Here is a 72,089-nt window from a genome sequence, read left to right as displayed (position 1 = left end):
CAGGATTATGCTTAGTTTCTTCTGTTGCATTCAATTCCCTATCTTTGTACAACCTGTCCTAAATATCCAGTTTGCCTTACATGTTGCTGAATACAATTAGAGGGACATTGAACCCAAAAAATTTTTTTCATGACTCAGATAGAGCATGCAATTTCAAGCAACTTTCTAATTTACTCCTAATTTTCTTCATTCTCTTGGTATCTTTATTTGAAAAGCAAGAATTTAAGTTTAGATGCCGGCCCATTTTTTGTAAACAACCTGGGTTGTTCTTGCTGATTGGTGGATAAATTCACCCACCACTAAACAAGTGCTGTCCAGGGTTCTGAACCAAACATTGTCTGGCTCCTTAGCTTAGATGCCTTCATTTTCAAATAAAGATAGCAAGAGAGCGAAGAAAAATTGATAATAGGAGTTAGTTAGAACATTTCTTAAAATTGCATGCTTTATCTGAATCACGAAAGATAAAATGTGGGTTCAGTGTCCCTTTTAGCTTTTTTGGGTTGTTGTCAACAAAAACAGCTACATTTCTTCTTTGTTTTACAAAGTTTTATACCATTTATGAAAGATTGATACCATTGTTCACAGTGCAATTGTTCTAGAGCAGGCACATCAAAAACTCAGCTTCCATTAGTTGAATTAGAATATGCGTATATATATATATATATATATATATATATATATACACACACACTGTATATATACACTGTGCGTATAGAAATATAATTTTATATATATATATATATATATATATACACACAAATATACTGTGCGTGTATATATATATATATATATATATATATATACACACACACACTGTATATATACACTGTGCGTATAGAAATATAATTTTATATATATATATATATATATATATACACACAAATATACTGTGCGTGTATATATATATATATATATATATATATATATATATATATATATATATATATATATATACACACACACACTGTATATATACACTGTGCGTATAGAAATATAATTTTATATATATATATACACACATATACTGTGCGTATAAATATATATATATATATATATATATATATACATACACACACATATATATATATGACAAAACAATTTCACTAATGCAAAGTAAATTACCACAGGGAATTGGAATTTAGTGGTTAATATCACTATACTTATGTCTCTTTAAAACGTCTTTACTAGACACATTCCTTGTAAATCCCCTTGCAGAGTAATTATATTTACTCTGACCTTATTGTATTATATAATTTTGTATTATTTGAAAAGATATAGATAATCCTCCTAATAGGTAATTTATTAAACTATTAAAAAGAACTGGGGCTTCTTCTGATTGGGATGACACTAACTCACTAACGCCTAGATTTAGAGTTTTGCGGCCAAAGGGGTGTGTTAGCTACGCGTGTTTTTTTCCCACCGCACCTTTTAAATAACGCTGGTATTTAGAGTTCTCTGAAGGGCTGCGTTAGGCTCCAAAAAGGGAGTGTACAGGCATATTTACCGCCACTTCAACTCTCAATACCAGCGTTGCTTACGGTAGCACGATTCCCCCATAGGAAACAATGGGGCAGTTTGGGCTGAAAAAAACCCTAACACCTGCAAAAAAGCAGCGTTAAGCTCCCAACGCAGCCGCATTGTTTCCTATGGGGAAACACTTTCTAAGTCTGCACCTAACACCCTAACATGAACCCCGAGTCAAAACACCCCTAACCTTACACTTATTAACCCCTAATCTGCCACCCCTGCTATCGCTGACCCCTGCATTTTATTATTAACCCCTAATCTGCCGCTCCGGACACCGCCGCAACCTACATTATACCTATGTACCCCTAATCTGCTGCCCCTAACATTGCCGACCCCTATATTATATTTATTAACCCCTAATCTGCCCCCCCAACGTCGCAGCTACTTTACCTACACTTATTAACCCCTAATCTGCCGACCGGACCTCGCCGCCACTATAATAAATGTATTAACCCCTAAACCGCCGCACTCCCGCCTCGCAAACCTTAAAATAAATTGTATTAACCCCTAATCTGCCCTCCCTAACATCGCCGACACCTAACTTCAAGTATTAACCCCTAATCTGCCTACCGGACCTCGCCGCTACTCTAATAAATGTATTAACCCCTATAGCTAACCCTAACACCCCCCTAAGTTAAATATAATTTATAATCAGATTGAGCTCGCATTCTATTGGCTGATCGGAACAGCCAATAGAATGCAAGCTCAATCTGATTGGCTGATTGGATCAGCCAATACGATTGAACTTGATTCTGATTGCCTGATTCAATCAGCCAATCAGATTTTTCCTACCTTAATTCCGATTGGCTGATAGAATCCTATTAGCCGATCGGAATTCGAGGGACGCCATCTTGGATGACGTCACTTAAAGGAGCCTTCATTCGTCGGTAGTCGTAGAAGAGGATGTTCCGCGCCGGAGGTCTTGAAGATGGAGCCGCTCCTCGTTGGATGGATGAAGATAGAAGATGCCGCTTGGATGAAGATGTTTGCCGGTCCGGATGTCCTCTTCTGCCCGGATAGGATGAAGACTTCTGCCGCTCCGGATGTCTTCTTTTGGTCCATCGCTGCTCGGCTGAGTGAAGACGACTCAAGGTAGGGAGATCTTCAGGGAGGTAGTGTTAGGTTTATTTAAGGGGGGTTTGGGTTAGAGTAGGGGTATGTGGGTGGTGGGTTGTAATGTTGGGGGGTGGTATTGTGTTTTTTTAACAGGCAAAAGAGCTGATTTCTTTGGGGCATGCTGGTAAGGTAATAGAGCTGTTAACTATTTTAATTTAGATTAGGGTAGGGAATTTTTTTTATTTTGGGGGGCTTTGTTATTTTATTAGGGGGCTTAGAGTAGGTGTAATTAGCTTAAAATTCTTGTAATCTTTTTTTATTTTTTGTAATTTAGTGTTTTTTTTTTGTAATTTAGTTTAGTTTATTTAATTGTAGGTACTTGTAGTTAATTGATTTAATTTATTTATTGATAGTGTAGTGTTAGGTTTAATTGTAACTTAGGTTAGGATTTATTTTACAGGTAATTTTGTAATTATTTTAATTAGGTAGCTATTAAATAGTAAATAACTATTTAATAGCTATTGTACCTAGTTAAAATAAATACAAAGTTGCCTGTAAAATAAATATAAATCCTAAAATAGCTACAATATAATTATTCGTTATATTGTAGCTATATTAGGGTTTATTTTACAGGTAAGTATTTAGTTTTAAATAGGAAGACTTTAGTTAATAATATTTAATTTATTACGTTAGATAAAAATTATATTTAACTTAGGGGGGGTGTTAGGGTTAGGGTTAGACTTAGCTTTAGGGGTTAATACATTTATTAGAGTAGCGGCGAGGTCCGATCGGCAGATTAGGGGTTAATACTTGAAGTTAGGTGTCGCCGATGTTAGGGAGGGCAGATTAGGGGTTAATACTATTTATTATAGGGTTTTTGAGGTGGGAGTGCGGCGGTTTAGGGGTTAATACATTTATTATAGTGGCGGCGAGGTCCGGTCGGAAGATTAGGGGTTAATAAGTGTAGGTAAGGTAGCGGCGACGTTGGAAGGGGCAGATTAGGGGTTAATAAATATTATGTAGGTGTCGGCGATGTTAGGGGCAGCAGATTAGGGGTACATAGGGATAATGTAGGTGGCGGCGGTGTGCAGTCGGCAGATTAGGGGTTAAAAAAATTAATTAGAGTGGCGGCGATGTGGGGGGGCCTCGGTTTATGGGTGTTAGTGTACTTTAGAGCACAGTAGTTAAGAGCTTTATGAACCGGCGTTAGCACATAAAGCTCTTAACTCCTGACTTTTTTTCTGCGGCTGGAGTCTTGTCGGTAGAGGGTCTACCGCTCACTTCAGCCAAGACTCTAAATACAGGCGTTAGGAAGATCCCATTGAAAAGATAGGATACACAATTGGCGTAAGGGGATCTGCGGTATGGAAAAGTCGCGGCTGGAAAGTGAGCATTAGATCCTTTCCTGACTGACTCTAAATACCAGCGGGCAGTAAAAAGCAGCGTAAGGAGCCCTTAACGCTGCTTTTGACGGCTAACGCAGAACTCTAAATCTAGGCGTAATTTGTCCCAATCAGAATATCATTAAAGGGATACTAAACCCAATTTTTTTTCTTTCATGATTCAGATAGAGCGTGCAATTTTAAGCAACTTTCTAATTTACTCCCATTATCAATTTTTCCTTGTTCTCTTGCTATCTTTAAAAAGCTGGAATGTAAAGCTTAAAGGGACAGTCTAGGCCAAATTAAACTTTCATGATTCAGATAGGGCATGTCATTTTAAACAATTTTCCAATTTACTTTTATCACCAATTTTGCTTTGTTCTCTTGGTATTCTTAGTTGAAAGCTTAACCTAGGAGGTTCATATGCTAATTTCTAAGACCTTGAAGGCCACCTCTTTTCAGAATGCATTTTAACAGTTTTTCACCACTAGAGGGTGTTAGTTCATGTGTTTCATAAAGATAACACTGTGCTCGTGCACATGAAGTTATCTGGGAGCAGGCACTGATTGGCTAAACTGCAAGTCTGTCAAAAGAACTGAAATAAAGGGGCAGTTTGCAGAGGCTTAAATACAAGATAATCACAGAGGTTAAAAGTATATTAATATAACTGTGTTGGTTATGCAAAACTGGGGAATGGGTAATAAAGGGATTATCTATCTTTTAAAACAATAAAAATTCTTGTGTAGACAGTCCCTTTAAGAGCCGGCTCATTTTTGGTTCAGAACATGGGTTATGCTTGATTATTGTTGGCTAAATGTAGCCACCAATAAGCAAGCGCTATCCATGGTGCTGAGCCTAAAATGGGCTGGCTCCTAAGCTTTACATTCCTGCTTTTTAATATAAAGATAGCAAGAGAACGAAGATAAATAGATAATAGGAGTAAATTACAACGTTGCTTAAAATTGCATGCTCTGAAGCATGAAAGAAAAAATGTGGGTTTAGTATCCTTTTAATTTACTACAACTGTCTTTAAGGTTGTTTATACTTGTGCAACAGGTCATGAGTCATCAGTTTCCATTACAATTGTGTCCATAGTAGTCAGTTTAAGGAAGTAAGGACATGATTCCCTATAAGGCATGAAGCCAGTTTCATTTTAAAGGGACCCTTAACAGTAATATTTTCCCCTTAAAGGGACAGTCTAGTCAAAATTAAACGTTCATGATTTAGATAGAGCAACTTTCCAATTTACTTTTATCATCAAAGTTGCTTTGTTCTCTTGGTATTTTTTGCTATGAGCTAAGCCTAGGTAGGCTCATATGCTTAATTATAAGCTCTTGAAAACTGCGTTTCTTTCATGTAATTAACAAGAGTCCATGAGCTAGTGACGTATGGGATATACATTCCTACCAGGAGGGGCAAAGTTTCCCAAACCTTAAAATGCCTATAAATACACCCCTCACCACACCCACAAATCAGTTTTACAAACTTTGCCTCCAAGGGAGGTGGTGAAGTAAGTTTGTGCTAGATTCTACGTTGATATGCGCTCCGCAGCAAGTTGGAGCCCGGTTTTCCTCTCAGCGTGCAGTGAATGTCAGAGGGATGTGAGGAGAGTATTGCCTATTGAATGCAGTGATCTCCTTCTACGGGGTCTATTTCATAAGGTTCTCTGTTATCGGTCGTAGAGATTCATCTCTTACCTCCCTTTTCAGATCGACGATATACTCTTATATTTACCATTTCCTCTACTGATTCTCGTTTCAGTACTGGTTTGGCTTTCTACAAACATGTAGATGAGTGTCCTGGGGTAAGTAAGTCTTATTTTCTGTGACACTCTAAGCTATGGTTGGGCACTTTATTTATAAAGTTCTAAATATATGTATTCAAACATTTATTTGCCTTGACTCAGAATGTTCAACTTTCCTTATTTCCAGACAGTCAGTTTCATATTTGGGATTATGCTTTAAATTATCATATTTTTTCTTACCTCAAAAATTTGACTTTTTTCCCTGTGGGCTGTTAGGCTCGCGGGGGCTGAAAATGCTTCATTTTATTGCGTCATTCTTGGCGCGGACTTTTTTGGCGCAAAAATTCTTTTCCTTTTCCGGCGTCATACGTGTCGCCGGAAGTTGCGTCATTTTTGACGTTATTTTGCGCCAAAAATGTCGGCGTTCCGGATGTGGCGTCATTTTTGGCGCCAAAAGCATTTAGGCGCCAAATAATGTGGGCGTCTTATTTGGCGCCAAAAAATATGGGCGTCGCTTTTGTCTCCACATTATTTCAGTCTCATTTTTCATTTGCTTCTGGTTGCTAGAAGCTTGATGTTTGGCATTTTTTTCCCATTCCTGAAACTGTCTTATAAGGAATTTGATCTATTTTGCTTTATATGTTGTTTTTTCTCTTACATATTGCAAGATGTCTCACGTTGCATCTGAGCCAGAAGATACTACAGGAAAACCACTGCCTGCTGGATCTACCAAAGCTAAGTGTATCTGCTGTAAACTTTTGGTAGCTATTCCTCCAGCTGTTGTTTGTAATAATTGTCATGACAAACTTGTTAAAGCAGATAATATTTCCTTTAGTGATGTACCATTGCCTGTTGCAGTTCCCTCAACATCTAAGGTGCAGAATGTTCCTGATAACATAAGAGATTTTGTTTCTGAATCCATAAAGAAGGCTTTGTCTGTTATTTCTCCTTCTAGTAAACGTAAAAAGTCTTTTAAATCTTCTCTCTCTACAGATGAATTTTTAAATGAACACCATCATTCTGATTCTTTGGACTCTTCTGGTTCAGAGGATTCTGTCTCAGAGATTGATGCTGATAAATCTTCATATTTATTTAAGATGGAATTTATTCGCTCTTTACTTAAAGAAGTACTAATTGCTTTAGAAATAGAGGATTCTAGTCCTCTTGATACTAATTCTATACGTTTGGATAAGGTTTTTAAAGCTCCTGCGGTTATTCCAGAAGTCTTTCCTGTTCCTAATGCTATTTCTGCAGTAATTGCTAAGGAATGGGATAAATTGGGTAATTCATTTACTCCTTCTAAACGTTTTAAGCAATTATATCCTGTTCCGCCTGACAGGTTAGAATTTTGGGACAAAATCCCTAAAGTTGATGGGGCTATTTCTACCCTTGCTAAACGTACTACCATTCCTACGTCAGATGGTACCTCGTTTAAGGATCCTTTAGATAGAAAAATTGAATCTTTTCTAAGAAAAGCTTATCTATGTTCAGGTAATCTTCTTAGACCTGCTATATCATTGGCTGATGTTGCTGCAGCTTCAACTTTTTGGTTGGAAACTCTAGCGCAACAAGTAACAAATCGTGATTCTCATGATATTATTATTCTTCTCCAGCATGCTAATAATTTCATCTGTGATGCCATTTTTGATATTATTAGAGTTGATGTTAGATTTATGTCTCTGGCTATCTTAGCCAGAAGAGCTTTATGGCTTAAGACTTGGAATGCTGATATGGCTTCTAAATCAACTCTACTTTCCATTTCTTTCCAGGGAAACAAATTATTTGGTTCTCAGTTGGATTCTATTATTTCAACTGTTACTGGTGGGAAAGGAACTTTTTTACCACAGGATAAAAAGTCTAAAGGTAAAAACAGGGCTAACAATCGTTTTCGTTCCTTTCGTTTCAACAAAGAACAAAAGCCTGATCCTTCGTCCTCAGGAGCAGTTTCAGTTTGGAAACCATCTCCAGTCTGGAATAAATCCAAGCCTGCTAGAAAGGCAAAGCCTGCTTCTAAGTTCACATGAAGGTACGGCCCTCATTCCAGTTCAGCTGGTAGGGGGCAGGTTACGTTTTTTCAAAGAAATTTGGATCAATTCTGTTCACAATCTTTGGATTCAGAACATTGTTTCAGAAGGGTACAGAATTGGTTTCAAGATGAGACCTCCTGCAAAGAGATTTTTTCTTTCCCATGTCCCAGTAAATCCAGTGAAAGCTCAAGCATTTCTGAATTGTGTTTCAGATCTAGAGTTGGCTGGAGTAATTATGCCAGTTCCAGTTCCGGAACAGGGGATGGGGTTTTATTCAAATCTCTTCATTGTACCAAAGAAGGAGAATTCCTTCAGACCAGTTCTGGATCTAAAATTATTGAATCGTTATGTAAGGATACCAACGTTCAAGATGGTAACTGTAAGGACTATATTGCCTTTTGTTCAGCAAGGGAATTATATGTCCACAATAGATTTACAGGATGCATATCTGCATATTCCGATTCATCCAGATCATTATCAGTTCCTGAGATTCTCTTTTCTAGACAAGCATTACCAATTTGTGGCTCTACCGTTTGGCCTTGCTACAGCTCCAAGAATTTTCACAAAGATTCTCGGTGCCCTTCTGTCTGTAATCAGAGAACAGGGTATTGTGGTATTTCCTTATTTGGACGATATCTTGGTACTTGCTCCGTCTTTACATTTAGCAGAGTCTCATACGAATCGACTTGTGTTGTTTCTTCAAGATCATGGTTGGAGGATCAATTTACCAAAAAGTTCTTTGATTCCTCAAACAAGGGTAACCTTTCTGGGTTTCCAGATAGATTCAGTGTCCATGACTTTGTCTTTAACAGACAAGAGACGTCTAAAATTGATTACAGCCTGTCGAAACCTTCAGTCTCAATCATTCCCTTCGGTAGCCTTATGCATGGAAATTCTAGGTCTTATGACTGCTGCATCGGACGCGATCCCCTTTGCTCGTTTTCACATGCGACCTCTTCAGCTCTGTATGCTGAACCAATGGTGCAGGGATTACACGAAGATATATCAATTAATATCTTTAAAACCGATTGTTCGGCACTCTCTAACGTGGTGGACAGATCACCATCGTTTAATTCAGGGGGCTTCTTTTGTTCTTCCGACCTGGACTGTAATTTCAACAGATGCAAGTCTCACAGGTTGGGGAGCTGTGTGGGGATCTCTGACGGCACAAGGAGTTTGGGAATCTCAGGAGGTGAGATTACCGATCAATATCTTGGAACTCCGTGCAGTTTTCAGAGCTCTTCAGTTTTGGCCTCTTCTGAAGAGAGAATCGTTCATTTGTTTTCAGACAGACAATGTCACAACTGTGGCATACATCAATCATCAAGGAGGGACTCACAGTCCTCTGGCTATGAAAGAAGTATCTCGAATTTTGGTTTGGGCGGAATCCAGCTCCTGTCTAATCTCTGCGGTTCATATCCCAGGTGTAGACAATTGGGAAGCGGATTATCTCAGTCGCCAAACGTTGCATCCGGGCGAATGGTCTCTTCACCCAGAGGTATTTCTTCAGATTGTTCAATTGTGGGGGCTCCCAGAGATAGATCTGATGGCCTCTCATCCAGTGACGTGCATTCATAAGAGGCAGGTGAGGCAGTGCTTCCCCTGGCCAATGTGGGAATTACAGCCTTTTTTTGAAAAGATAATAATAAAAAAAAAAATGCTTTTTTTTTTCTTTCAATTTTTTTTTTCATATTAAAAGGTGACCCCCCCTACCCCCCCACCCCTCCACCAAATTCATTATTTATTGCAATTTTATTGTTTATTTAAAATAACGTAATATTAACTTACTACATTCATATTGCGCAAAAAGGTAGAGGCCAGCTGTCCTTCCATTGCGCAATATGAATGTAATAGTCTGTTATGTTATGGGCTGCTTTAGAGACTGCCACCCAGTGGGGAATAATAGCTAATGCAGCAGTCTCTAATGCAGCCCATAACTGCTCCCACCGGAGGCTAGCCTCGGGAGCCCTGCCTGCCCGCCCCTCAGCCAATCAGACATCAGTATGTCTGAGTCTCTAGGCTGAGTTGTCGGGCGGGAAATAGATGAGCAGCCGCATTGGTGGTCATGTGCACAGTGTGTCACGTGCAACCGGTGTCATCAGAGCAGCCTCAGCACTCAGAGCAGAGAGAAGATTGAAGATAGGGCACGCAGGGCATTTGCCCGGTGGGCCGCAGTGTCCCTTAGCCCCGCCCACCAACCGGATCTCTTAGCCCCGCCCACTGAACGGCTAAGTTAGCTTGCCCACCATCCGGGTCCCTTGACCCCATCCAGGACTCATATCAACTGTGGGGGTGACTGAAGTCAGGGGCCCCTTGATTACAGGGGGCCTGACCATGCCCAACAGTCCACAGCAGCAGAGTTCCTTCCCTCTAAGACTGGCCCGGTTTCTGCACCCACCCGTTCATGTGAGCAGGCTCAGTGTAACATTTAGTTACTTTCTATATGAGCGGGAGCAGAAGCAGTGAAGCACAAGCTGCAAGCAACTATCCAGGAACTGTTCAACAGCATCAAAGTAAGGTACAAATCATTTTATATATGTTTGTTGTGGTTGTTTTTTTAAAAAATGCACGTTATTTTATTTACTAGCATAAAGTTTTTTTTGTTTTAATAAAAAATATATATATTGTATGTGTGTAAATTTACTGTGGGCCCAGCCAAAGCATGGCCGTTTTTAGGGGGCCAGGATTTTTCCTACTCAACTTATCCCAACCACTGCACTGCTTATAGATTAACTTGTTTTATGTGTGATACTAGGAACATTAAATACAAGCTAATCTATAGGCAGGGGTTGTAGAAAAAAATCCTCTGGTATCTACTTTGCTAGATACTAGACTACATATCCCAACATGCCCTACAGACAGATGAGAGGTGTGGTTGATCGCAGGCATGAGGATCCTTGCATGGTGCTACTGCTGTCTGACTCTGCTAGCCTCTGTGTGATAACTTTACTGGGCAAACACAAATCCCATACACACATTCCTCCTACTTATTCAAGTGCAGCTGCAACGGAGGGTGACATTTGATTCCAGACAGCAAGATAACTCAGAAACAGAGTAATCAGTGCTAACAAGGAGCAAGGCAGGGAGTTTGAAGGGCTGGACTCAGGCAGATCGTATAATTCCAGATCAAAGGTGAGGAGAAAGAGAGAGAATGCTAAGGACAACACACAGGGAGAAACAGCCAAGTCACAGAGTCAGTGAGTCCAGAAATATGGAGAGTGACAGAAAATGTCATAGGGATCAAAGTGACAGAGACAGGAGTATTAAAATGTTTTATATAGAGAGCCTGAGAAAGGGACAAAGTAACTGCTGTATTTGTCTCAGTAGTTCTGATGGTAAATGGCCTTCTGTTTTGCAACTGTTTGTCTTTATAGTAATATTTTAAACCATACATAGATATAATTATTTCCTTGTATATATGTGTCATTTTTATTGGCTGCAGTCAAGCAGTAATCAGCCTGTAGTCTCAATTGTAACTGTGTACATGTGTGTATATGCTTTGGATGGTGTGTGTGTGTTGTGTGCCTGCATGTATGTGAAGGCTGTGTAGTGTGTGTTGTGTGCCTGCATGTATGTGAAGGCTGTGTAGTGTGTGTGTGTGTTGTGTGCCTGAATGTATTTGAATGCTGTGTAGTGTATTTTGTGTGCCTGCATGCATGTGAATGCTGTGTAGTGTGTGTGTTGTGTGCCTGCATGTATGTGAATGCTGTGTAGTGTGTGTGTTTGTTGTGTGCCTGCATGTATGTGAAGGCTGTGTAGTGTGTGTGTGTTGTGTGCCTGCATGTATGTGAAGGCTGTGTAGTGTGTGTGTTGTGTGTCTGAATGTATGTGAATGCTGTGTAGTGTATTTTGTGTGCCTGCATGTATGTGAATGCTGTGTAGTGTGTGTTTTGTGTGCCTGCATGCATGTGAAGGCTGTGTAGTGTGTGTGTTTTGTGTGCCTGCATGTATGTGAATGCTGTGCAGTGTGTGTTTGTTGTGTGCCTGCATGTATGTGAAGGCTGTGTAGTGTGTGTGTGTTGTGTGCCTGCATTTATGTGAATGTTGTGTAGTGTGTGTGTGCCTTCATTTATGTGAATGCTGTGTAGTGTGTGTGTGCCTTCATTTATGTGAATGCTGTGTAGTGTGTGTGTGTGCCTGCATTTATGTGAATGCTGTGTAGTGTGTGTGTGCCTGCATTTATGTGAATGCTGTGTAGTGTGTGTGTGCCTGCATTCATGTGAATGCTGTGTAGTGTGTGTGTGTGTCTGCATGAATGTGAATGCTGTGTAGTGTGTGTGTGTGTGTCTGCATGAATGTGAATGCTGTGTAGTGTGTGTGTGTGTGTGTGTGTGCCTGCATGCATGTGAATGCTGTGTGCCTGCATGTATGTGAATGCTGTGTAGTGTGTGTGTTTGTTGTGTGCCTGCATGTATGTGAAGGCTGTGTAGTGTGTGTGTGTTGTGTGCCTGCATGTATGTGAAGGCTATGTAGTGTGTGTGTGTTGTGTGTCTGAATGTATGTGAATGCTGTGTAGTGTATTTTGTGTGCCTGCATGTATGTGAATGCTGTGTAGTGTGTGTTTTGTGTGCCTGCATGTATGTGAAGGCTGTGTAGTGTGTGTGTGTGTGTTTTGTGTGCCTGCATGTATGTGAATGCTGTGCAGTGTGTGTTTGTTGTGTGCCTGCATGTATGTGAAGGCTGTGTAGTGTGTGTGTGTTGTGTGCCTGCATTTATGTGAATGTTGTGTAGTGTGTGTGTGTGCCTTCATTTATGTGAATGCTGTGTAGTGTGTGTGTGCCTGCATTTATGTGAATGCTGTGTAGTGTGTGTGTGCCTGCATTCATGTGAATGCTGTGTAGTGTGTGTCTGCATGTATGTGAATGCTGTGTAGTGTGTGTGTGTGTCTACATGTATGTGAATGCTGTGTAGTGTGTGTGAGTGTGTGTCTGCATGTATGTGAATGCTGTGTAGTGTGTGTCTGCATGTATGTGAATGCTGTGTAGTGTGTGTCTGCATGTATGTGAATGCTGTGTAGTGTGTGTGTGTCTGCATGTATGTGAATGCTGTGTAGTGTGTGTGTGTCTGCATGTATGTGAATGCTGTGTAGTGTGTGTGTGTGTGTGTCTGCATGTATGTGAATGCTGTGTAGTGTGTGTGTTGTGTGCCTGCATGTATGTGAAGGCTATGTAGTGTGTGTGTGTTGTGTGTCTGAATGTATGTGAATGCTGTGTAGTGTATTTTGTGTGCCTGCATGTATGTGAATGCTGTGTAGTGTGTGTTTTGTGTGCCTGCATGTATGTGAATGCTGTGCAGTGTGTGTTTGTTGTGTGCCTGCATGTATGTGAAGGCTGTGTAGTGTGTGTGTGTTGTGTGCCTGCATTTATGTGAATGTTGTGTAGTGTGTGTGTGTGCCTTCATTTATGTGAATGCTGTGTAGTGTGTGTGTGCCTGCATTCATGTGAATGCTGTGTAGTGTGTGTGTGTCTGCATGTATGTGAATGCTGTGTAGTGTGTGTGTGTGTGTCTGCATGTATGTGAATGCTGTGTAGTGTGTGTGAGTGTGTGTCTGCATGTATGTGAATGCTGTGTAGTGTGTGTCTGCATGTATGTGAATGCTGTGTAGTGTGTGTGTGTCTGCATGTATGTGAATGCTGTGTAGTGTGTGTGTGTCTGCATGTATGTGAATGCTGTGTAGTGTGTGTGTGTCTGCATGTATGTGAATGCTGTGTAGTGTGTGTGTGTGTGTGTGTCTGCATGTATGTGAATGCTGTGTAGTGTGTGTCTGCATGTATGTGAATGCTGTGTAGTGTGTGTGTGTGTGTGTCTGCATGTATGTGAATGCTGTGTAGTGTGTGTGTCTGCATGTATGTGAATGCTGTGTAGTGTGTGTGTGTGTGTGTGTCTGCATGTATGTGAATGCTGTGTAGTGTGTGTGTGTCTGCATGTATGTGAATGCTGTGTAGTGTGTGTGTGTGTCTGCATGTATGTGAATGCTGTGTAGTGTGTGTGTGTCTGCATGTATGTGAATGCTGTGTAGTGTGTGTGTGTCTGCATGTATGTGAATGCTGTGTAGTGTGTGTGTGTCTGCATGTATGTGAATGCTGTGTAGTGTGTGTGCGTTGTGTGTGTGTGTGTGCCTGCATGTATGTGAATGCCGTGTAGTGTGTGTTGTGTATGTTGTGTGCGTGAATAAGAATTGGGGGGGGGGGGTAGTGGGCCTTTTTGCCCAAAAATGCCTGGGCCTTTTTTTGGTCCCAGTCCGGCCATGCTGAGTGCTCTGAGTCGTCAGATTGTCAGTGCAGTGTGGACGCAGTGGACAGCCTCAGTGAGTGAGTCGGTGTCTGACGGTTAGGAGTCGGACTGTCACTGTGGTGGAGACAGAGTGAGTCAGTTAACTGTCAGTCAGGACTCAGGAGTAGGAGTGGACATCAGGTCAGCCGGCGGTCAGGAGGACTAGGAGCCGGACGGAGGAGCATAGCCAGAGAGGTAAGTGACAGATGGTCACATTGGTCAGTCACGGTGGGGGCAGGAGGTGGTCATAACTATTTCAATTTGCTTCAAATTTGTTTGTAATCGATTGGATGTGGATAGGAAGGGAAAGTTGTCATGCATGATAGTTGACAAAATATTCAGGTGAGGTGTTAGGACAACGAACAACTTACTACTTTCTTAATCAGTTAATCTTTATTAACGGTGGGGTCAGGAGGTGGGTGGTGGTCACAGGGTCGGCTCCAAGGGGGGGCTTTGGGGGGCAATGCCCACCCAAATAAAATGCTGTGCCCCCTCAAAAAACATTCTGCACATTTTTTCATTTTTTTTTTTTTTAAAAAAGTGTGACGAGTGTTCAGATGGTCATGTGGTTTCACTTCCTTCCGGCAAGCATCATTTGGCGCACAGCTGCACGCGTGAGGTAGTGGCAGCTTCAGTGCGGTGCTGATTCAGAGTGAGAGTGTGAGGATGTGGGACGCCGGGTCATCAGGAGGAATCCTTACTTCGTCTCTCAGTGGAGCTTAGTAAGTCAAGTCAGTGAATTATCTGTAAGTGATAGTGTAATAATGTATGGAGGCAGGAGCCAGGTGCTGGCAGTGTGGGACTTGCAACTAGGGAAGGCAGCAAGCAGGCAGTGTCTTGGAGGGTAGAGGCTCAGACTGTCGGTCTTAAGAGTCCCTAGGTCCTGTAATAAACTCACGCACTGTGCTGCACTGACAGCTGAGCTGATTGGGACACAGTCACTAAGAACTTAGAAGTTCTGTTTCGCTGCTGCTGGGAGCACAGTGTGTGAGTATCAGTACTGACTAGAAGTGAAATTTGCGGCACTCAGGGAGACCGGGTGGGAGGAGGTGCTCTTGCTTTGCCAGCTGAGTTGAAAGTTCACTCACTCACTGGCCACCGGCATCCTCCTTGACTGAGTCAGCATTGGCAATAATCTAGTTCACGAGCTAACTGTGAGGGTGTTGCTGAGCTGGGGACATTTATGTAGCAGTGAGCCAGGTAAGAACTAGTGCAGCGGCCAGTGTTGTTTATATTTCTGCCTGTCTTGTTTGGTATTTATCAGGAGCTGCAGCACTAGTTTACTTTGATTTGACAGATTTACAGCAGCACGTGCTGCCCTCTCTCTCTTCCCCTGCCCTCCCCCCCTCTCCTTGTATTGCTTGAATGACCCAGCAGGAAAGTAAGCTCCTTATCTCTAGCACATTTATTCTCCCCGGAACACAGCACTTACATGTCAGCAATGACACTGGGCTGACATACCTGACATTCCTTCTATCATTTATGCTAGTTACAGGCACACAATGCTAACTAAGCACAATGCCTGAAATCTAATAACAGTCCCATCTAATTAAAGCTATAATATGTCCCTTTTGTATCATATAAATGTGTAAGCTATGCCTAGTTGTTCATGTTTTGTGTGTCTGCATATAAGTGAATGTTATGTAGTGTGCATATGCTGTGTATGTGGTGTGTGTATTCTATGTTTGAATCTATGTGTATGTGGTCAGTGGTGTGTGTATGTGGTATGTTTGAATGTATTGTGTGTGTCTGCATGTGTGTAGAGGGCAGTCTCTTGTTATCATACTATGTGCTGTCTGTGCTCAGGGCAGTCAGGGCAGAAGGGAAAGTCGTCATGATGGCATGATGATCTATGAAAATTATTCAGGTCAGGTGGTGTTAGAACAACGAACAACAACTTACTTAATCTTTATTTAGTTTATTAGATAAGTTCAGGGCTAAAATTTGGTACGATGATCATGATTCCGAATTTATTATTGCTAATCTGTTCTTCTTAAGTTACTACTAGTAATATGAGTGTGACGAAGCGCTATTAAAACAGTTTCCCGCGCAGTGCGCACTAACTCAAAAAAGGATTCTATTTCCTTCCTAGTGCCGGGTGCCCAGCCCCACAGTGAGACTGTCAGACTGAACTTGTCAAACCAACGAAACTGTGTTCATAAGACAACATGATCATTCTGTTGTGACTGTCACAGGCTCACAGTCACATCATGGGTGTGCCATTGGAAAGCCTTATTTATTAAAGTATGTCATTTGGTCAGGACACATTATTAGTTTATTATATTACCCTGCCTTAGATTACAAACCAACTAACACCCAAGGCAATGCAGAGATAAATTAGGGTATTTTATAATTTATATCCAAACATAGAGATAATTTTGATTTTCAAAAAGTCTTTTAGGCAATTAGTCCCAAACCTTATTTCAATGGGATTTCATCATGATTTATCCCATTGAAATGATTAATACAGCAGGTGCCAGTTATAGGCCTAGATTCTAGGCTTGCATCAAGCCCTGTCTGGCAGTTTTCATTCTTAGTGCAGTGTTCCAATTCATCTGTATCAGACTCATTTTATGCTGTAACAGTTACAGTCTCTGCTGGATGTCAGAGATATTTCTCAGAACATATGGATGTCCTACATCAATTCCTGATTAAAAAGTCTTTATCAGCATCAGAAATAACATAAAATGAATGATGCCGCCTGCTAACATTCCCACCACAGCAATACCCCCATAGCCAAAGTCCACTGCTGCAATACCTTTCTGCCTAATCTGTGCCAGATTTGTTATAAACCAAAGACAGCAGCTGCCTAGGGGTGTGCTGTCAGACTGACATATGATAATATCTGCATATTAAAAGTTATGGTTTAATTTATCCCCCCCCCCTTTCATATAGTGTTAATAAGGTCACCTTGTTCCCACACACATATTCTTAATATGGCTTGAATATGTCTGGGAACAAGGTGACTTTATTAACACTATATGAAAGGGGGGGGGAAATAAATTAATCCATAAATTTTAATATGCAGATAAAGATTAAAACTGGAATCACTTTATCAAAAACACACTTAGGATTTCTCATTAGGTATGTACTGTTGCATAGTAAAGGTAATAGTGTGCTTTAGGTGCTTGGTTAAATCACATAAAACTGACGTATTGCCATTTGGGTATAGCAATTTAATGTAAATAACCTGTGAATGTCTAAATGTCAGAATTGACATTGACATTTCTGCTATTTAGACATTCTCAGGTTATTTATACAGGTTATTTACATTAAATATATACCCAAATGGCAATATGTCAGTTTTATGTGATTTAATCAAGCACCTAAACTTAGCACACTATTACCTTTTACTATGCAACAGTACATACCTAATGAGAAATCCTAAGTGTGTTTTTAATAAAGTGATTCCAGTTTTAATCTTTATCTGCATATTAAAACTTATGTTTTAATTTATTTCCCCCCCCCCATTTCATATGCATATTAAGTTATGTTTTAATTTATTTCCCCCCCCCTTTCATATAGTGTTAATAAGGTCACCTTGTTCCCACACATATTCAAGGTATATTTGCAATTTTGAGACCTCCTCATTTTTTACTTAAAGGGACATTAAGCCACAACATTTTGTTTCATGATTCAGATAGAAAATACGATTGTAAACAACATTCCTATTTACTTCTATTATCTAATTTCCATCATTCTTTTGATATCCTTTGTTGAAAAGCATATCTAAATATGCTCATTAGCTACTGAGCATATTTAGATATGAATTTCAACAAAGGATATATGATTTTCTTCATTCTTTTGATATCCTTTGTTGAAAAGCATATCTAAATATGCTCAGTAGCTACTGAGCATATTTAGATATGCTTTTCAACAAAAGATATCAAAAGAATGAAGAAAATCAGATATCCTTTGTTGAAAATCATATCTAAATATGCTCAGTAGCTAATGAGCATATTTAGATATGCTTTTCAACAAAGGATATCAAAAGAATGAAGAAAATCAGATATCCTTTGTTGAAAATCATATCTAAATATGCTCAGTAGATACTGATTGGTGGCTGCATATAGATATTGGCTCGCCCATGTGCAATTGCTATTTCTTCAACAAAGGATATCTAAAGAATGAAGGCGTATCCGATTCCTAGCCACTGCCTCACCAGCCTCTGAAGTCACCGCACATCACTGCTCTCATCTAAACAAGAAACTTCCCAGGTATCTGTCCAGATCCCGGGATCCTCAGGCGGAGGCAGTGGATGCATTATCACTTCCTTGGAAGTATCATCCTGCCTATATCTTTCCGCCTCTAGTTCTTCTTCCAAGAGTAATCTCCAAGATTCTGAGGGAATGCTCGTTTGTTCTGCTAATAGCTCCGGCATGGCCTCACAGGTTTTGGTATGCGGATCTTGTCCGGATGGCATCTTGCCAGCCATGGACTCTTCCGTTAAGACCAGACCTTCTGTCACAAGGTCCTTTTTTCCATCCGGATCTGAAATCCTTAAATTTAAAGGTATGGAGATTGAACGCTTGATTCTTGGTCATAGAGGTTTCTCTGACTCCGTGATTAATACTATGTTACAGGCTCGTAAATCTGTATCTCGAGAGATATATTATAGAGTCTGGAAGACTTATATTTCTTGGTGTCTTTCTCATCATTTTTCTTGGCATTCTTTTAGAATACCGAGAATTTTACAGTTTCTTCAGGATGGTTTAGATAAGGGTTTGTCCGCAAGTTCTTTGAAAGGACAAATCTCCGCTCTTTCTGTTCTTTTTCACAGAAAGATTGCTATTCTTCCTGATATTCATTGTTTTGTACAAGCTTTGGTTCGTATAAAACCTGTCATTAAGTCAATTTCTCCTCCTTGGAGTTTGAATTTGGTTCTGGGAGCTCTTCAAGCTCCTCCGTTTGAACCTATGCATTCATTGGACATTAAATTACTTTCTTGGAAAGTTTTGTTCCTTTTGGCCATCTCTTCTGCTAGAAGAGTTTCTGAATTATCTGCTCTTTCGTGTGAGTCTCCTTTTCTGATTTTTCATCAGGATAAGGCGGTGTTGCGAACTTCTTTTGAATTTTTACCTAAAGTTGTGAATTCCAACAACATTAGTAGAGAAATTGTGGTTCCTTCATTATGTCCTAATCCTAAGAATTCTAAGGAGAAATCATTGCATTCTTTGGATGTTGTTAGAGCTTTGAAATATTATGTTGAAGCTACGAAATCTTTCCGTAAGACTTCTAGTCTATTTGTTATCTTTTCCGGTTCTAGGAAAGGCCAGAAAGCTTCTGCCATTTCTTTGGCATCTTGGTTGAAATCTTTAATTCATCTTGCCTATGTTGAGTCGGGTAAAATTCCGCCTCAAAGAATTACAGCTCATTCTACTAGGTCAGTATCTACTTCCTGGGCGTTTAGGAATGAAGCTTCGGTTGACCAGATCTGCAAAGCAGCAACTTGGTCCTCTTTGCATACTTTTACTAAATTCTACCATTTTGATGTATTTTCTTCTTCTGAAGCAGTTTTTGGTAGAAAAGTTCTTCAGGCAGCGGTTTCAGTTTGAATCTTCTGCTTATGTTTTTTGTTAAACTTTATTTTGGGTGTGGATTATTTTCAGCAGGAATTGGCTGTCTTTATTTTATCCCTCCCTCTCTAGTGACTCTTGTGTGGAAAGATCCACATCTTGGGTAGTCATTATCCCATACGTCACTAGCTCATGGACTCTTGTTAATTACATGAAAGAAAACATAATTTATGTAAGAACTTACCTGATAAATTCATTTCTTTCATATTAACAAGAGTCCATGAGGCCCACCCTTTTTTGTGGTGGTTATGATTTTTTTGTATAAAGCACAATTATTCCAATTCCTTATTTTATATGCTTCGCACTTTTTTTCTTATCACCCCACTTCTTGGCTATTCGTTAAACTGATTTGTGGGTGTGGTGAGGGGTGTATTTATAGGCATTTTAAGGTTTGGGAAACTTTGCCCCTCCTGGTAGGAATGTATATCCCATACGTCACTAGCTCATGGACTCTTGTTAATATGAAAGAAATGAATTTATCAGGTAAGTTCTTACATAAATTATGTTTTTGACTGTTTTCACAGTTAAACAGCACTAGTTTGTGTGTGCCAGCTCTAGTTCATAGTTCTCACTCCTGTAGAGTCAGCACTGATTGGCTAAAATCAAGTCTATCAAAAGAACTGAAATAAAGGGGCAGTCAGCAGAGGCTTAGATACAAGAAATCACAAAGGTAAAAAGTATATTAATATAACCGTGTTGGTTATGCAAAAACTGGGGAATGGATAATAAAGGGATTATCTATCTATTTAAAGGGACACTGTACCCCAAATTTTTCTTTCATGATTCAGATTGAGCATGAAATTTTAAACATCTTTCTAATTTACTCCTATTATCAAATTTTCTTCATTCTCTTGGTATCTTTATTTGAAATGCAAGAATGTAAGTTTAGATGCCGGCCCATTTTTGGTGAACAACCTGGGTTGTCCTTGCTGATTGGTGGATAAATTCATCCACCAATAAAAAAGTGCTGTCCAGAGTACTGAAACCAAAAAAAAGCTTAGATGCCTTCTTTTTCAAATAATGATAGCAAGAGAACGAAGAAAAATTGATAATAGGAGTACATTAGAAAGTTGCTTAAAATTGCATGCACTTTCTGAATTACAAAAGAAAAAATTTGGGTACAGTGTCCCTTTAAACAATACACATTCTGCAGTAGACTGTCCCTTTAAGGTGCTCCCGATTACTTTTTATACCAGCTACAGAGTATAACATGTATTGGAAATTGCTACATTAGGTTATTTTTTTTGTTAAAAATAGCTGCTTCTGCTCATTGTAACCACCAACCACTGTTCTAAGAACACAACCAATTAAATGAGCTGACCCTGCAGAAAGAGTAGATAACCTTATATAGTCTCACTCTCTCTATACCCAAGTGCATTTTTAGGTGGTGCTTCAATGAGCAAAACACAGTTGTTTCAGTTGCAAAAATAATACTAACGTAGCAGTTTCCTATACTTTTTCTACCCTGAAGCTGGTGAAACAAGTCATTCAAGGGACACTGAACCCAAATTTTTTCTTCTGTGATTCAGATAGAACATGCAATTTTAACCCCTTAACGACACACGTCGTACAGGGTACGTCATACAAAAACTGGTCTTTAAAGACCAACGACGTGCCCTGTATGTCGTCAGGGGTTTCAAGCAGTTGGAAGCGATCCTGATCGCTTCCAGCAGCTTTCAAGGTATTGCCGTGATGCCTCGATATTGAGGCATCACTGCAATACCTTGTTTTGCACACCGATGCAGAGAGAGACCCTCTGTGGCCCTCTCTGCATTGGTCAGCGATGGTGCCGATCGTTGGTGGGTGGGAGCCATTGCAGGGAGGCGGGTGGGCAGCTCATCGCTGGAAAACTCCAGCCAGCAGTGGGGAACTGGTTGTCGGGTGCACGCAGGGAGCATGCACGCGGGGTGGAGGTATGTGTGCGCGCGTGCCCGCGATCTATTGTGATTAAAAAAAAAAAAAAAAAAGTGGTGGGAGAGGGTTGTGGGTGGCAGAGGAGGGGGAAAAAAATTCAAAAGGGAACTGGGAGGGCATAGGGTATGGAGGGGAGGCAGCTACACTACAGAAAAAGTAGGTTTTAATAAAAAAAAAAACAGCAAATGAGCTATCGGCACAAGCCGTGAAAAGTCCGTCCTTAACGGTAGCCTTGAAAGAAACAGTATACAGTGGATCTCCTGTATGGAGTAAATAAACACAGTTCACTTGCAACAAACAACTAATGACAAATATCCGCAGACTGGAAACAATTACCATCTCCTAGGTAACCACCACAAAAGTGCTTACCAGTTAGCTGTGTGTCCTCCGTGTTAACCTCCGACTGAATGTTCATGCTGTGACTGAGGCAAATCCGGGTTGGGGGTCAGAGACTCGACAGGTGTTGTGAGAGCCCAGTGCAACAGTCCATAGATTAGACAGGCAAAAAGGAAGATATCCAGAACGGCTCACTCAAAAACACTTTATTAGTTAAAAGTTACCAACGTGGGCTGAACAACATACAACATTTTTATTTTTTTTAAATCACATGTAGAAACGAGCAGCATGTGATTTTAACAAAAAAAAAATTTGTATGTTGTTCAGCCCACATTGGTAACTTTGAACTAATAAAGACCTAGATTACGAGTTGTGCATTAGGGTTAAAAAGCAGCGTTGGCCGGTCCCAACGCTGCTTTTTAACGCCCGCTGGTATTACGAGTCTTGCAGGTACAGGTGTACCGCTCACTTTTTTGGCTAGACTCGGAAATACCGCAAATCCACTTACGTCAATTGCGTATCCTATATTTTCAATGGGACTTGCATAGCGCCGGTATTACGAGTCTGACCAAAAGTGAGCGGTAGACCCTCTCCTGTCAAGACTGATGCCGCATTTAAAAGTCAGTAGTTAAGAATTTTACACTACAACGCCGTAGCATAAAACTCTTAACTAAAGTGCTAAAAAGTACACTAACACCCATAAACTACCTATTAACCCCTATACCGAGCCCCCCCCCACATCGCAAACACTAAAAGAAATATTTTAAAGTGTCAGTAAACCTCAAAAATAATGTTATATAATTCTGCACATAGTGCAGAATTATATAACATTATATTAGCCTTATCGTTATAAAACATAATATTCCCTTTGATTTTTTAAAACAATGACAGTTTTTCAGACCCGCTCTCTGTGCTCTTCTGAGCGGGTCTGTTTCTTTCACACAGCGCATCGGGCCAGCTGTATAGTCACAGCCTGGCCCGACCGCGCCATTATACACAGTGCAGCTCGCTCCTGCTCTGTCTGACAGCAGGAGCGAGCTGCACTGTGTATAATGGCGTGGTCGGGCCGGGCTGTGACTATACAGCTAGCCCGATGCGCTGTGTGAAAGAAACAGACCCGCTCAGAAGAGCACAGAGAGCGGGTCTGAAAAACTGTCATTGTTTTAAAAAATCAAAGGGAATATTATGTTTTATAACGATAAGGCTAATATAATGTTATATAATTCTGCACTATGTGCAGAATTATATAACATTATTTTTGAGGTTTACTGTACCTTTAGCCCCTAATCTGCCGAACCGGACATCGCCGTCACTATAATAAATATATTAACCCCTAAACCGCCGCACTCCCGCATCGCAAACACTAGTTAAATATTATTAACCCCTAATCTGCTGTCCCTAACATCGCCGCCACCTACCTACATTAATTAACCCCTAATCTGCCGCCCCCAACATCGCCGCCACTATATTAAATGTATTAACCCCTAAACCTAAGTCTAACCCTAGCCCCCCTAACTTAAATATAATTACAATAAATCTAAATAAAATTACTACAATTAATTAAATAATTCCTATTTAAAACTAAATACTTTCCTATAAAATAAACCCTAAGATAGCTACAATATAACTAATAGTTACATTGTAGCTAGCTTAGGGTTTATTTTTTATTTTACAGGCAACTTTGTATTTATTTTAACTAGGTAGAATAGTTATTAAATAGTCATTAACTATTTAATAACTACATAGTTAAAATAAATACAAATTTACCTGTAAAATAAAACCTAACCTAAGTACAATTACACCTAACACTACTACACTATAATTAAATAAATTAACTAAATTAAATACAATTAATTACAATTAAATACAATTATCTAAAGTACGAAAAAACCCCACTAAATTACAGAAAATAAAGAAATTACAAGATTTTTAAACTAATTACACCTACTCTAATCCCTCTAACAAAATAAAAAAAGCCTCCCCAAAATAAGCCCTACCCTACACTAAATTACAAATAGCCCTTAAAAGGGCCTTTTGCTGGGCATTGCCCCAAAGTAATCAGCTCTTTTACCTGTAAAAAAAAAGTACAAATACCCCCCCAACATTAAAACCCACTACCCACACAACCAACCCTACTCTAAAATTCACCCAATTCCCCCTTAAAAAACACTAACCCCCTGAAGATCACCTTACCGGGAGACGTCTTCACCCAACCGGGCCGAAGTCTTCATTGAACTGGGCAGAAGTGGTCCTCCAGACGGTCAGAAGTCTTCATCCAGACGGCATCTTCTATCTTCATCCATCCGGCGCGGAGCGGGTCCATCTTCAAGACATCCGACGCGGAGCATCCTCTTCTTTCCACGGCCGACAACTGAATGAAAGTTCCTTTAAATGACGTCATCCAAGATGGCGTCCCTTCAATTCCGATTGGTTGATAGAATTCTATCAGCCAATCGGAATTAAGGTAGAAAAAATCCTATTGGCTGATGCAATCAGCCAATAGGATTGAACTGGCATTCTATTGGCTGATTGGCACAGCCAATAGAATGCCAGCTCAATCCTATTGGCTGATTGGATCAGCCAAAAGGATTTTTATTACCTTAATTCCAATTGGCTGATAGAATTCTATCAGCCAATCGGAATTGAAGGGACGCCATCTTGGATGACGTAATTTAAAGGAACCTTCATTCAGTCGTCGGCCGTGGAAAGAAGAGGATGCTCCGCGTCAGAGGTCTTGAAGATGGACCCGCTCCGCACCGGATGGATGAAGATCGAAGATGCCGTCTGGATGAAGACTTCTGCCCGTCTGGAGGACCACTTCTGCCCGGTTGGATGAAGACGTCTCCCGGTAAGGTGATCTTCAGGGGGTTAGTGTTTTTTTTAAGGGGGGATTGGGTGGCTTTTAGAAAAGGGTTGGTTGTGTGGGTGGTGGGTTTTAATGTTGGGGGGGTATTTGTACTTTTTCTTTACAGGTAAAAGAGCTGATTACTTTGGGGCAATGCCCCGCAAAAGGCCCTTTTAAGGGCTATTTGTAATTTAGTGTAGGGTAGGGCTTTTTTTATTTTGGGGGGCTTTTTTATTTTGTTAGGGGGATTAGATTAGGTGTAATTAGTTTAAAAATCTTGTAATTTCTTTATTGTTTATTGTTTCTTTATTGTTTTCTGTAATTTAGTGTTTGTTTTTTGCCGTACTTTAGATACTTTTATTTAATTGTAATTAATTGTATGTAATTTGGTTAATTTATTAAATTATAGTGTAGTGTTAGGTGTAATTGTAACTTAGGTTAGGTTTTATTTTACAGGTAAATTTGTATTTATTTTAACTATGTTGTTATTAAATAGTTAATAACTATTTAATAACTATTCTACCTAGTTAAAATACAAAGTTGCTTGTAAAATAAAAATAAACCCTAAGCTAGATACAATGTAACTATTAGTTATATTGAAGCTAGCTTAGGGTTTATTTTATAGGTGAGTATTAGTTTTAAATAGGAATTATTTAGTTAATTGTAGTAATTTTATTTAGATTTATTTAAATTATATTTAAGTTAGGGGGTGTTAGGTTTAGGGTTAGACTTAGGTTTAGGGGTTAATAATTTTATTATAGTGGTGGCGACGTTGTGGGCGGCAGATTAGGGGTTAATAAATGTAGTTAGGTTGCGGCGACATTGGGGGCGCCAGATTAGGGGTTAATAAATATAATGTAGGTGTCGGCGATGTTGGGGGCAGCAGATTAGGGGTTCATAAGTATAATGTAGGTGGCGGCGGTGTCCGGAGCAGCAGATTAGGGGTTACTAATATAATGTAGGTGTCGGCGATGTCGGGGGCGGCAGATTAGGGGTGATTAGACTCAGGGTTCATGTTAGGGTGTTAGGTGTAGACATACATTTTATTTTCCCATTGGAATCAATGGGGCTGCGTTAGGAGCTTTACGCTGCTTTTTTGCAGGTGTTAGGTTTTTTTTCAGCCGGCTCTCCCCCATTGATTCTTTTTTTTTTTCCCCCATTCTCCCCCATTCCTATGGGGAAATTGTGCACAAGCACGTTCAGCCAGCTCACCGCTAACGTGAGCAGCGCTGGTATTGAGGTGAGATGTGGAGCAAAATTTTGCTCTTCGCTCAATTTTTTGCGGTTAACGCCGGGTTTCTAAAAACCCGTAATACCAGCACTGTCTGTAAGTGAGCAGTGAGCATAAACTGCTCGTTAGCACCGCATAGCCTCTAACGCAAAACTCGTAATCTAGGCAAAAGTGTTTTTGAATGAGCCGTTCTTTATTTTAAAAAAGCCACATTTGTTTGCAAATAGTTAGTGGGGGGAGGGTTAGAGAGCTTTTTTGGGGGGGATCAGGGAGGTTTGGGCCAAGGGGTGACCCTTCACAGCAGAATATATTATTTTTAAATTAAAAAAAAAATCAAGACAAAAAATCAAGACAAAATGAACATATTAAAACTCTATAGAAAGATGGGGAGTCTATTTATAGGCCAATCTAAGGTGTTAATCTTCCAAGATTATTCTAGCGAAACCTCACTCAGAAGGAAAGAGTTAGCCCCTTACTGCACTAAATTAATTAATGCAGGCCTTAAAGGGACACTGAACCCACATTTTTTCTTTTGTGATTCAGATAGAGCATGAAATTTTAAGCAACTTTCTAATTTACTCCTATTATCAAATGTTCTTTATTCTCTTGGTATCTTTATTTGAAATGCAAGAATGTAAGTTTTGATGCCGGCCCATTTTTGGTGAACAACCTAGGTTGTCCTTGCTGATTGGTGGATACATTCATCAAAAACTGCTGTCCAGAGTCTGAACCAAGAAAAAAGCTTAGATTCCTTCTTTTTCATATAAAGATAGCAAGAGAATGAAGAAAAATTGATAATAGGAGTAAATTAGAAAGTTGCTTAAAATTGCATGCTCTATCTGAATCACAAAAGATTTTTTTTTGGGTTCAGTGTCCCTTTAAGGCGAGACTTATATACCCTGCCAAGATAATTGTTGAGGAACCAGATGGTAGCGTCACTATAATCAATGAGGCAGATGCCAGAGAATTCTGTAAAAAGAAGGTGGTACTCTGATAGGAGATTAGGAAAGCATAATCTTGATTTCAAGTATAAATGCTTCATGGGTCTGAATGTTTGTAAAATATGTGTTTTTTTTATTCCCTTTGCTGCTTTGTTTAGATAAATGTCAAAGGATAACTATACAAAAAATATGGAAATGGTTTAGCTATTGGATCTGGAACATACCAGAAATAAAGTTTTATACAATTGTAGTGGTGTCCGCTCTACAGTTGTTAGTGTTTGATATGACAAGAGGGTTTTTTTTTTCTCCTCTTCTCTCTCTCCCTTCTCTCCCCACATCTCTACTTCCCGCCCTTGCCTTGCCCCATGTTCTCTAATAGTTGCCAACACCTACAAGGCATATCAACCTAAGAAGTCTAGATGAGGAAAACTAAGATTAAGTTTATCTCGTGGAATATAGGTGGGATAACATCACCTAAAAAAAGGAAATTAATAATGAAACACCTTGCGAAATTTAGACCCGATGTTGTCCTATTACAGGAGACTCATTTAAAAAAATCGGAAGCAGAAAAACTCAAATGCAAATGGGTCTGTCAAGTAATAGCATCAGATTGCTCCAGGAGGAAGAGGGGTGTTGCTTTTTTATTTAATAAAGAGTTGGAGTATAATATTCAGAAATTGCAAATGGATCCTAATGACAGATGGATAATTCTCTCAATTGAGATTCTAAAGGTTAAGTATATACTTTGTAATGTATATGGCCCTAATAATGCAGATCAATCCTTTTGGGATAATATTACGGCTAGACTTTGTGTAAAATCAGAACAAAATATAATTCTTGCCGGTGATTTTAACTTAACACCAATATCTCTATTGGATAGATTTTCACCTAGACAGAGTAGTGGCCCCTGCAAAAATCTAAGCCATTTTTTTCAAATATGCAAAAATTTTAAGTTACATGATATATGGCGCATTCAACATCCTGATAGTAAAGGATATACCTGTGAGTCTCGCGTGTATCGATCTTTTTCAAGGATTGATTTTTTTCTAGTCTCCGATTCTTTCCTTAGTGATGATACTGGGGCAGAGATAAACGATATTGTACTATTGGATCATGTTTTAATATCATTGGAGATTGGAGCTCGATCAGCCCAGACAGGTATAGTAAACAACTTTTATTTTCAAAAACATCTAGTAAATAATATATCATTTCAAAACTGGCTACAAAATAAATGGCGAGAATACATCGTAAACAATCAAAGCTATGCAAATAAATCAGAGGTGTTCTGGGAAGCCACAAAAGCGTATTTTAGGGGGGAGATAAAGGCTTATATGATTGCGGCTAAAAAGAAATTTAAGTCACGAGAGCTACAAATGGCAAAACTGTTACCAAGGCCTATCGAAAATATATAAATACACTACTTAGAAAATATTGGGATAAGTATAAAATAGCCAGACAAGATAGAGATCTGTTTCTTAGCTAAAAAATGACAAATGAGAAGGTTAGAATGAATGCGCTATATGCTGGCCGATATGGCAAGTCTGCTAAATACTTAGCAAGACTAGACAGGAGCAGAAAAAAGAATAATATAATTGAGAATATTATGGGAGGCCAGAACTATATACAATCTACTGATATTAAAAAAAAATTCTTAAATTATTATAAGAAAATATATTCCGCCAAACCGATAGACGCACAAAGTAACACGTTTTTCTGGAATAAGATTGTCTGTCCCATGGTCACGCCAGAGCAGGTCGAATTAATTAATGCTCCTACATCCCCGGATGAAGTTTTAAAGGCCATAGAGGAAACTAAACTTGGTAAGGCCCCCGGACCGGACAAACTACCGGCTGAGTTTTATAGATTACTTAAGTCGGAGATTGTTCTTATACTTACTTGTTTATTCAATGATTACTTCATTGGAAAAAAAACAATGTTGGGATTCTTCTCAGCGTCAATCATCACTCTTATCCTTAAAAAAGATAAAAATCCATCAGATCCTGGGTCATATAGACCTATCTCTCTGTTAAATACAGACTATAAATTACTTACTTCTATAATAGCCAATCGATTAAAAAAAACATTACAAGAAGTTATACATCCGGATCAATTCGGGTTTCTGACCAGTAGATCTCCTACAAAGAATATACGAAAAACATATATGATATTGGAATATCTTTGGAATAAGTTACATCGAGATAAACTAGTATTCAAACAGGACACGTCAGGGGTGCCCACTTTCTCCCCTCCTCTTTAATGTAACCAAAGAGCCTCTAGCAATTTACTTAAGACAAGAACTATAGGGAATAAATTTTGGGGCCCAAAAATGTGTTCTATCACTCTATGCCGATGATCTGCTATTATATTTTAAAAAATACTAGTATAAATATACCAATAGCCTTGAGGTCGCTGGACTTATTTAGTGCAATCTCAGGATATAAAGTTAATACTGCAAAGTCAGAAATTCTTTGGATATATAGAAAACATAATTTATGCTTGCCTGATAAATTTATTTCTCTTGTGGTGTATCCAGTCCACGGATCATCCATTACTTGTGGGATATTCTCATTCCCAACAGGAAGTTGCAAGAGGACACCCACAGCAGAGCTGTCTATATAGCTCCTCCCCTAACTGCCATATCCAGTCATTCGACCGAAAACAAGCAGAGAAAGGTGAAACCATAGGGTGCAGTAGTGACTGTAGTTTAAAGTTAAAAAATACCTGCCTTAAAATGACAGGGCGGGCCGTGGACTGGATACACCACAAGAGAAATAAATTTATCAAGCAAGCATAAATTATGTTTTCTCTTGTAAGGTGTATCCAGTCCACGGATCATCCATTACTTGTGGGATACCAATACCAAAGCTAAAGTACACGAATGAAGGGAGGGACAAGGCAGGTACTTAAACGGAAGGTACCACTGCCTGTAAAACCTTTCTCCCAAAAATAGCCTCCGAAGAAGCAAAAGTATCAAACTTGTAGAATTTTGAAAAAGTATGAAGCGAAGACCAAGTCGCCGCCTTGCAAATCTGTTCAACAGAAGCCTCATTTTTAAAGGCCCATGTGGAAGCCACAGCTCTAGTAGAATGAGCTGTAATCCTTTCTGGAGGCTGCTGGCCAGCAGTCTCATAGGCTAAGCGGATTATGCTTCTTAGCCAAAAAGAAAGAGAGGTTGCCAAAGCCTTTTGACCTCTCCTCTGTCCAGAGTAGACAACAAACAAAGCAGATGTTTGACGAAAATCTTTAGTAGCTTGTAAGTAAAACTTTAAAGCACGAACCACGTCCAGATTGTGTAATAGACGTTCCTTATTTGAAGAAGGATTAGGACACAAAGATGGAAAAACAATCTCTTGATTGATATTCTTATTAGACACCACCTTAGGTAAAAACCCAGGTTTGGTACGCAGGACTACCTTATCCGCATGGAAGATCAGATAAGGAGAATCACATTGTAAGGCAGATAACTCAGAGACTCTACGAGCCGAGGAAATAGCTACCAAAAACAGAACTTTCCAAGATAAAAGTTTGATATCTATGGAATGAAGAGGTTCAAACGGAACTCCTTGAAGAACTTTAAGAACCAGATTTAAGCTCCATGGCGGAGCATCAGGTTTAAACACAGGCTTGATTCTAACTAAAGCCTGACAAAATGCCTGAACGTCTGGAACATCTGCCAGACGCTTGTGCAAAAGAATAGACAGGGCAGAAATCTGTCCCTTTAAGGAACTAGCTGACAATTCTTTTTCCAAACCTTCTTGGAGAAAGGATAATATCCTGGGAATCCTGACCTTACTCCATGAGTAACCCTTGGATTCACACCAATAAAGATATTTACGCCATATCTTATGGTAAATTTTCCTGGTGACAGGCTTTCATGCCTGTATTAAGGTATCAATGACTGACTCGGAGAAGCCACGCTTTAATAACATCAAGCGTTCAATCTCCAGGCAGTCAGTCTCAGAGAAATTAGATTTGGATGATTGAAAGGACCTTGTAGTAGAAGGTCTTGTCTTAACGGCAGAGTCCAAGGTGGAAAGGATGACATGTCCACTAGATCTGCATACCAGGTCCTGCGTGGCCACGCAGGCGCTATCAAGATCACCGATGCTCTCTCCTGCTTGATCTTGGCAATCAGGCGAAGGAGCAGAGGAAACGGTGGAAACACATAAGCCAGGTTGAAAGACCAGGGCGCTGCTAGAGCATCTATCAGCGTTGCCTTGGGATCCCTGGACCTGGATCCGTAACAAGGAAGCTTGGCGTTCTGGCGAGACGCCATGAGATCCAGTTCTGGTTTGCCCCAACGATGAATCAATTGTGCAAACACCTCCAGATGGAGTTCCCACTCCCCCGGATGAAAAGTCTGATGACTTAGAAAATCCGCCTCCCAGTTCTCTACACCTGGGATATGGATAGCTGATAGGTGGCAAGAGTGAATCTCTGCCCAGCGAATTATCTTTGAGACTTCTAACATCGCTAGGAAACTCCTTGTTCCCCCTTGATGGTTGATGTAAGCCACAGTCGTGATGTTGTCCGACTGAAATCTGATGAACCTCAGAGTTGCTAACTGAGGTCAAGCCTGAAGAGCATTGAATATCGCTCTCAGTTCCAGAATATTTATTGGAAGGAGTGACTCCTCCTGAGTCCACGATCCCTGAGCCTTCAGGGAGTTCCAGACTGCACCCCAATCTAGAAGGCTGGCATCTGTCGTTACAATTGTCCAATCTGGCCTGCGAAAGGTCATACCTTTGGACAGATGGACCCGAGATAGCCACCAGAGAAGAGAATCCCTGGTCTCTTGATCCAGATTTAGTAGAGGGGACAAATCTGTGTAATCCCCATTCCACTGACTGAGCATGCAGAGTTGCAGTGGTCTGAGATGTAGGCGTGCAAACGGCACTATGTCCATTGCCGCTACCATTAAGCCGATTACTTCCATGCACTGAGCCACCGAAGGGCGAGGAATGGAATAAAGAACACGGCAGGAATTTAGAAGTTTTGATAACCTGGACTCCGTCAGGTAAATTTTCATTTCTACAGAATCTATCAGAGTCCCTAGGAAGGAAACTCTTGTGAGGGGGGATAGAGAACTCTTTTCCTCGTTCACCTTCCACCCATGCGACCTCAGAAATGCCAACACTATGTCCATATGAGACTTGGCAATTTGGAAGTTTGACGCCTGAATCAGGATGTCATCTAAATAAGGGGCCACTGCTATGCCCCGCGGCCTTAGGACCACCAGAAGCAACCCTAGAACCTTCGTAAAAATTCTTCGGGCTGTAGGTAACCCAAAGGGAAGAGCTACAAACTGGTAATGCCTGTCTAGGAAGGCAAACCTGAGAAACCGATGATGATCTTTGTGTATCGGAATGTGAAGATAAGCATCCTTTAAATCCACTGTAGTCATGTATTGACCCTCCTGGATCATAGGTAGGATGGTACGAATAGTCTCCATCTTGAATGATGGAACTCTGAGGAATTTGTTTAAGATCTTTAGATCCAAAATTGGTCTGAAGGTTCCCTCTTTTTTGGGAACCACAAACAGTTTTGAGTAAAATCCCTGTCCCTGTTCCTCCTCTGGAACTGGACAGTGACGTGCATTCATAAGAGGCAGGTGAGGCAGTGCTTCCCCTGGCCAATGTGGGAATTACAGCCTTTTTTTGAAAAGATAATAATAAAAAAAAAAATGCTTTTTTTTTTCTTTCAATTTTTTTTTTCATATTAAAAGGTGACCCCCCCTACCCCCCCACCCCTCCACCAAATTCATTATTTATTGCAATTTTATTGTTTATTTAAAATAACGTAATATTAACTTACTACATTCATATTGCGCAAAAAGGTAGAGGCCAGCTGTCCTTCCATTGCGCAATATGAATGTAATAGTCTGTTATGTTATGGGCTGCTTTAGAGACTGCCACCCAGTGGGGAATAATAGCTAATGCAGCAGTCTCTAATGCAGCCCATAACTGCTCCCACCGGAGGCTAGCCTCGGGAGCCCTGCCTGCCCGCCCCTCAGCCAATCAGACATCAGTATGTCTGAGTCTCTAGGCTGAGTTGTCGGGCGGGAAATAGATGAGCAGCCGCATTGGTGGTCATGTGCACAGTGTGTCACGTGCAACCGGTGTCATCAGAGCAGCCTCAGCACTCAGAGCAGAGAGAAGATTGAAGATAGGGCACGCAGGGCATTTGCCCGGTGGGCCGCAGTGTCCCTTAGCCCCGCCCACCAACCGGATCTCTTAGCCCCGCCCACTGAACGGCTAAGTTAGCTTGCCCACCATCCGGGTCCCTTGACCCCATCCAGGACTCATATCAACTGTGGGGGTGACTGAAGTCAGGGGCCCCTTGATTACAGAGGGCCTGACCATGCCCAACAGTCCACAGCAGCAGAGTTCCTTCCCTCTAAGACTGGCCCGGTTTCTGCACCCACCCGTTCATGTGAGCAGGCTCAGTGTAACATTTAGTTACTTTCTATATGAGCGGGAGCAGAAGCAGTGAAGCACAAGCTGCAAGCAACTATCCAGGAACTGTTCAACAGCATCAAAGTAAGGTACAAATCATTTTATATATGTTTGTTGTGGTTGTTTTTTTAAAAAATGCACGTTATTTTATTTACTAGCATAAAGTTTTTTTTGTTTTAATAAAAAATATATATATTTTGTATGTGTGTAAATTTACTGTGGGCCCAGCCAAAGCATGGCCGTTTTTAGGGGGCCAGGATTTTTCCTACTCAACTTATCCCAACCACTGCACTGCTTATAGATTAACTTGTTTTATGTGTGATACTAGGAACATTAAATACAAGCTAATCTATAGGCAGGGGTTGTAGAAAAAAATCCTCTGGTATCTACTTTGCTAGATACTAGACTACATATCCCAACATGCCCTACAGACAGATGAGAGGTGTGGTTGATCGCAGGCATGAGGATCCTTGCATGGTGCTACTGCTGTCTGACTCTGCTAGCCTCTGTGTGATAACTTTACTGGGCAAACACAAATCCCATACACACATTCCTCCTACTTATTCAAGTGCAGCTGCAACGGAGGGTGACATTTGATTCCAGACAGCAAGATAACTCAGAAACAGAGTAATCAGTGCTAACAAGGAGCAAGGCAGGGAGTTTGAAGGGCTGGACTCAGGCAGATCGTATAATTCCAGATCAAAGGTGAGGAGAAAGAGAGAGAATGCTAAGGACAACACACAGGGAGAAACAGCCAAGTCACAGAGTCAGTGAGTCCAGAAATATGGAGAGTGACAGAAAATGTCATAGGGATCAAAGTGACAGAGACAGGAGTATTAAAATGTTTTATATAGAGAGCCTGAGAAAGGGACAAAGTAACTGCTGTATTTGTCTCAGTAGTTCTGATGGTAAATGGCCTTCTGTTTTGCAACTGTTTGTCTTTATAGTAATATTTTAAACCATACATAGATATAATTATTTCCTTGTATATATGTGTCATTTTTATTGGCTGCAGTCAAGCAGTAATCAGCCTGTAGTCTCAATTGTAACTGTGTACATGTGTGTATATGCTTTGGATGGTGTGTGTGTGTTGTGTGCCTGCATGTATGTGAAGGCTGTGTAGTGTGTGTTGTGTGCCTGCATGTATGTGAAGGCTGTGTAGTGTGTGTGTGTGTTGTGTGCCTGAATGTATTTGAATGCTGTGTAGTGTATTTTGTGTGCCTGCATGCATGTGAATGCTGTGTAGTGTGTGTGTTGTGTGCCTGCATGTATGTGAATGCTGTGTAGTGTGTGTGTTTGTTGTGTGCCTGCATGTATGTGAAGGCTGTGTAGTGTGTGTGTGTTGTGTGCCTGCATGTATGTGAAGGCTGTGTAGTGTGTGTGTTGTGTGTCTGAATGTATGTGAATGCTGTGTAGTGTATTTTGTGTGCCTGCATGTATGTGAATGCTGTGTAGTGTGTGTTTTGTGTGCCTGCATGCATGTGAAGGCTGTGTAGTGTGTGTGTTTTGTGTGCCTGCATGTATGTGAATGCTGTGCAGTGTGTGTTTGTTGTGTGCCTGCATGTATGTGAAGGCTGTGTAGTGTGTGTGTGTTGTGTGCCTGCATTTATGTGAATGTTGTGTAGTGTGTGTGTGCCTTCATTTATGTGAATGCTGTGTAGTGTGTGTGTGCCTTCATTTATGTGAATGCTGTGTAGTGTGTGTGTGCCTTCATTTATGTGAATGCTGTGTAGTGTGTGTGTGTGCCTGCATTTATGTGAATGCTGTGTAGTGTGTGTGTGCCTGCATTTATGTGAATGCTGTGTAGTGTGTGTGTGCCTGCATTCATGTGAATGCTGTGTAGTGTGTGTGTGTGTCTGCATGAATGTGAATGCTGTGTAGTGTGTGTGTGTGTGTCTGCATGAATGTGAATGCTGTGTAGTGTGTGTGTGTGTGTGTGTGCCTGCATGCATGTGAATGCTGTGTGCCTGCATGTATGTGAATGCTGTGTAGTGTGTGTGTTTGTTGTGTGCCTGCATGTATGTGAAGGCTGTGTAGTGTGTGTGTGTTGTGTGCCTGCATGTATGTGAAGGCTATGTAGTGTGTGTGTGTTGTGTGTCTGAATGTATGTGAATGCTGTGTAGTGTATTTTGTGTGCCTGCATGTATGTGAATGCTGTGTAGTGTGTGTTTTGTGTGCCTGCATGTATGTGAAGGCTGTGTAGTGTGTGTGTGTGTGTTTTGTGTGCCTGCATGTATGTGAATGCTGTGCAGTGTGTGTTTGTTGTGTGCCTGCATGTATGTGAAGGCTGTGTAGTGTGTGTGTGTTGTGTGCCTGCATTTATGTGAATGTTGTGTAGTGTGTGTGTGTGCCTTCATTTATGTGAATGCTGTGTAGTGTGTGTGTGCCTGCATTTATGTGAATGCTGTGTAGTGTGTGTGTGCCTGCATTCATGTGAATGCTGTGTAGTGTGTGTCTGCATGTATGTGAATGCTGTGTAGTGTGTGTGTGTGTGTCTACATGTATGTGAATGCTGTGTAGTGTGTGTGAGTGTGTGTCTGCATGTATGTGAATGCTGTGTAGTGTGTGTCTGCATGTATGTGAATGCTGTGTAGTGTGTGTCTGCATGTATGTGAATGCTGTGTAGTGTGTGTGTGTCTGCATGTATGTGAATGCTGTGTAGTGTGTGTGTGTCTGCATGTATGTGAATGCTGTGTAGTGTGTGTGTGTCTGCATGTATGTGAATGCTGTGTAGTGTGTGTGTGTGTGTCTGCATGTATGTGAATGCTGTGTAGTGTGTGTGTTGTGTGCCTGCATGTATGTGAAGGCTATGTAGTGTGTGTGTGTTGTGTGTCTGAATGTATGTGAATGCTGTGTAGTGTATTTTGTGTGCCTGCATGTATGTGAATGCTGTGTAGTGTGTGTTTTGTGTGCCTGCATGTATGTGAATGCTGTGCAGTGTGTGTTTGTTGTGTGCCTGCATGTATGTGAAGGCTGTGTAGTGTGTGTGTGTTGTGTGCCTGCATTTATGTGAATGTTGTGTAGTGTGTGTGTGTGCCTTCATTTATGTGAATGCTGTGTAGTGTGTGTGTGCCTGCATTCATGTGAATGCTGTGTAGTGTGTGTGTGCCTGCATTCATGTGAATGCTGTGTAGTGTGTGTGTGCCTGCATTCATGTGAATGCTGTGTAGTGTGTGTGTGTCTGCATGTATGTGAATGCTGTGTAGTGTGTGTGTGTGTCTACATGTATGTGAATGCTGTGTAGTGTGTGTGAGTGTGTGTCTGCATGTATGTGAATGCTGTGTAGTGTGTGTCTGCATGTATGTGAATGCTGTGTAGTGTGTGTGTGTCTGCATGTATGTGAATGCTGTGTAGTGTGTGTGTGTCTGCATGTATGTGAATGCTGTGTAGTGTGTGTGTGTCTGCATGTATGTGAATGCTGTGTAGTGTGTGTGTGTGTGTGTGTCTGCATGTATGTGAATGCTGTGTAGTGTGTGTCTGCATGTATGTGAATGCTGTGTAGTGTGTGTGTGTGTGTGTCTGCATGTATGTGAATGCTGTGTAGTGTGTGTGTCTGCATGTATGTGAATGCTGTGTAGTGTGTGTGTGTCTGCATGTATGTGAATGCTGTGTAGTGTGTGTGTGTGTCTGCATGTATGTGAATGCTGTGTAGTGTGTGTGTGTGTCTGCATGTATGTGAATGCTGTGTAGTGTGTGTGTGTCTGCATGTATGTGAATGCTGTGTAGTGTGTGTGTGTCTGCATGTATGTGAATGCTGTGTAGTGTGTGTGTCTGCATGTATGTGAATGCTGTGTAGTGTGTGTGCGTTGTGTGTGTGTGTGCCTGCATGTATGTGAATGCCGTGTAGTGTGTGTTGTGTATGTTGTGTGCGTGAATAAGAATTGGGGGGGGGGGGGTAGTGGGCCTTTTTGCCCAAAAATGCCTGGGCCTTTTTTTGGTCCCAGTCCGGCCATGCTGAGTGCTCTGAGTCGTCAGATTGTCAGTGCAGTGTGGACGCAGTGGACAGCCTCAGTGAGTGAGTCGGTGTCTGACGGTTAGGAGTCGGACTGTCACTGTGGTGGAGACAGAGTGAGTCAGTTAACTGTCAGTCAGGACTCAGGAGTAGGAGTGGACATCAGGTCAGCCGGCGGTCAGGAGGACTAGGAGCCGGACGGAGGAGCATAGCCAGAGAGGTAAGTGACAGATGGTCACATTGGTCAGTCACGGTGGGGGCAGGAGGTGGTCATAACTATTTCAATTTGCTTCAAATTTGTTTGTAATCGATTGGATGTGGATAGGAAGGGAAAGTTGTCATGCATGATAGTTGACAAAATATTCAGGTGAGGTGTTAGGACAACGAACAACTTACTACTTTCTTAATCAGTTAATCTTTATTAACGGTGGGGTCAGGAGGTGGGTGGTGGTCACAGGGTCGGCTCCAAGGGGGGGCTTTGGGGGGCAATGCCCACCCAAATAAAATGCTGTGCCCCCTCAAAAAACATTCTGCACATTTTTTCATTTTTTTTTTTTTTAAAAAAGTGTGACGAGTGTTCAGATGGTCATGTGGTTTCACTTCCTTCCGGCAAGCATCATTTGGCGCACAGCTGCACGCGTGAGGTAGTGGCAGCTTCAGTGCGGTGCTGATTCAGAGTGAGAGTGTGAGGATGTGGGACGCCGGGTCATCAGGAGGAATCCTTACTTCGTCTCTCAGTGGAGCTTAGTAAGTCAAGTCAGTGAATTATCTGTAAGTGATAGTGTAATAATGTATGGAGGCAGGAGCCAGGTGCTGGCAGTGTGGGACTTGCAACTAGGGAAGGCAGCAAGCAGGCAGTGTCTTGGAGGGTAGAGGCTCAGACTGTCGGTCTTAAGAGTCCCTAGGTCCTGTAATAAACTCACGCACTGTGCTGCACTGACAGCTGAGCTGATTGGGACACAGTCACTAAGAACTTAGAAGTTCTGTTTCGCTGCTGCTGGGAGCACAGTGTGTGAGTATCAGTACTGACTAGAAGTGAAATTTGCGGCACTCAGGGAGACCGGGTGGGAGGAGGTGCTCTTGCTTTGCCAGCTGAGTTGAAAGTTCACTCACTCACTGGCCACCGGCATCCTCCTTGACTGAGTCAGCATTGGCAATAATCTAGTTCACGAGCTAACTGTGAGGGTGTTGCTGAGCTGGGGACATTTATGTAGCAGTGAGCCAGGTAAGAACTAGTGCAGCGGCCAGTGTTGTTTATATTTCTGCCTGTCTTGTTTGGTATTTATCAGGAGCTGCAGCACTAGTTTACTTTGATTTGACAGATTTACAGCAGCACGTGCTGCCCTCTCTCTCTTCCCCTGCCCTCCCCCCCTCTCCTTGTATTGCTTGAATGACCCAGCAGGAAAGTAAGCTCCTTATCTCTAGCACATTTATTCTCCCCGGAACACAGCACTTACATGTCAGCAATGACACTGGGCTGACATACCTGACATTCCTTCTATCATTTATGCTAGTTACAGGCACACAATGCTAACTAAGCACAATGCCTGAAATCTAATAACAGTCCCATCTAATTAAAGCTATAATATGTCCCTTTTGTATCATATAAATGTGTAAGCTATGCCTAGTTGTTCATGTTTTGTGTGTCTGCATATAAGTGAATGTTATGTAGTGTGCATATGCTGTGTATGTGGTGTGTGTATTCTATGTTTGAATCTATGTGTATGTGGTCAGTGGTGTGTGTATGTGGTATGTTTGAATGTATTGTGTGTGTCTGCATGTGTGTAGAGGGCAGTCTCTTGTTATCATACTATGTGCTGTCTGTGCTCAGGGCAGTCAGGGCAGAAGGGAAAGTCGTCATGATGGCATGATGATCTATGAAAATTATTCAGGTCAGGTGGTGTTAGAACAACGAACAACAACTTACTTAATCTTTATTTAGTTTATTAGATAAGTTCAGGGCTAAAATTTGGTACGATGATCATGATTCCGAATTTATTATTGCTAATCTGTTCTTCTTAAGTTACTACTAGTAATATGAGTGTGACGAAGCGCTATTAAAACAGTTTCCCGCGCAGTGCGCACTAACTCAAAAAAGGATTCTATTTCCTTCCTAGTGCCGGGTGCCCAGCCCCACAGTGAGACTGTCAGACTGAACTTGTCAAACCAACGAAACTGTGTTCATAAGACAACATGATCATTCTGTTGTGACTGTCACAGGCTCACAGTCACATCATGGGTGTGCCATTGGAAAGCCTTATTTATTAAAGTATGTCATTTGGTCAGGACACATTATTAGTTTATTATATTACCCTGCCTTAGATTACAAACCAACTAACACCCAAGGCAATGCAGAGATAAATTAGGGTATTTTATAATTTATATCCAAACATAGAGATAATTTTGATTTTCAAAAAGTCTTTTAGGCAATTAGTCCCAAACCTTATTTCAATGGGATTTCATCATGATTTATCCCATTGAAATGATTAATACAGCAGGTGCCAGTTATAGGCCTAGATTCTAGGCTTGCATCAAGCCCTGTCTGGCAGTTTTCATTCTTAGTGCAGTGTTCCAATTCATCTGTATCAGACTCATTTTATGCTGTAACAGTTACAGTCTCTGCTGGATGTCAGAGATATTTCTCAGAACATATGGATGTCCTACATCAATTCCTGATTAAAAAGTCTTTATCAGCATCAGAAATAACATAAAATGAATGATGCCGCCTGCTAACATTCCCACCACAGCAATACCCCCATAGCCAAAGTCCACTGCTGCAATACCTTTCTGCCTAATCTGTGCCAGATTTGTTATAAACCAAAGACAGCAGCTGCCTAGGGGTGTGCTGTCAGACTGACATATGATAATATCTGCATATTAAAAGTTATGGTTTAATTTATTCCCCCCCCCTTTCATATAGTGTTAATAAGGTCACCTTGTTCCCACACACATATTCTTAATATGGCTTGAATATGTCTGGGAACAAGGTGACTTTATTAACACTATATGAAAGGGGGGGGGAAATAAATTAATCCATAAATTTTAATATGCAGATAAAGATTAAAACTGGAATCACTTTATCAAAAACACACTTAGGATTTCTCATTAGGTATGTACTGTTGCATAGTAAAGGTAATAGTGTGCTTTAGGTGCTTGGTTAAATCACATAAAACTGACGTATTGCCATTTGGGTATAGCAATTTAATGTAAATAACCTGTGAATGTCTAAATGTCAGAATTGACATTGACATTTCTGCTATTTAGACATTCTCAGGTTATTTATACAGGTTATTTACATTAAATATATACCCAAATGGCAATATGTCAGTTTTATGTGATTTAATCAAGCACCTAAACTTAGCACACTATTACCTTTTACTATGCAACAGTACATACCTAATGAGAAATCCTAAGTGTGTTTTTAATAAAGTGATTCCAGTTTTAATCTTTATCTGCATATTAAAACTTATGTTTTAATTTATTTCCCCCCCCCCATTTCATATGCATATTAAGTTATGTTTTAATTTATTTCCCCCCCCCCTTTCATATAGTGTTAATAAGGTCACCTTGTTCCCACACATATTCAAGGTATATTTGCAATTTTGAGACCTCCTCATTTTTTACTTAAAGGGACATTAAGCCACAACATTTTGTTTCATGATTCAGATAGAAAATACGATTGTAAACAACATTCTTATTTACTTCTATTATCTAATTTCCATCATTCTTTTGATATCCTTTGTTGAAAAGCATATCTAAATATGCTCATTAGCTACTGAGCATATTTAGATATGAATTTCAACAAAGGATATATGATTTTCTTCATTCTTTTGATATCCTTTGTTGAAAAGCATATCTAAATATGCTCAGTAGCTACTGAGCATATTTAGATATGCTTTTCAACAAAAGATATCAAAAGAATGAAGAAAATCAGATATCCTTTGTTGAAAATCATATCTAAATATGCTCAGTAGCTAATGAGCATATTTAGATATGCTTTTCAACAAAGGATATCAAAAGAATGAAGAAAATCAGATATCCTTTGTTGAAAATCATATCTAAATATGCTCAGTAGATACTGATTGGTGGCTGCATATAGATATTGGCTCGCCCATGTGCAATTGCTATTTCTTCAACAAAGGATATCTAAAGAATGAAGGCGTATCCGATTCCTAGCCACTGCCTCACCAGCCTCTGAAGTCACCGCACATCACTGGAACTGGATGGATCACTCCCATAACTAGGAGGTCTTGTACACAGTGTAAGAATGCCTCTCTCTTTATCTGGTTTGCAGATAATTGTGAAAGGTGAAATCTCCCTTTTGGGGGGGAAGCCTTGAAGTCCAGAAGATATCCCTGGGATATAATTTCCAATGCCCAGGGATCCTGGACATCTCTTGCCCACACCTGGGCGAAGAGCGAAAGTCTGCCCCCTACTAGATCCGTTACCGGATAGGGGGCCGTTCCTTCATGCTGTCTTAGAGGCAGCAGCAAGCTTTTTGGCCTGCTTACCTTTGTTCCAGGCCTGGTTAGGTCTCCAGACCGTCTTGGACTGAGCAAAAGTTCCCTCTTGTTTTGCATTAGAGGAAGTTGATGCCGCACTTGCCTTGAAGTTTCGAAAGGCACGAAAATTAGACTGTTTGTCCCTTGATTTGGACCTATCCTGAGGAAGGGCATGACCTTTTCCTCCAGTGATGTCAGCAATAATCTCCTTCAAACCAGGCCCGAATAGGGTCTGCCCCTTGAAGGGAATGTTAAGCAGCTTAGACTTTGAAGTAACGTCAGCTGACCATGATTTAAGCCATAGCGCTCTGCGCGCCTGGATAGCAAAACCAGAATTCTTAGCCGTTAGTTTAGTGAAATGAACAATGGCATCAGAAAAAAAAGAATTGACAAGCTTAGAGCACTTAAGCTAGCCAAGTATGTCATCCAATGGAGTCGCTACCTGTAAAGCCTCTTCCAGAGACTCAAACCAGAATGCCGCAGTGACAGGAGCAATGCATGCAAGGGGCTGTAGGATAAAACCTTGTTGAATAAACATTTTCTTAAGGTAACCCTCTAACTTTTTATCCATTGGATCTAAGAAAGCACAACTGTCCTCGACAGGGATAGTAGTACGCTTTGCTAGAGTAGAAACTGCTCCCTCCACCTTAGGAACTGTCTGCCATAAGTCCCGTGTGGTGGCGTCTATTGGAAACATTTTTCTAAAAATAGGAGGAGGAAAGAATGGCACACCTGGTCTATCCCATTCCTTAGTAATAATTTCTGTAAACCTTTTAGGAATTGGACAAACATTAGTGCACACCGGCACTGCATAGTATTTATCCAGTCTACACAATTTCTCTGGCACTGCAATTGTATCACAGTCATTCAGAGCAGCTAAAACCTCCCTGAGTAACACACGGAGGTGTTCAAGCTTAAATTTAAATGTAGAAATATCAGAATCAGGTTGCATCATCTTCCCTGAGTCAGAAACATCACCCACAGAAAGAAGCTCTCCTTCTTCAGCTTCTGCATATTGTGAGGCAGTATCAGACATAGCTCTTAAAGCGTCAGTATGCTCCGTATTTCGTCTAACTCCAGAGCTATCTCGCTTTCCTCTAAATTCAGGTAGTCTGGCTAATACCGCTGACAGTGTATTATCCATGACTGCCGCCATGTCTTGTAAAGTAAACGCTATGGGTGCCCTGGATGTACCTGGCGCCATTTGAGCGTGAGTCCCTTGAGCGGGAGTCAAAGGATCTGACACGTGGGGAGAGTTAGTCGGCATAACTTCCCCCTCGTCAGATTCCTCTGGTGATAAATTTTTTAAAGACAGAATATGATCTTTATTGCTTAAAGTCAAATCAGTACATTTGGTACACATTCTAAGAGGGGGTTCCACCATGGCTTTTAAACATAATGAACAAGGAGTTTCCTCTATGTCAGACATGTTTGTACAGACTAGCAATGAGACTAGCAAGCTTGGAAAACACTTTAAATCAAGTTAACAAGCAAATATAAGAAACGGTACTGTGCCTTTAAGAGAAACAAATTTTGTCAGAATTTGAAAAACAGTGAAAAAAGGCAATAAATCAAACTAAATTTTCACAGTGTGTATAATAAGCTAACAGAGCATTGCACCCACTTGCAAATGGATGATTAACCCCTTAGTTAAAAAAACAGATAAAAAAAAACTATATAAACGTCTTTTAACAGTCACACCAACTGCCACAGCCTTGCTGTGGGCCTACCTTCTCCAACAAACGATTTTGGAAAGCTTAAGAGCCCTTTAGAGATGTCCTATAGCATTCAGGGGACTCCTGGAGGAAGCTGGATGTCTCAGTCTGTAAAAGTTACTGCGCAAAAAAGCGCTAAATTAGGCCCCTCCCACTCATAGTAACACAGTGGAAAGCCTCAGGATACTGTTTCTAGGCAAATTTAAGCCAGCCATGTGGAAAAAACTAGGCCCCAATAAAGTTTTATCACCAAAGTATATATAAAAACGTTTAAACATGCCAGCAAACGTTTTATATTGTAAATATAAAAGAGTATTATCTCAGAAAGTAAGCATGATACCAGTCGCTATTAAATCACTGTATTCAGGCTTATCTTACATAAATTTGGTATCAGCAGCATTTTCTAGCATTCACATCTTCTAGAAAAATCTTAACTGCACATACCTCATAGCAGGATAACCTGCACGCCATTCCCCCACTGAAGTTATCTCTCTCTTCAGTCATGTGTGAGAACAGCAATGGATCTTAGTTACAACCTGCTAAGATCATAGAAATCACAGGCAGATTCTTCTATTTTTCTGCCTGGAACAAAATAGTACAACTCCGGTACCATTTAAAAATAATAAACTTTTGATTGAAGCAAAATAACAGCTACATTTCACCACTTTTCTCTTACTACCTCCATGCTTGTTGAGAGTTGCAAGAGAATGACTGGGTATGGCAGTTAGGGGAGGAGCTATATAGACAGCTCTGCTGTGGGTGTCCTCTTGCAACTTCCTGTTGGGAATGAGAATATCCCACAAGTAATGGATGATCAGTGGACTGGATACACCTTACAAGAGAAACAAAGATAGTTTGAAACAGCATAGTTTGAAAGAGGTAGTGAGTTTTAGATATCTTGGAATTAAATTACATAAGGATCCGAATATGTGGTATAAACTTAATTTTACACCCTTTTTTTCCACATATAACATCGAAGCTGCAACGTTGGACCCTCTTTCCAATTCCACTATCAGCTAAAGTGATGTTGATCAAAACTATCCTCTTCCCCCAAATATTATATATTATGAATAATCTGCCATTATTTATTAAGGATAAGGATATTAGATCTTTAACCAGGCATGTGCAAACTTTTTTTGGAATAAGACTAGACATATGCTTGCTATAATAAAACTCTCGCAGCTCAAGTAATTTGGAGGTCTGGCATTTCCCGATATAAGGACATATAATATAGCCATATTAGCACGCTATGGAGTCGATTGGCTCCTATCCTCTAATTATCTGACCAACTCAATAATTGAAGAGAATCTTATACAACCGATATCTCTTAAAGCGATTCTACATTGTCCACATCTACAACTCTCGGACAATATTAAAACATCTATTAGTATATACAATGTGGTGAAAGCATGGCAGCAATTATGTGCCCGTCTGAAGATTTTCATATTTCAGTTTTTTACCAGTCAGAAACCCTGAATTTCAACCAGGATGCCAGTATGAGATATTTAGAAGGTGGGCTGAAAAAGGCTTAACAAGGATAGCAAAATTTCTCGATGAGGGGATCAATATGAGAACATTTAAATACGTTTTTTAATAAGTGGATGAAAATTATTCAGTCATACCCTATTTCTACACAATATATACTTACTAAAGCATTTCACAAATCTGAATATAATCTATCTAATAAGAGTTTTTATGCATATCTTCAACTCAGACATTTTATAAACAAGAAATTGCAGAAAGGAACTTGGTCGGTAAGTTTTGAAATAATCGGGGACTACATTTACATATACAGACAAGGGAACCAATCAATATCATTATTATATAAGATCCTATTGGCAAAGGAAGGACAGTTAAACTTAGATCAGTTTCTATCATATTGGTCTAAATATTTTGAAGAGATCAATTATGATAATATCAAGAAGGGTATTAAATGATGATCCTCTTCGTTCCTCCTGGAAGGAATCACATTTAAATGCCTACATTTCACCAAAGAGATTAGCTTTATGGACACCTGGACATCTAGGTCTTTGTTACAAATGCTATATGCCTGTAGCAGATTTGCTCCACTGCTTTTGGTATTGTCCAAAAATAAGACAATTATGGCAGAAAGTACATTTTTGGCTAAACAAAAGTACATTAGAGCACTTTTCCTTTGAGCCAAGATCTATTTTCCTCTTAACCACAGAAGAGCAGAGCCAGGACTTGATTAACACGATTATTTTAGTGGTTCGCAATCTGATTTTGAGAAATTGGAAAAATAAGAAACCCCCCTCCTTCAGAGTATTTACCGAAACAATTAAATTACAGATAATTTTTGAGCAATATAATATATCAAATATACATAATAAACAAATACAACGTTTTTTTAATAAGTGGATGAAAATTATTCAGTCATACCCTATTTCTACACAATATATACTTACTAAAGCGTTTCACAAATCTGAATACTTTGAAGGCTTGATATTAAGGGAGATATTTCCAGTAACTTGGTATTTTACACACGGACACATTTTTATACAGCCTTCTACACACCTTTTTCCCACTCTTGACTTTTGATATTTGATATTTTGATTTTTCTGTGTTTTGGACCATCACAGTCACATTTTTTGGTACTGTTCATTTTTTGAGGGGGTACCCCCTTACACATATTTTTACCTATTTTTTTGGTTAATTTTTTAGAGGCACATCCGCACCTGATATAGGGAACACGGTTCCCATTGACATTTTTTCTTGCCCAAACCAGCATCATTTAATCAGATTGTTTTTAACGTATTGTTTTTATCATACGCTAATTCTATATGTCATTGATGTTATTGTACCATGGATCCATGATTTTATTTATGTTTTAATTGTATTAAATTGTACCTATATAGCCTTAATGGTTTGTATCCATTTTTGCACTTATTCTAAATGATATTGGACCATTTGCTTATTGAGGGGCCCAATTCAATATTTATTAGCCCATTTTAGTTCCTCCGCCTATCCCTGGCGCTCCAAGGTCCCTTTCCTATTCTTTCACGTAATTGGCAAGAGTCCATGAACTAGTGACGTATGGGATATAAATTCCTACCAGGATGGGCAAAGTTTCCCAAACCTCAAAATGCCTATAAATACAACACCACCACACCCACAATTCAGTTTTACAAACTTTGCCTCCTATGGAGGTAGTGAAGTAAGTTTGTGCTAAGATTTCTACGTTGATATGCGCTTCTCAGCATGCTGAACCCCGGTTCCTCTCAGAGTGCAGTGAATGACAGAGAGAGGGATGTGAAGGGAGTATCACCTATTGAATACAATGGTCATCCTAACAGGGATCTATTTTATAGGTTCTCTGTTATCGGTCGTAGAGATTCATCTCTTACCTCCCTTTTCAGATCGACTATATACTCTCATATACCATTACCTCTACTGATTCTCGTTTCAGTACTGGTTTGGCTATCTACTTTATGTAAATGAGTGTCTTTTGATAAGTATGTTTTCCTTTTATTTAAGACACTCTCAGCTATGGTTTGGCACTTTATATGTAAAGTTCTAAATATAATCACCTAGATTTAGAGTTCTGCGTTAGCCGTCAAAAGCAGCGTTAAGGGCTCCTAACGCTGCTTTTTACCGCCCGCTGGTATTTAGAGTCAGGCAGGAAAGGGTCTAACGCTCACTTCCCTACCGCGATTCCAGGCTACCGCAGATCCCCTTACGCCAATTGCGTATCCTATCTTTTCAATGGGATCTGCCTAACGCCAGTATTTGGAGTCTTGGGAGAAGTGAGCGGTAGACCCTCTACCGACAAGACTCCTACCGACAAAAAAAGCCAGTAGTTAAGAGCTTTATGGGCTAACGCAGGAATATAAAGCTCTTAACTACTGTGCTATAAAGTACACTAACACCCATAAACTACCTATGTACCCCTAAACCGAGGCCCCCCCACATCGCCGCCACTGTAAAAAATGTTTTTAACCCCTAATCTGCCGACCGGACATCGCTGCCACCTACATTATCCCTATGAACCCCTAATCTGCTGCCCCTAACACCGCCGACCTCTATATTATATTTATTAACCCCTAATCTGCCCCCCCAACGTCGCCGCTACCTAACTACACTTATTAACCCCTAATCTGCCGACCGGACTTCACCGCCACTATAATAAATGTATTAACCCCTAAACCGCCGCACTCCCGCCTCGCAAACACTATAATAAATTTTATTAACCCCTAATCTGCCCTCCCTAACATCGCCGCCACCTACCTACAATTATTAACCCCTAATCTCCCGCCTGCACCGTCGCCGCTACTATAATAAAGTTATTAACCCCTACACCTAACTCTAACCCTAACCCTAACACCCCCTAACATAAATATAATTTAAATTAAACAAAATAATATTCCTAAAATTAACTAAATTAATCATATTTAAAACTAAATACTTACCTATAAAATAAACCCTAATATAGCTACAATATAACTAATAATTACATTGTATCTAGCTTCGGGTTTATATTTATTTTATAGGCAACTTTGTATTTATTTTAACTAGGTACAATAGCTATTAAATAGTTAAGAACTATTTAATAGCTACCTAGTTAAAATAAGTACAAAATTACCTGTAAAATAATTCCTAACCTAAGTTACAATTAAACCTAACACTAGACTATCATTAAATTAATTAAATAAATTACCTTCAATTAGCTAAATTAAAATACAATAAAATAAACTAGTCTATAATACAAAAAAAACAAACACTAAATTACAAAAAATAAAAAAGAATTACAAGAAGTTTAAACTAATTACACCTAATCTAAGCCCCCTAATAAAATAAAAAAGCCCCCCAAAATAAAAAAATGCCCTACCCTATTCTAAATTACCAAGTAACCAGCTCTTTTACCAGCCCTTAAAAGGGCTTTTTGTGGGGCATTGCCCCAAAGTAATCAGCTCTTTTACCTGTAAAAAAAAATACAACCCCCCCAACATTAAAACCCACCACCCACATACCCCTACTGTAACCCACCCAAACCCCCCTTAAATAAACCTAACACTAACCCCCTGAAGATCTCCCTACCTTGAGTCGTCTTCACACAGCCGGGCCGAAGTCTTCATCCGATGGGGCAGAAGAGGACATCCAGACCGGCAGAAGTCTTCATCCTATCGGGGCAGAAGAGGACATCCGGACCGGCAGACATCTTCAACCAAGCGGCATCTTCTATCTTCATCCATCCGACGAGGAGCAGCTCCATCTTCAAGACCTCCGGCGCGGAGCATCCTTCCTGGCCGACAGACTAACGACGAATGCCTGGTCCTAGGATTCTATCAGCCAATCGGAATTAAGGTAGGAAAAATCTGATTGGCTGATTCAATCAGCCAATCAAATTGAAGTTCAGTCCGATTGGCTGATCCAATCAGCCAATCGTATTGAACTTGCATTCTATTGGCTGTTTGATCATCCAATAGAATGCGAGTTCAATACGATTGGCTGATTGGATCAGCCAATCGGATTGAACTTCAATCTGATTGGCTGATTACATCAGCCAATCAGATTTTTTCTACCTTAATTCCGATTGGCTGATAGAATCCTATCAGCCAAACGGAATTCGAGGGATGCCATCTTGGATGACGTCATTTAAAGGACCAGGCATTCGTCGTTAGTCCGTCGGCCAGGAAGGATGCTCCGCGCCGGAGGTCTTGAAGATGGAGCCGCTCCTCATCGGATGGATGAAGATAGAAGATGCCGCTTGGATGAAGATGTCTGCCGGTCCAGATGTCCTCTTCTGCCCGGATAGGATGAAGACTTCTGCCGGTCTGGATGTCCTCTTCTGCCCCATCGGATGAAGACTTCGGCCCGGCTGGGTGAAGACGACTCAAGGTAGGGAGATCTTCAGGGGGTTAGTGTTAGGTTTTATTAAAGGGACAGTCTAGGCCAAAATAAACTTTCATGATTCAGATAGAGCATGTAATTTTAAACAATTTTCCAATTTACTTTTATCACCAATTTTGCTTTGTTCTCTTGGTATTCTTAGTTGAAAGCTTAACCTAGGAGGTTCATATGCTAATTTCTTAGACCTTGAAGCCCACCTCTTTCAGATTGCATTTTAACAGTTTTTCACCACTAGAGGGTGTTAGTTCACATATTTCATATAGATAACACTGTGCTCGTGCACGTGAAGTAATCTGGGAGCAGGCACTGATTGGCTAGACTGCAAGTCTGTCAAAAGAACTGAAAAAAGGGGCAGTTTGCAGAGGCTTAGATACAAGATAGTCACAGACTATTTTAAAACAATAAAAATTCTGGTGTAGACTGTCCCTTTAAGGGGGGTTTGGGTGGGTTAGAGTACGGGTATGTGGGTGGTGGGTTGTAATGTTGGGGGGGTATTGTATTTTTTTTATAGGTAAAAGAGCTGATTACTTTGGGGCAATGCCCTGCAAAAAGCCCTTTTAAGGGCTGGTAAAATAGCTGATTACTTTGGTAGTTTAGAATAGGGTAGGTTTTTTTTTATTTTGGGGGCTTTTTTATTTTATTAGGTGGCTTAGATTAGGTGTAATTAGTTTAAACTTCTTGTAATTCTTTTTTATTTTTTGTAATTTAGTGTTTGTTTTTTTGTATTATAGAATAGTTTATTTTATTGTATTTTATTTTAGGTAATTGTAGGTAATTTATTTAATTAATTTAATGATAGTGTAGTGTTAGGTTTAATTGTAACTTAGGTTAGGATTTATTTTACAGGTAATTTTGTACTTATTTTAACTAGGTAGCTATTAAATAGTTAATAACTATTAAATAACTATTGTACCTAGTTAAAATAAATACAAAGTTGCCTGTAAAATTAATATAAATCCTAAAATAGCTACAATGTAATTATTAGTTATATTGTAGCTATATTAGGGTTTATTTTATAGGTAAGTATTTAGTTTTAAATAGGATTAATTTAGTTAATTTTAGGAATATTATTTTGTTTCATTTAAATTATATTTATGCTAGGGGGGTGTTAGGGTTAGAGTTAGGTTTAGGGGTTAATAAATTTATTATAGTAGCGGCGACGGTGCGGGCGGGAGATTAGGGGTTAATAATTGTAGGTAGGTGGCTGTGATGTTAGGGACGGCAGATTAGGGGTTAATACTATTTATTATAGTGTTTGCGAGGCGGGTTTGCGGCAGTTTAGGGGTTAATACATTTATTATAGTGGAGGCGAGGTCCGGTCGGCAGATTAGGGGTTAATAAGTGTAGGTAAGGTAGCGGCGACATTGGGGGGGCAGATTAGGGGTTAATAAATATAATATAGGGGTCGGCGGTGTTAGGGGCAGCAGATTAGGGGTTCATAGCTATAATGTAGGTTGCAGCGGTGTCCGGAGCGGCAGATTAGGGGTTAATAATATAATGCAGGTGTCAGCGATAGCGGGGGGTGGCAGATTAGGGGTTAATAAGTGTAAGGTTAGGGGTGTTTAGACTCGGGGTACATAACTGTTAGGGTGTTAGGTGTAGAATTAGGAAGTGTTTCCCCATAGGAAACAATGGGGCTGCGTTAGGAGCTGAACGCTGCTTTTTTGCAGGTGTTAGGTTTTTTCCCATCCCAAAATGCCCCATTGTTTCCTATGGGGATATCGTGCACGAGCACGTTTTCCCAGCTTACCGCTACCGTAAGCAACGCTGGTATTGAGGGTTGAAGTGGAGCTAAATTAGGCTCAACGCACCCTTTTTTGAGCCTAACGCAGCCCCTCAGACAACTCTAAATACCAGCGTTGTTGGAAGGGTGCGTTGGGGAAAAAAAGCAGCTTTAGCTATGCGGGTCTTTACCGACAAAACTCTAAATCTAGGCGAATGTTTGTAATTATATTTGCATGATTCAGGTTAATCAGTATATTTCCTTCTTACAGACTGTCAGTTTCATTTTTGGGAAATGCATATATAATAAAAAAAAAATAATAATATTTTTCTTACCTGAAAATTTTCAAATGAACTCTTTTCTAAATTGCGGGCTGTTAGGCTTGCGGGAGCGGAAAATGCTATAATTTATTGCGTCATTCTTGGTGCAATACTTTTTTGGCGCGAGATTTACGTTTGTTGATGTAATTTCGTAATTTCCGGCGTCTTAGTTGTCGCCGAGAGTTTTCACGTAGTTGCGTCATCTATGACGCTCGTGTTGGTTGCAGACGTTCTTCGCGCCAAAAATTATTTTGTCAGTTGTGGGCGTCATACTTGACGCCAGATTTTTGACATTATTTAAGTCCTTATTTCATTTTGCTTCTGGTTTTCAGAGGCTTATTTTGTTTGCATTTTTTTCCCATTCCTGAAACTGTCATATAAGGAAATTGATAATTTTGCTTTAAGTGTTATTTTTTTCTATTACATATTGCAAGATGTCTCAATCTGACCCTGTATCAGAATCTACTACTGGAATCCTGCTGCCTGATGTCGGTTCTACCAAAGCTAAGTGCATTTGTTGTAAACTTGTGGTAACTGTTCCTCCGACTGTAGTTTGTGTAGTTTGTGTCATGATAAACTTTCAAATGCAGACAATATTTCCATTAGTAGTAATCCATTACCTGTTGTTGTTCCTTCAGCATCTAATGTTCAGGATATTCCTGTTAATGTGAGAGAATTTGTTTCTAATTCCATTCAGGAGGCTTTGTCTGTCATACCACCTTCTAATAAACATAAAAGGTCTTTTAAAACTTCTCATAAATTTGATGAAATTTTAAATGACAGACAGCATTCTGATTTATCAATCTCTGATGAGGATCTATCTGGTTCAGAAGATTCTACCTCAGATATTGATACTGACAAATCCTCATACTTATTTAAAATGGAGTATATTTGTTCCTTATTAAAAGAGGTGTTGATTGCATTAGATATGGAGGAGACTAGTCCTCTTGATATTAAAACCAGTAAACGTTTAAATTCGTTTTTTAAACCTCATGTAGTTATTCCAGAGGTTTTTCCAGTTCCTGATGCTATTTCAGATGTAATTTCTAGGGAATGGAATAGACTGGGTACTTCTTTTACTCCTTCAAGGTTTAAGAAACTGTATCCTTTGCCGACTGATAGATTGGAGTTTTGGGAAAAGATCCCCAAAGTTGATGGGGCCATCTCTACTCTTGCTAAACGTACTACTATTCCTACGGCAGATAGTACTTCTTTTAAAGATCCTTTAGATAGGAAACTTGAATCTTTTCTAAGGAAGGCTTATTTATGTTCAGGACATCTTCTTAGGCCTGCTATTTCTTTGGCTGATGTTGCTGCTGCTTCTTCAACTTTTTGGTTGGAAACTTTAGCACAACAAGTACCAGATCATAATGTGTATAGCATTGTTAAGCTAATTCAACATGCTAATAATTTCATTTGTGATGCAATTTTTGATATCATTAGAATTGATGTCAGATATATGTCTTTAGCTATATTAGCTAGAAGAGCTTTATGGCTTAAATCTTGGAATGCTGATATGACTTCTAAATCAATGTTGCTATCTCTCTCTTTCCAAGGTAATAAATTATTTGGTTCTCAGTTGGATTCTATTTCAACTGTCACTGGGGGGAAGGGAGATTTTTTGCCTCAGGATAAAAAATCTAAAGGTAAATTTAGGGCTGCTAACCGTTTTCGTTCCTTTCGTCAAAATAAGGAACAGAAAACTGACCCTTCCCCTAAGGGAACGGTTTCCAATTGGAAGCCTTCTCCAGTCTGGAATAAATCCAAGCCATTTAAAAAAATCAAAATCAGCCCCCAAGTCCGCATGAACTTGCGGCCCTCATTCCAGCACAGCTGGTAGGGGGCAGACTAAGATTTTACAAGGATGTTTGGATCAATTCAATCCAAAATCATTGGATTCAGAACATTATTTCTCAAGGGTACAGAATAGGTTTCAAAGTAAGACCGCCTGTGAGAAGTTTCTTTCTCTCACGCATTCCAGTGAACCCAGTAAAGGCTCAGGCTTTCCTGAAGTGTGTTTCAGACCTGGAGTTATCTGGGGTAATTGTGCCAGTTCCTTTTCAGGAACGGGGTCTGGGGTTTTATTCAAATCTTTTCATTGTTCCAAAGAAGGAGAATTCTTTCAGACCAGTTCTGGATCTAAAAATTTTGAATCGTTATGTAACAATACCAACATTCAAGATGGTGACTATAAGGACTATTCTGTCTTTTGTTCAGCAAGGGCATTATATGTCCACAATAGAATTACAGGATGCATATCTTCATATTCCGATTCATCCAGATCACTATCAGTTCCTGAGATTCTCTTTTCTAGACAAGCATTACCAATTTGTTGCTCTTCCTTTTGGCCTAGCAACAGCTCCAATGATCTTTTCAAAGGTTCTCAGTGCCCTACTCTCTGTAATCAGAGAGCGGGGTATTGCGGTGTTTCCTTATTTGGACGATATCTTGGTACTTGCTCAGTCTTTACGTTCTGCAGAATCTCACACAAATCAACTAGTGTTGTTTCTTCAAAGACATGGTTGGAGGATCAATTTACCAAAAAGTTTCTTGATTCCTCAGACAAGGGTAACCTTTTTAGGATTCCAAATAGATTCAGTATCCATGACTTTGTCTCTAATAGACAAAAGACGTCTGAAATTGATTTCAGCTTGTCGGAACCTTCAGTTTCAATCATTCCCTTCAGTAGCTATGTGCATGGAGGTTTTAGGTCTCATGACTGCAGCATCGGACGCGATCCCCTTTGTTCGTTTTCACGTGAGACCTCTTCAGCTTTGTATGCTGAGCCAATGGTGCAGGGATTATACAAAGATATCACAATTAATAGCCTTAAATCCCAATGTTCTACTATCTCTGACTTGGTGGTTAGATCACCATCGTTTAGTTCAAGGGGCCTCTTTTGTTCGTCCAGCCTGGACTGTGATCACAACAGATGCGAGTCTTTCAGGTTGGGAGCTGTCTGGGGATCTCTGACAGTGCAGGGGGTTTGGAAATCTCAAGAGGCGAGATTACCAACCAATATTTTGGAACTCCGTGCGATTCTCAGAGCTCTTCAGTTTTGGCCTCTTCTGAAGAGAGAACCATTTATTTGTTTTCAGACAGACAATGTCACAACCGTGGCGTATGTCAATCATCAAGGTGAGACTCACAGTCCTCAAGCTATGAAAGAAGTATCTCGGATACTTGCATGGGCGGAATCCAGCTCCTGTGTAATTTCTGTGGTCCATATCCCAGGTATAGACAATTGTGAAGCGGATTATCTCAGTCGCCAGACTTTACATCTGGGAGAGTGGTCTCTTCACCCAGATGTGTTTTTTCAGATTGTTCAGATGTGGGGGCTTCCAGAAATAGATCTGATGGCTTCTCATCTAAACAGGAAACTTCCCAGGTATTTGTCCAGGTCCAGGGATCCTCAGGCGGAAGCAGTGGATGCGTTGACACTTTCTTAGAGTTATCAACCTGCTTATATCTTTCCGCCTCTAGTTCTTCTTCCAAGAGTGATTTCCAAAATCATAATGGAGCATTCATTTGTACTGCTGGTGGCTCCAGCATGACCACACTGGTTTTGGTATGCGGATCTTGTTCGGATGTCCAGTTGCCAACCTTGGCCACTTCCGTTAAGGCCAGACCTTTTATCTCAAGGCCCATTTTTCCATCAGGATCTCAAATCATTAAATTTGAAGGTATGGAGATTGAACGCTTAGTGCTTAGTCATAGAGGTTTCTCTGACTCAGTGATTAATACTATGTTGCAGGCTCGTAAATCTGTGTGTAGAAAGATTTATTACAGAGTTTGGAAGACTTACATTTCATGGTGTTCTTCTCATAAATTTTCTTGGCATTCTTTTAGAATTCCTAGCATTTTACAGTTTCTTCAGGATGGTTTAGATAAGGGTTTGTCTGCAAGTTCCTTAAAAGGACAAATCTCTGCTATTGCTGTTCTGTTCCACAGAAAAATTGCTAATCTTCCTGATATTCATTGTTTTGTACAGGCTTTGGTTCGTATCAAGCCTGTCATTAAGTCAATCTCTTCTCCTTGGAGTCTTAATTTGGTTTTGAGGGCTTTACAGGCTCCTCTGTTTTGGCCATCTCTTCTGCTAGAAGAGTTTCTGAATTATCTGCTCTTTCTTGTAAGTCTCCTTTTCTGATTTTTCATCAGGATAAGGTGGTTTTGCGGACTTCATTTAAATTTTTACCTAAAGTTGTGAATTCCAACAACATTAGTAGAGAAATTGTTGTTCTTTCGTTGTGTCCTAATCCTAAGAAATCTCTGGAGAGATCTTTACATTCTTTGGATGTGGTTAGAGCTTTGAAATATTATGTTGAAGCTACTAAAGATTTCAGAAAGACTTCTAGTCTATTTGTTATCTTTTCTGGTTCTAGGATTGATTTGGGTTGTGGATTAATTTTTCAGCGGAATTGACTTTCTTTACTTTTATCCCTCCCTCTCTAGTGACTCTTGCGTGGAGTTCCACATCTTGGGTATTTGCTATCTCATACGTCACTAGCTCATGGACTCTTGCCAATTACATGAAAGAAAACATAATTTATGTAAGAATTTATCTGATAAATTAATTTCTTTCATATTGGCAAGAGTCCTTGAGGCCCACCCTTTTTATGGTGGTTATGATTTTTTGTATAAAGCACAATTATTCCAATTCCTTGTTGATGCTTTCGCTCCTTTCTTATCACCCCACTTCTTGGCTATTTGTTAAACTGAATTGTGGGTGTGGTGGGGGGTGTATTTATAGGCATTTTGAGGTTTGGGAAACTTTGCCCCTCCTGGTAGGAATGTATATCCCATACGTCACTAGCTCATGGACTCTTGCCAATATGAAAAAAATGAATTTATCAGGTAAAGAAGAGAAGCATTTACAACCATTTATGTCACAATTGCACAAGTTGTTTGTGAATAATTTCAGTGAGAAACCTAAAGTTTGTGAAAAAGTTTGTGAAAAAGTGAACGATTTTTTAATTTGATCGCATTTGGCGGTGAAATGGTGACATGAAATATACCAAAATGGGCCTAGATCAATACTTTGGCTTGTCTACTAAATAAATATATATATACATGTCAGGGGATATTCAGGGATTCCTGACAGATATCAGTGTTCCAATGTAACTAGCGCTAATTTTGAACAAAAAATGGTTTGGAAATAGCAAAGTGCTACTTGTACTTATTGCCCTATAAATTGCAAAAAATAAAGTAAAGAACATGTGAACATTGGGTATTTCTAAACTCAGGACAAAATTTAGAAACTATTTAGCATGGGTGTTTTTTGGTGGCTGTAGATGTGTAACAGAGTTTGGGGGTCAAAGTTAGAAAAGTGTGTTTTTTTTACATTTTTTCGTCATATTTTATATTTATTTCTGATGAAAATAATGGTATATTTAGAAAGTCCATTTAATGGAGAGAGAAACGGTATATAATATGTGTGGGTACAGTAAATGAGTAAGAGGACAATTACAGCTAAACACAAACACTGCAGAAATTTAAAAATAGCCCTGGTCCTTAAGGGAATGAAATTGAAAAATGGCCTTGTCCTTAAGGGGTTAAAACATCTATTCCCAGGTTCCTATCAAAACTTATAATTTTGTCATTGGGGCTTCTCCTCTGTTTAGTGTAACTGTCCTTCTGTGTGCAATATGTGACACTTTTGGATTTAGGCTCTTATACTCTGGGTTTAAGCAATATTTAAGTAGTAATACTTATTGGGCCACGGGCCTGTCACTATTTTCCTTTTGGGACTGTGTCCCCTATGATAATAAATATTGTATTCTAAAATTGTGGCAGCTTACTTACCTTTCCCAGTAATATATTTTACCTTGGTATGTAATTGTTTCCAATTGTGGAGTTAGACCTTATCTGCTACATTTGGTTTCTGATATTCCCCAATAATCTGTATTACAACATATCCTGGGACCGTTTCCCTTGTTCCCTTTACTACTATATATGGGGTTTTCAGTCACCATGCTACACACTTAACGCATTGTCATGTGAATGGCTATACACTGGTCTCTACCTGTGCCATTTTTAAACATTATATGTGGTCTATGTTATCCATCTTCTAAGTAAGTAAGATTTCTCCATTTTCGCCACGTAAGTCCTTACGCTGTATATTGGATACCAAACTGCGCGGGTTTATTATACCTGTCTATGGGCCAAAAAACTACGGCCGAAGGCAGAAATATACGAGCGTAACTTCTATGTTACGCCGTATATGTGATACCAAACCCGCGCAAAATTTGGCATCGCCGGTTTTTGCGGGCGACGATTTATATCGGATCGAGACCCTTGTAACAAACTGAACTTTATACGAAAAAATCCAATAAATGTAATGAAATTATAGGAATCAGCCATACAAAAAAACTTGTGCCTTTAGAAATATAATGTAAAACATATGTTATGATCAATATTATAGCAGGTTTATTCCCTCAAAGTTGGGGCAGAATCTAATCTAATTTAATACATAGTTGGGGGGTTTTTCCCCTCAAACCCCCCCCCGCCCTCCACCAGGAATACATCTAGTGGATGATTTTTCATTATGCTGTCTGACCAAACAATCGGGTAGATTACGAGTTTTCTGAAACCTGGCGTTAGTCGCAGAAAAGTGAGAGGAGAGCAAAATTTAGCTCCACATCTCACTCTAATACCAGCGCTGCTTACGGTAGCGATGAGCTGGCTAAACGTGCTCGTGCACAATTTCCCCTTAGGAAACAATGGGGCAGAGCCGGCTGAAAAAAAACCTAACGCCGGCTGAAAAAAAACCTAACACCTGCAAAAAAGCAGCGTTCAGCTCCTAACGCAGCCCCATTGATTCCTATGGGGAAATACATTTTATGTCTTATTAACCCCTAATCTGCCGCCCCCGACATCGCCGACACCTGCATTATATTTTCTTTCATGTAATTAGCAAGAGTCCATGAGCTAGTGACGTATGGGATATACATTCCTACCAGGAGGGGCAAAGTTTCCCAAACCTCAAAATGCCTATAAATACACCCCTCACCACACCCACAATTCAGTTTTACAAACTTTGCCTCCGATGGAGGTGGTGAAGTAAGTTTGTGCTAGATTCTACGTTGATATGCGCTCCGCAGCAAGTTGGAGCCCGGTTTTCCTCTCAGCGTGCAGTGAATGTCAGAGGGATGTGAGGAGAGTATTGCCTATTTGAATGCAGTGATCTCCTTCTACGGGGTCTATTTCATAGGTTCTCTGTTATCGGTCGTAGAGATTCATCTCTTACCTCCCTTTTCAGATCGACGATATACTCTTATATATACCATTACCTCTGCTGATTCTCGTTTCAGTACTGGTTTGGCTTTCTACAAACATGTAGATGAGTGTCCTGGGGTAAGTAAATCTTATTTTCTGTGACACTCTAAGCTATGGTTGGGCACTTTGTTTATAAAGTTCTGAATATATGTATTCAAACATTTATTTGCCTTGACTCAGAATGTTCAACTTTCCTTATTTTTCAGACAGTCAGTTTCATATTTGGGATAATGCATTTAATTTAATCATTTTTTCTTACCTTCAAAAATTTGACTTTTTTCCCTGTGGGCTGTTAGGCTCGCGGGGGCTGAAAATGCTTCATTTTATTGCGTCATTCTTGGCGCGGACTTTTTTGGCGCAAAAATTCTTTTCCGTTTCCGGCGTCATACGTGTCGCCGGAAGTTGCGTCATTTTTTGACGTTATTTTGCGCCAAAAATGTCGGCGTTCCGGATGTGGCGTCATTTTTAGCGCCAAAAAGCATTTAGGCGCCAAATAATGTGGGCGTCTTATTTGGCGCTAAGAAATATGGGCGTCGTTTTTGTCTCCACATTATTTAAGTCTCATTTTTCATTGCTTCTGGTTGCTAGAAGCTTGTTCTTTGGCATTTTTTCCCATTCCTGAAACTGTCATTTAAGGAATTTGATCAATTTTGCTTTATATGTTGTTGTTTTTTCTCTTACATATTGCAAGATGTCTCACGTTGCATCTGAGTCAGAAGATACTACAGGAAAATCGCTGTCTAGTGCTGGATCTACCAAAGCTAAGTGTATCTGCTGTAAACTTTTGGTAGCTATTCCTCCAGCTGTTGTTTGTATTGATTGTCATGACAAACTTGTTAAAGCAGATAATATTTCCTTTAGTAAAGTACCATTGCCTGTTGCAGTTCCTTCAACATCTAAGGTGCAGAATGTTCCTGATAACATAAGAGATTTTGTTTCTGAATCCATAAAGAAGGCTATGTCTCTTATTTCTCCTTCTAGTAAACGTAAAAAATCTTTTAAAACTTCTCTCCCTACAGATGAATTTTTAAATGAACATCATCATTCTGATTCTGATGACTCTTCTGGTTCAGAGGATTCTGTCTCAGAGGTTGATGCTGATAAATCTTCATATTTATTTAAAATGGAATTTATTTGTTCTTTACTTAAAGAAGTTCTAATTGCTTTAGAAATAGAGGATTCTGGTCCTCTTGATACTAATTCTAAACGTTTGGATAAGGTATTTAAATCTCCTGTGGTTATTCAAGAAGTTTTTCCTGTTCCTAATGCTATTTCTGCAGTAATTTCCAAAGAATGGGATAAATTGGGTAATTCATTTACTCCTTTTAAACATTTTAAGCAATTATATCCTGTGCCGTCTGACAGATTAGAATTTTGGGACAAAATCCCTAAAGTTGATGGGGCTATTTCTACCCTTGCTAAACGTACTACTATTCCTACGTCAGATGGTACTTCGTTTAAGGATCCTTTAGATAGGAAAATTGAATCCTTTCTAAGAAAAGCTTATCTGTGTTCAGGTAATCTTCTTAGACCTGCTATATCTTTGGCTGATGTTGCTGCAGCTTCAACTTTTTGGTTGGAAACCTTAGCGCAACAAGTAACACATCATGATTCTCATGATATTATTATTCTTCTTCAGCATGCTAATAATTTTATCTGTGATGCCATCTTTGATATTATCAGAGTTGATGTCAGGTTTATGTCTCTAGCTATTTTAGCTAGAAGAGCTTTATGGCTTAAGACTTGGAATGCTGATATGGCTTCTAAATCAACTCTACTTTCCATTTCTTTCCAGGGTAACAAATTATTTGGTTCTCAGTTGGATTCTATTATTTCAACTGTTACTGGTGGGAAAGGAACCTTTTTACCACAGGATAAAAAATCTAAGGGTAAAAACAGAGCTAATAATCGTTTTCGTTCCTTTCGTTTCAACAAAGAACAAAAACCTGATCCTTCATCCTCAGGAGCAGTTTCAGTTTGGAAACCATCTCCAATCTGGAATAAATCCAAGCCAGCCAGAAAGGCAAAGCCTGCTTCTAAGTCCACATGAAGGTGCGGCCCTCATTCCAGCTCAGCTGGTAGGGGGCAGGTTACGTTTTTTCAAAGAAATTTGGATCAATTCTGTTCACAATCTTTGGATTCAGAACATTGTTTCAGAAGGGTACAGAATTGGTTTCAAGATGAGACCTCCTGCAAAGAGATTTTTTCTTTCCCGTGTCCCAGTAAATCCAGTAAAAGCTCAAGCATTTCTGAATTGTGTTTCAGATCTAGAGTTGACTGGAGTAATTATGCCAGTTCCAGTTCAGGAACAGGGGATGGGGTTTTATTCAAATCTCTTCATTGTACCAAAGAAGGAGAATTCCTTCAGACCAGTTCTGGATCTAAAAATATTGAATCGTTATGTAAGGATACCAACGTTCAAGATGGTAACTGTAAGGACTATATTGCCTTTTGTTCAGCAAGGGAATTATATGTCCACAATAGATTTACAGGATGCATATCTGCATATTCCGATTCATCCGGATCATTATCGGTTCCTGAGATTCTCTTTTCTGGACAAGCATTACCAGTTTGTGGCTCTGCCGTTTGGCCTTGCTACAGCTCCAAGAATTTTTACAAAGGTTCTCGGTGCCCTTCTGTCTGTAATCAGAGAACAGGGTATTGTGGTATTTCCTTATTTGGACGATATCTTGGTACTTGCTCAGTCTTTACATTTAGCAGAATTTCATACGAATCGACTTGTGTTGTTTCTTCAAGATCATGGTTGGAGGATCAATTTACCAAAAAGTTCATTGATTCCTCAGACAAGGGTAACCTTTCTGGGTTTCCAAATAGATTCAGTGTCCATGACTCTGTCTTTAACAGACAAGAGGCGTCTAAAACTGATGGCAGCTTGTCGAAATCTTCAGTCACAATCATTCCCTTCGGTAGCCTTATGCATGGAAATTCTAGGTCTTATGACTGCTGCATCGGACGCGATCCCCTTTGCTCGTTTTCACATGCGACCTCTTCAGCTTTGTATGCTGAATCAATGGTGCAAGGATTACACAAAGATATCTCAATTAATATCTTTAAAACCGATTGTTCGACACTCTCTAACGTGGTGGACAGATCACCATCGTTTAATTCAGGGGGCTTCTTTTGTGCTTCCGACCTGGACTGTAATTTCAACAGATGCAAGTCTCACAGGTTGGGGAGCTGTGTGGGGATCTCTGACGGCACAAGGAGTTTGGGAATCTCAGGAGGTGAGATTACCGATCAATATTTTGGAACTCCGTGCAATTTTCAGAGCTCTTCAGTTTTGGCCTCTTCTGAAGAGAGAATCGTTCATTTGTTTTCAGACAGACAATGTCACGACTGTGGCATACATCAATCATCAAGGAGGAACTCACAGTCCTCTGGCTATGAAAGAAGTATCTCGAATTTTGGTTTGGGCGGAATCCAGCTCCTGTCTAATCTCTGCGGTTCATATCCCGGGTGTAGACAATTGGGAAGCGGATTATCTCAGTCGCCAAACGTTGCATCCGGGCGAATGGTCTCTTCACCCAGAGGTGTTTCTTCAGATCGTTCAAATGTGGGAACTTCCAGAAATAGATTTGATGGCGTCCCATCTAAACAAGAAACTTCCCAGGTATCTGTCCAGATCCCGGGATCCTCAGGCGGAGGCAGTGGATGCATTATCACTTCCTTGGAAGTATCATCCTGCCTATATCTTTCCGCCTCTAGTTCTTCTTCCAAGAGTAATCTCCAAGATTCTGAAGGAATGCTCGTTTGTTCTGCTGGTAGCTCCGGCATGGCCTCACAGGTTTTGGTATGCGGATCTTGTCCGGATGGCCTCTTGCCAACCGTGGACTCTTCCGTTAAGACCAGACCTTTTGTCACAAGGTCCTTTTTTCCATCAGGATCTGAAATCCTTAAATTTAAAGGTATGGAGATTGAACGCTTGATTCTTCGTCAAAGAGGTTTCTCTGACGCTGTGATTAATATTATGTTACAGGCTCGTAAATCTGTATCTAGAGAGATATATTATAGAGTCTAGAAGACTTATATTTCTTGGTGTATTTCTCATCATTTTTCTTGGCATTCTTTTAGAATTCCGAGAATTTTACAGTTTCTTCAGGATGGTTTAGATAAAGGTTTGTCCGCAAGTTCCTTGAAAGGACAAATCTCTGCTCTTTCTGTTCTTTTTCACAGAAAGATTGCTATTCTTCCTGATATTCATTGTTTTGTACAAGCTTTGGTTCGTATAAAACCTGTCATTAAGTCAATTTCTCCTCCTTGGAGTTTGAATTTGGTTCTGGGGGCTCTTCAAGCTCCTCCGTTTGAACCTATGCATTCATTGGACATTAAATTACTTTCTTGGAAAGTTTTGTTCCTTTTGGCCATCTCTTCTGCCAGAAGAGTTTCTGAATTATCTGCTCTTTCTTGTGAGTCTCCTTTTCTGATTTTTCATCAGGATAAGGCGGTGTTGCGAACTTCTTTTGAATTTTTACCTAAAGTTGTGAATTCCAACAACATTAGTAGAGAAATTGTGGTTCCTTCATTATGTCCTAATCCTAAGAATTCTAAGGAGAAATCGTTGCATTCTTTGGATGTTGTTAGAGCTTTGAAATATTATGTTGAAGCTACTAAATCTTTCAGAAAGACTTCTAGTCTATTTGTTATCTTTTCCGGTTCTAGAAAAGGCCAGAAAGCTTCTGCCATTTCTTTGGCATCTTGGTTGAAATCTTTAATTCATCTTGCCTATGTTGAGTCGGGTAAAACTCCGCCTCAGAGAATTACAGCTCATTCTACTAGGTCAGTTTCTACTTCCTGGGCGTTTAGGAATGAAGCTTCGGTTGATCAGATTTGCAAAGCAGCAACTTGGTCCTCTTTGCATACTTTTACTAAATTCTACCATTTTGATGTATTTTCTTCTTCTGAAGCAGTTTTTGGTAGAAAAGTACTTCAGGCAGCGGTTTCAGTTTGAATCTTCTGCTTATGTTTTTCGTTAAACTTTATTTTTGGGTGTGGATTATTTTCAGCAGGAATTGGCTGTCTTTATTTTTCCCTCCCTCTCTAGTGACTCTTGTGTGGAAAGATCCACATCTTGGGTAATCATTATCCCATACGTCACTAGCTCATGGACTCTTGCTAATTACATGAAAGAAAACATAATTTATGTAAGAACTTACCTGATAAATTCATTTCTTTCATATTAGCAAGAGTCCATGAGGCCCGCCCTTTTTTTTTTTTTTTGTGGTGGTTATGATTTTGTATAAAGCACAATTATTCCAATTCCTTATTTTATATGCTTTCGCACTTTTTTTTATCACCCCACTTCTTGGCTATTCGTTAAACTGAATTGTGGGTGTGGTGAGGGGTGTATTTATAGGCATTTTGAGGTTTGGGAAACTTTGCCCCTCCTGGTAGGAATGTATATCCCATACGTCACTAGCTCATGGACTCTTGCTAATATGAAAGAAATGAATTTATCAGGTAAGTTCTTACATAAATTATGTTATTAACCCCTAATCTGCCGCTCCGGACACCGCCACCACCTACATTATATGTATTAACCCCTAATCTGCCGCCCCCAACATCGTCGAACCCTACATTATATTTATTAACCCCTAATCTGCCACCCCCAATGTCGCCACCACTATTTTAAAGTTCTTAACCCCTAAACCTAAGTTTAACCCCCCCTAATTTAAATATAATTTAAAATAATCTAAATAAAATTACTACAATTAAATAAATTATTCCTATACTAAATACTTACCTATAAAATAAACCCTTATCTAGCTACAATATAACTAATAGTTACATTTGTATCTATCTTGGGGTTTATTTTTATTTTACAGGCAACTTTGTATTTATTTTAACTAGGTACAATAGTTATTAAATAGTAATTAACTATTTAATAACTACCTAGCTAAAATAAATACTAAAGTACCTGTAAAATAAAACCTAACCTAAGTTGCAATTACACCTAACACTACACTATAATTAAATCCCTAAACTAAATACAGTTAAATAAAATAAACTAAAGTACAAAAAACACTAAATTACAGAAAATAATAAAATAATTACAAGAATTTTAAACTAATTACACCTACTCTAATCCCCCTAATAAAATAAAAAAGCCCCCCAAAATAAAAAGCCCTACCCTATACTAAATTACAAATAGCCCTTAAAAGGGCTTTTTGCAGGGCATTGCCCCAAAGTATTCAGCTCTTTTACCTGTAAAAAAAAAAATACAATACCCCCAACATTAAAACCCACCACCCACACACCCAACCCTACTCTAAAACCCACCCAATCCCCCCTTAATAAAACCTAACACTAACCCCTTGAAGATCACCCTACCTTGAGACGTCTTCACCCAACCGGGCCGAAGTCCTCAACGAAGCCGGGCGAAGTGGTCCTCCAGACGGGCAGAAGTCTTCATCGAAGCCGGGCAGAAGAGGTCCTCCAGATGGGCAGAAGTCTTTGTCCAGACGGCATCTTCTATCTTCATTCCTCCGGCGCGGAGCGGGTCCATCTTTAAGCCAACCGACGCGGAGCATCCTCTTCTTCCGACGACTCCCGACGAATGAAGGTTCCTTTAAATGACGTCATCCAAGATGGCATCCCTTGAATTCAGATTGGCTGATAGGATTCTATCAGCCAATCGGAATTAAGGTAGGAAAAATCCTATTGGCTGATGCAATCAGCCAATAGGATTGAAGTTCAATCCTATTGGCTGATCCAATCAGCCAATAGGATTGAGCTTGCATTGTATTAGCTGTTCCAATCAGCCAATAGAATGCAAGCTCAATCCTATTGTCTGATTGCATCAGCCAATAGGATTTTTTCTACCTTAATTCCGATTGGTTGATAGAACATATGCGATGTTCGATTCGCCCCCTATTCATCATCATTCATTAAATTTTACCCTGTACCTCACAGTCAGCAGACACATTCCAGCCAATCAGCAGCAGACCCTCCCTCCCAGACCCTCCCACCTCCTGGACAGCATCCATTTTAGATTCATTTGGAAGCTGCATTCTTAGTGTGAGGAGGGACAGTGTAGCTGCTGCTGATTTAATAGGGAAATCGATAGCTAGGCTAGTGTATTCAGTGTCCACTACAGTCCTGAAGGACTCATCTGATCTCTGCTGTAAGGACAGCACCCCAAAAAGCCCTTTTTAGGGCTAGAACATCAGTCTGCTTTTTTTTTTTTTTTAAAGCTACCTAATTTAACCCCTTCACTGCTGGGCATAATTCACGTGTGGTGCGCAGCAGCATTTAGCGGCCTTCTAATTACCAAAAAGCAACGTCAAAGCCATATGTCTGCTATTTCTGAACAAAGGGGATCCCAGAGAAGCTTTAACAACAATTTCTGCCATAATAGCACAAGCTGTTTGTAAATAATTTCAGTGAGAAACCTAAAATTGTGAAAAATTTAAAGTTTTTTTATTTTATTTGCTCGCATTTGGCGGTGAAATGGTGGCATAAAATATACCAAAATGGGCCTAGATCAATACTTGGGGTTGTCTACTACACTACACTAAAGCTAAAATTAACCCTACAAGCTCCCTACAAGCTCCCTAATTAACCCCTTCACTCCTGGGCATAAAACACGTGTGGTGCGCAGCGGCATTTAGCGGCCTTCTAATTACCAAAAAGCAACCCCAAAGCCAAAAAGGGGATCCCAGAGAAGCATTTACAACCATTTGTGCCATAATTGCAGAAGCTGTTTGTAAATAATTTTGGGAAACCTAAAGTTTGTGACAAAATTTGTGAAAAAGTTAACTTTTTTTTTTTTATCGCATTTAGCGGTGAAATGGTGGCATGAAATATACCAAAATGGGCCTAGATCAATACTTTGGGTTGTCTTCTAAAAAAAATATATACATGTCAAGGGATATTCAGGTATTCCTGACAGATATTAGGGTTCCAATGTAACTAGAGCTAATTTTGAAAAAAAGTGGTTTGGAAATAGCAAAGTGCTACTTGTATTTATTGCCCCATAAATTGCAAAAAAAGCAAATGGACTGTTTGCGGTTGTTTGCGGTGCGTTAAACGGGGAGTTTGGTCTGTCACTGTGAAGCGGGCGTAACCCTTACACTACCTGATTGATACAACATCATACCTGATGTTTTAAAGCACGTTATTCCAAACAATTTAGGAATGTTAGGTGATTTATGCCCTTTATGGATTAAAACCAGACTCTGCATCAACTATGTAATTTTCCATGGGAGTTTTGCCATGGATCCCCCTCAGGCATGCCACAGTCCAGGTGTTAGTCCCCTTGAAACAACTTTTCCATCACTATTGTGGCCAGAAAGAGTCCCTGTGGGTTTTAAAATTCGCCTGCCTATTGAAGTCTATGGCGGTTTGCCCGGTTCGCGAACTTTTGCGGGAGTTCGCGTTCGCCATTCGCGAACGGAAAATTTTATGTTTGCGACATCACTACACACAAATAAAGAGAAGTAGCCGTGGATTAGAGGCAAGAGAACAAGTCTAGGATATAAGAGGTCCCAGGTTCAAGTCCCTCGCTTGCCCCCAAAGGGGCGACCACGCCTGGCTGTCTGCATGGAACGGTGGGAACCGTGACACAAGCCAGGGATCAGGAACCAGGAGGGGCGTCAGACAGCCAGGTAATACATAGACAACGCAAGGGCAAAGCATACTGAACAGAGGCCATTTAAATAATAAGTGGTGACATCACAATTCTGAGACTGCAACCTGTCTCACACGGATGATGTACACTAGTCTGGCCATAAAAGTGCGTGCAGGAAATGAGCAGCATCACACACTATGCACCAGAGTCAGTAAGAGAGGTGAGTAAAATGGCTGCCAGCAGCACCTTGCAAACAAAGCAGGGAAAAAACCCTGACAGTAGACTCCCCTCAATGACCCCTCCCCCGCAGGAGGACAAAAGGCTTATTGGGGAAACGGGCATGGAAGGCACAGAGGAGGGCGGGGGCATGAACATCAGAGGAGGGAACCCATGAACGCTCCTCCGGACCATAGCCCCTCCAGTGAACCAAATACTGTACGCGGCCCCTGGACATACGGGAGTCAATAATGCTGCTGACCTCATATTCTTCATGGTTGTCAACAAAAATAGGACAGGGACGAGGCAACACAGTGGTAAACCAATAGTTTCAAGAGGTAGACATAAAAAACATTGGAGATGCGCATTGCAGGAGGAAGGTCAAGAGCGTAGGCCACAGGATTGACCCGTCTGAGTATTCGAAAAGGACCAACATAACGGGAAGCCAGTTTATTGGAAGGCACATGAAGGTTCAAGTTGCGGGAGGACAGCCAAACCCTCTAACCAACCTGGTAGGAAGGTGCAGGCAGACACCTACGATCAGCCTGGAACTTTTTGCGCTGCATAGAACTATGAAGGCAATCCTGAATCTGCACCCACGTGGAACGGAGTTGCCGGAGATGTTCCTCCAAAGCCAGAATACCCTGAGACATGAATGAATCGGGCAACAAGGATGGTTGAAACCCATAATTTGCCATGAACGGGGATAACTTGGAAGAATCATTAATAGCACTATTATGAGCAAACTCTGCCCAAGGTAACAGTTCAGACCAATTATTGTGGTGATCTGATACATAGCAATGGAGGAACTGTTCCAGAGCTTGATTAGACAGTTCTGCAGCCCCATTGGATTGAGGGTGATATGCCGAGGAGAAGGAAAGCTGGATCCCCATTTGAGCACAAAAGGAACGCCAAAATCTGGAGACAAACTGGCTATCCCGGTCCGACACTATCTCCTTTGGTAACCCATAAAAACGGAAGACCTCCAGGGCAAAAAATGAAGCAAGCTCCTGAGTGGTAGGCAACTTCTTCAAGGGAATGCAATGTGACATTTTAGAAAAACGTTCAACCACCATAAGGATAACAGTATTACCATTAGAAAAAGGGAGCTCGACAATGAAGTCCATGGAAAGATGTGTCCAAGGATGCTCACCTTTAGCAATAGGTTGAAGAAGACCCACAGGAAGACGTAGAGGAGTCTTATTCTGTGCACAAACTGAGCAGGAGGCAACATATGCATCAACATCAGAACAAAGACCTGGCCACCAGAATTGTTGAGTGACTGACCAAATCATTTGGTTCTTGCCCGGGTGACCTGCGGCTTTAGGATAGTGGTAAGTGTGCAAACATTTAGTTAGAAGATTCTCAGGAACAAAACACTTACCACTAGGTTTCTCAGGAGGTGCTTTGGTTTGTGCAGCCAGGATCTCCTCCCCCAAGGGAGAAGTCAAATTAGTATGTATGGTAGCCAAAATATGGTCAGGAGGTATAAATGGAGTAGGTACAGACTCCTCCTTGGACAGAGGCGAAAATTGTCGAGAGAGGGAATCAGCCCTAACATTCTTACTACCAGGCAGGTAGGAGACCACATAATTAAACCGAGACAAAAATAGCGCCCTTCTGGCCTGTCGGGGCAACAAACGTTTTGCTTCAGATAGATAAGTTAAATTCTTGTGGTCAGTAAGAATGAGCACTGGTACGCTAGTGCCCTCGAGAAGATGCCTCCATTCCTTGAGTGCCAAAATTATGGCCAGTAATTCCCTGTCGCCAATTTAATAATTGCACTCCGCTGGAGACAATTTCTTAGAAAAGAAACCGCACGGATGCAAGAAACCGTCAGGCGTAGGACGTTGAGACAAGAGGGCACCTACTCCAGTCTCAGATGCATCGACCTCAAGAACGAAAGGCAGGACATGGTTAGGATGAGCCAGAACTGGAGCGGCAGCAAAGGCAGTCTTAAGACTATCAAAGGCCTTAATGGCAGTAGGTGACCAATGGAGTGGATCATTCTCTTTACTGGTTATGTCTGTGATAGGTTTGACCAAGGAAGAAAAGTTTTTAATAAACTTTCTATAGTAATTGGCGAACCCCAAAAAACGTTAAATAGACTGAAGACCAACTGGGTGAGGCCACTGCAGAACTGCAGACAACTTGTCAGGATCCATTGAGAACCCTGCAATGGAGATAACATAACCTAGGAAGGTTACTTGAGTCTGATGGAACTCACATTTCTTGAGTTTACAAAACAGGCCATTTTCACGTAGTCTCTGAAGAACCCATGTAACATCAGAACGATGAGCCTCAAGTGTGGGTGAGTGTATGAGGATGTCATCTAAGTACACCACAACACATTGTTGCAACATATCTCGTAGTACAACATTAATAAATTCCTGGAAAACAGCAGGAGCATTACTGTCATGCCGCGCCGATCTAGCCGTTGCTAGGGGTGCGGCGTCTCCTTCCTGCTAGTGTCCAGGGCAGTGTCAGCTCAGGCGTCTCCTTCCTGCTCGTTGCCAGGGGCAGTGTCGGCTCAGGATGCGTGCGGCGCTGACATTCCTGATGCTGGTGGGAGCTCACTGGCGTGAATCCTGCGCCTATTTAAACCCTGCACTAACGATCTGTCACTGCCCAAGTATAGGTGTTACTCTGTGTGCTCCTGGGTGTGACAGATCGTTCTATATACCATTGTTGCTGAACCTGTCTGTTTACTGACTACTCTACCTGCCTTAACCCTTAAACTGCTGGACTGATCTTTGTTGCTGAACCTGCCTGTTTGCTGACTACTCTGCATGTTTAACCCCTAAATTGCTGGACTGATATACTACTGCTGAACCCTGCCTGTCTGACTACTCTGCTCATTAACCCCTGCTGTTCTGGATTGCCTCTTCGTTGCCGAACCCTGCCTGCCTGACCATTCTAGTGGTTTGCCCTTGGACTGCTCTGCCATTGCCGCTGGGGACTGTCCTGCCTGTGGTGAGTGCCGCTCTCCTCATCTTACTTTCTCTGCTCTGGCATATTCCCTATCATTCAGGCTCGACGCCGGGATAACAAGACTACTGGCCGAGTTCGGTCTGATAGAGGAGTATCCCACAAGCATTACATTATACTTGGGCCATGCAGCCAGATGAGGTGGCACAAGCTGTTTATTTTAAGGGACAGATGTTGGGAACCCATACCACACAGCTGCAGAATATGGATTCCAAGCTAGAGGGTATTACCGCTCAACTCGCCTTACTAGTTGCAGCGAGGGATGCCACTCCTGTTGCTATACCATCAGCCCCTACTCCCAGTGCTGTGACTTCTTCCTCCGCTTCTGGAAGTATACCCCGGATACCCTTGCCCGACAAGTATGACGGTACTACTGACTGCAGGGGCTTTCTAAATCAATGCAGGCTGCACTTCCGCAATGATCCTCACACCTTCCAGTCTCATCAGTCAAGGGTCACCTTTATCATTTCCTTGCTAAAGGACAAAGCTCTAGCCTGGGTCTCTCCCCTTTTGGAACACAATGCTACACTCCTGATTGATGCTGATGAGTTCATTTCTGCTTTGTCTTCTGTGTTTGGGACTTTTGGCCGTACCTCAGCTGCAGAATATTCTCTCCTGGATTTCCGCCAAGGCAGTAAAACCATGGCACAATTTGCCATTGAGTTCCGCACCTTGGCACTGGAAACTACTTTGGATGGCAGTGCTCTCAAGGCAGCCTTCAGGAGGGGTCTCCATGAACGCATCAAAGTTGAACTCACTTATCATGATATTCCCTCTTCTTTGGATGATTTTATAGCACTTTGTATCAATCTGGACTCTCGCTTTCAGGAAAGACAAGCCGAGAGAGACAGAACTAGGAGGGTCCTTCCCTCCTGACCTCCTGTTTGCCCAGTTTCGGCAGCAACCGCTACCCCTTCAGCTACTCCAGTTACCTCTGTAGAGGATCTCTCCTCCTTCAAACCTTCAGAGTCTGAAAAGACAGAGAAGAAGGAGACTGAGACTATGTTTTTATTGTGGATCTAACACCCACCAACTGAAGGACTGTGACATTCAGCCGGGAAAAGCCAATGCTTAGGGGATAACACTGGGGTACCTCTAAGCATGGTCTCAACAAAATCCTCTCACTCCTCTCGAATCCTGGTACCTGTTATCTTCCTTCAGAATACTGTCCACACTCAAGCCTTCATTGATTCAGGGGCAGCTGGAAACTTCCTGGATCACCGTTTTATGATTCAAGCTGGTTTGCCTCTTCTGCAGAAAAGACATTGTCTCAAAATAACCACCCTGGATGGCACTCCCCTTGGTTCAGGCGTGACCTATTTTGAGTCAGCACCCCTGACCCTGACTGTGTGAGTCCTCCACTCAGCACAGCCTGTCATCCTGTGTCTTCCTTGGCTTCAGGTACACAATCCACAGTTCAACTGGCCTCCTTGGGTACCTCCTGTTTCCACTCCGGCCTTGCTAAAGTCATTCCTCTGCCCCGCATTCCCAGAACCAGTATAAAGACTCCTTCAAACCTTCCTTCAGTATACACAGACTTTGCGGATGTGTTTAAAAATGTCATGATTCTAAGTTATCCTAACTCTCTGTTTATCCTTTGAAATTCGTATCTTTGCAACTATCTTATAACTCCACC

The sequence above is a fragment of the Bombina bombina genome, chromosome 6 (assembly GCF_027579735.1).
Source record: "Bombina bombina isolate aBomBom1 chromosome 6, aBomBom1.pri, whole genome shotgun sequence".
NCBI classification, from domain to species: Eukaryota; Metazoa; Chordata; class Amphibia; order Anura; family Bombinatoridae; genus Bombina; species Bombina bombina.
This window is presented reverse-complemented; position numbering follows the sequence as displayed.